Source organism: Melospiza georgiana, chromosome 6 (genome assembly GCF_028018845.1).
Source record: "Melospiza georgiana isolate bMelGeo1 chromosome 6, bMelGeo1.pri, whole genome shotgun sequence".
Taxonomy (NCBI): Eukaryota; Metazoa; Chordata; class Aves; order Passeriformes; family Passerellidae; genus Melospiza; species Melospiza georgiana.
In genome coordinates, this window is record NC_080435.1 from 5,474,678 (window position 1) to 5,530,769 (window position 56,092).

At 43.4% G+C, this 56,092-nt stretch overlaps 2 protein-coding genes across 2 annotated transcripts; both read left to right on the top strand.

Moving 5' to 3' along the window:
• Positions 1-4,810: 4,810 nt before the first annotated feature.
• On the top strand, positions 4,811-12,606 carry LOC131085305 (uncharacterized). Its single transcript, XM_058027292.1, has 2 exons — positions 4,811-4,847; positions 9,941-12,606. The coding sequence occupies exon 2, from the start codon at positions 10,056-10,058 to the stop codon at positions 11,757-11,759; it is 1,704 nt and encodes a 567-aa protein (XP_057883275.1). The 5' UTR covers positions 4,811-4,847; positions 9,941-10,055; the 3' UTR covers positions 11,760-12,606.
• Positions 12,607-17,521: 4,915 nt separating this feature from the next.
• On the top strand, positions 17,522-53,302 carry RPAP1 (RNA polymerase II associated protein 1). Its single transcript, XM_058026308.1, has 24 exons — positions 17,522-17,793; positions 18,679-18,827; positions 19,364-19,456; positions 20,774-20,954; positions 23,009-23,185; positions 25,993-26,199; positions 29,657-29,772; positions 30,188-30,286; positions 30,743-30,844; positions 31,660-31,827; positions 34,092-34,274; positions 35,971-36,105; positions 36,283-36,462; positions 38,436-38,593; positions 39,901-40,071; positions 40,841-41,042; positions 42,949-43,058; positions 44,887-45,082; positions 46,002-46,151; positions 46,589-46,731; positions 47,918-48,722; positions 49,488-49,664; positions 50,347-50,403; positions 51,159-53,302. The coding sequence occupies exons 1-24, from the start codon at positions 17,604-17,606 to the stop codon at positions 51,312-51,314; spliced, it is 4,305 nt and encodes a 1,434-aa protein (XP_057882291.1). The 5' UTR covers positions 17,522-17,603; the 3' UTR covers positions 51,315-53,302.
• Positions 53,303-56,092: the final 2,790 nt, after the last annotated feature.

Here is a 56,092-nt window from a genome sequence, read left to right on the forward strand (position 1 = left end):
GGACCCCTCCTCTGGGCTCCTCTGGGAACCCACAGCTTTTCACATCTCTTCCAAGGAAATGGGAAACCTGCTCTGGCCTAACAAAGACTCATGGAAAAGTACTTAAGAAGTCGAGGCACAGTTACCCATCACAGCCCTTTACATTTCCAAAGATGAAGGTGAAAACCCAGCTCTGTGTGACTGCAGTTAGTTCTGCCAGGTCACTTAAATCATCAGGACATCATGATCATCACTGTTAAAAACTCTTGGCAGTTCTAGCTGCACTAGCACAGCTATTTTGAGTTGAGTACTTCAGGCTTGGGTCCACTGGCAGTAGGAACTGCTGCTGTGCAGGCACCTACATTGAATATTCACAGAATCATTGTAGGCTTTGGGCTGGAAGGGCCTTTAAAGATCACCTAGTTCCACCCAGCCTGCCATGGGCAGGGACACCTCCCACAAGAGCAGGTTGCTCAAAGCCTCATCCAACCTGGCCTTGAACACTTGCAGGGATGGGGCATCCACAGCTTCTCTGGGCAACCTGTTCCAGTGCCTCACCACTCTCATAATGAATAATTTTTTCCTAATATCTAATCTAAACAAATGTCCTGTCAGTTTAAAGCCATTTCACCGTGTCCTATTGTTATCTGCCCTCATAAAAGTATCTCCCTAAAGCAAGAGCATTGCACAGGACATGCTTTCTGCTCCCAAGGTCTGAGAGTTGAAGCCTGGGAGAGATGAGCTTCCCCTGGCACTCCTTTCAGTACATATGCAGACTAGTACAGATGGATTTTGGACAAAGCATGTACACATCACTCTCCTCCTGTTCAGGTGGAAAGGTATAAGTTTTCCCCATGATACAACAGTAAATGTCTGGAAAAGAAGAAAGAAACAAATTCTAATGCCAATAAAACAGAAAGTTCTTCAAGAGATTTGCCATGGAGATAATAATGTGAGCACATCCAGTGCTTTAAACTGTCTCAAACTGCTTGAAATCTCAGGCTTAGGCACTTTGACAGGCTTCCTTTAAAGTCTTTGACAGTGGATTTGAATGCATTGAGTACGTCACTCAGATTTTGTCAGATAGATCCCACAGCAGCAGCCAAGGGAGACACTGTCCTCGGCCCAGAGAAGCTGGATTTCAGAAATGTTTTCCTCATTGATAGCAGGGGCAGAGGGCATTGTCAGGCAGTGTCAGCCCAAGACCATTTTCATAGAAGCCTTCTGTGAAGCAGTGACTGTCAATGACAACACATTCACCATCTGTGGAAATATGGATTTTCACCTGCAACACACTTCAGAAGGAGAACCTGACTTGAGAAATACATTTGCTTGACTGCCCATTCCAATTTCCAGAGGATTCTGTTCTCTCGAGTCTCAGCTGTACAGTGACTCACTTTTAGCTGGTTTTCATTTGGATGTTGTAGTGAGGAGAGGAAAACCCAGTATGATAGGGATACAATATATAGACTGAGCAAGAAATATCTGTATTTGCTGAAGAGGTGTGTTATTTCAGGATATTTTCATCTAGTGTGATAAAAATGGCATTTCTATAGAAACAACAGATGAAAAAAACAATAAAGAGGAAATCCCATGCTAACTGTCAAAAGACAACATAATGCTAGGCAGATGCATTACTAGGGATGAATAAATACTCTGCAGTTTTGGGGTTTTAAAATACACAATCCTTTCCTCTCACATGGTTAAATCACTTCACATTGAGTATGCATGTGTGGTTTTTATTGGTGAAAAAGCAGAGATTTGATTTAAAATATCCCTGTTTCACCTAGTCCCAGGGATGCCCTTTACTCAGTGGGGTGTTGCTGTCATGGAATGCCAGGTTCCACCCCAAAAGTACATCAGCTTTAAAAAAAGCTAACAAAAGTAAGATTAATATCTTGGACTGATCCCTTATGATAACTAGTTTTCCATTCACCAGCAGAGCTGCATGCTGCCCACCACACTGCTCTCCAGCTGCTCTGTTCTCAACTTCAGTTTCTGTCTTCTCAGCAGAAGAATCATCTGCTTCCATGGTCACCTTCTCTTAAAAAGCTCATCTTAATATTTGTCATCTCTGCAACATAGATAATACTGCTACATTTGCAGATTTACCTTTCTAATCCCACCAAGGGCAGTGCCATATTGTTTTTGTGGTTCTGATCCCTTCCCTGTTATCATCCAACGAGAAAGCACTCAGCTGTAGGCACTCCTGCCTCTCTCTGCTCAGGCAGACCAAAACCATGTTTTAGAAAGTCACATGAAACTGACTTGCAGCAAGGTATAAGAAGGGATGAGAGAGATTTTCAGGGCTTGTGAGAAGGATGACAGTCTTTCAAAATCTTATAAAATAGCTCTCATTGAGTGAGGAAGATTTGAGTTCACCACCAAAGACTCCAAGACATGCACTGCTGGGAATTCCATTGCTAGAATTGCTTAGCAAATCCAAGCAGGCATGTTGGTACTTATAATTTTATAAGATAAATATGAAGACACACAAGCATGATTTATTGATAGAGCAGAAACTATATATAGTGCCCTTAACTGTATTATTAAAACTGAAGGTAAATAATTGATGGAATGAAGGAAAGATACATACAACTCTGGCAGATCTGATGGGAAGCATTCCTGCCTTGCAGTAATTAAAATCAAATATATTCTATCTGTATGTCTTTCTGGCAGAAAAGATTGTTTCCTCATTTCACCTGCATGCTAAGAGACACTGTGTGTGTGGCCACAGAAGCTGTGCAGCCAGTGTGAGAGGAGTCAGGGAGGGAAAATGCTCATGGCTGTCTTGAGCCAGAACCAGAAGCAGCTGTCAGACAGTCTAAGCAGCCCCAATGCTTCAGCCAAGCACATTCCAAGGCAAGCAGTGCCACGGCCTCCCTGCCTTACTGTGCAGCTGGGAGAACTGAACTGTGTCCATGGCGTGCACGGGAAACCATTCCCAAGTTCAGCCCCAGGAAAGCCTGGAAGGGGCAGAGAGAAATCTTCTGCTGGCACCACTGCACCTGCCCCAGCCCTCTGTAACCCAGTGGTGCTCTGATGCGTGGCCTGAAGATGAGTAGTGCAAAACCTTAACCCGTGGTTTCTCATTTTGCTTCAGAGGCACAATCTGTTGATTTCAATAGATTTTGGAGCAGCCTCACCTGACCTTCACTGCCCCAGAAGCAATGATTACAAATGGCAGCTAGGAGCCAAAGGACACCTTGAACTCCTCACTTCCATCAGCCAAACCTGTGGTAGCAACAGAGTCCTGGAGCCATCAGGATGGTGGGTGGCTCCACAGCAAAAGGATGAGAAGCTGCTGCTCTTGAAGTTTAACTGCAAGAAACCTGCACAATTATTTCAAAGTGTTTCTTGCATCCCAAATCAGCACAAATTGGGAACAACAATATTAAGTGGCAGATGGTGGTGGTAGGGTAGCAGTTATTTTCAGTGAAACAGAGCATTTGACACTCCCTTTCTCAGCAGGCACTGCTATTCCTGAACTAGGTTTGCCTCTAATGTGATTTCTTTTGCTTCAGGGAGCACAAAGCAGAGCTCCCCCAGCTGATGAACTGCGGTCTGGCAGGACAGCACTAGAGGAGCGCTCCAAACACTCTCGAGGCTCCCTTCTGCAAATCTCCAAAATGTAATTAAGAACAGGTCTATTTATTCCTCCTGCTAGAAGCATCTATAAGCACACCAGATGTAACGGCACTAACTGCTTAAACATCTCTGCCAGAATCATATGTCTGATCATACGGTTAGAATCACAGTCACTCTTGGTTATGTAGGGCTCCTAAAGGGACATCTTCAAGTTGATTCCTACTTCAAGGAGAGCTCAGTGACCTAAAATAGTGCAGTGGTCAACTTTATCATGTCAGGAACATGGTTGCTCATCAGAAGACATGAAGCTGAGGGAGATGTTTGCTGTCTAGCATTAAAAAAAATTGTAATTTTAATTCCAATTTTTTATGAGTTAATCACAGTCTGTGATTAACAGGAGTTAATCACAAATCCCATTCTGCTGACAGAATGAAGGATTACCTTTGTTTCCATAGATATAGGTGCTTTCAGTGACCGTATTGGATAAAACTTGTTCCTGATTGTAATTTTGCTTTAGTATCGCAGATTTGTGAAGGGATAAAAAGCATGACTGATTATTTGTAATACGTGTCAAGCTTTATTAGAAACTATGAGAGAGCTGTTGAAACTTGCAGGAGTTTTGATTTTAATGCTGGTTATTGACTTTAGTGCTTGGTCAACTTTCAGCCTTTTCACCTGGGAAGGGCATTCTCTAAGCACGAGAACAGGCACACATCCTCACTGGGGCCTGGGCTGGAGCAGGTGGGCTCACTGTTTGGGAAGGACTCACTGCCATAAGAAATGAAGCACTGGGGGTCACGAATAATGAATTACAGCCATGTTCACAGAGCTTGGTGCATCTGCGCTCCCAAAATACCTCCGGTCTCGGGCCCGGCCACGCCCTGCGGCAATGACAAGGCACAGCTCCTGCGCGGACACGAATGCGTTTCTGTGCGCAGACACGGCTGTGGGATGCAGGTGCCGGTGCTGGGACCCAGGGTAGCACCGGCGGAGCTGCCTCGGGCCGCACGAGCGCAGGGCGAACCCACAGCCGCGGCTCGGCGGCGGGATGTCCCTCCGGGAGCGGGGCCCGGCCGGAGGCAGCGGGCGGCCGTGAGCACCGTGCCGGGGAGCGGGGCCGTGGCGAAGGCGTCAAAGGGCGAGAGGAGCGCTCGGTTAGCGCGGTTGAACTCCCCGCGGGCAGCCGGGGCCCGGCCGCGCGGGCGGAAGTGACGGCGGCCGGGCGGAAGCGCCGCCCGCGGCGGGCGGCGGGGCCGGGGAGCGGCGCGGTGCGGGCGCAGGTGAGTGGCGGCCCGAGCTGCCGGGAGCAGCGGCCCAGCGTGGCAGCGTTTGCGTCAGAGCTTAAACGCTGCTGCTGGAAAGCATTTGGGAGAGCATTGTGGAACTCCGTTTCTCTGTCAAGTAAATCCGTTCGCCGTGACACACTGGTGCGGCACTGGTGCTTAGGGTCCCTCACTGTCATAGCTGACCTTCCTGACTGGCCTCACACTTGGACTAAAGTTGGTGGATCAGAAGTGGATCTTGGCCCTCTAGGCAATCTGTGGCTTTACTGCCTTCTGTGCTCTTGTGTTTTCCTTTAGTCTGAGATCTCTCCTCCCAGCTACGCCTGTAACACTTCCTGCAGAGCTGGTGGATTTTTCAGACTCTCCAGGGCAGGGCCAGACCATGACAGAAATTTTTTGTGAGACTTTTAATGTAGACAGGGTGTACAACAGCAGATGATAGTGTGGCCACAAAACAGTTGATATGTTGTGCAGTGTAGAAGTGCTCACGGACCTTGGACAGCATTTCTGATCTGTTTCCTGTGTTCCTAGGACAGTATGTCGGTGTGTTGCATGTGCTGGCTGGCTGGAGGTCCCATCCCTGGCAAACAGATGGTGTCTGGTGAGCTCTTAAGTAGCCAGTTGCAAGGCTGGAGGTAACCAGGCTGCAGGATGCTGGGGTTAGTGCTGATCCTCAGGAGTTTGTTAGTCTGTTAGTCCTGTGTGCTTTCTGTGAGCTCTGGTGGGTGGGAATGAGGACTCCTGACAGCCAAGGGAGTGTTGCTGCTGTGCTGTATTGGCTCCCATGGGACATGGGAAAAGGTGCCCTGAGAAGAAAGCCAAGAGTTTTCCCTGCATTCATTGTCTGCAGGTGCCACGTGTGTTGAAGGAAGGGCTTTGAGGAAGGGGTTCCTGGAAGACCATCCAACCTCATTAAGAGTGGCTGCTTGGTTGTCTTCTTGTGCTGACAGTTTTGCCAAGCAACAAAGGCAGTTTGAAGGGGCGCTGTATTTCTTGATGAAGTTTTGATAGGGAGAGACTTGGAGAAGTTTATGTAGAGCTGTGTGTGGAGGAGGCTTCTTGGAGAAAGCTTAGGAGCAGTGTTTACTTCCAACAGTGTGTTTAGTGCCTGTTAAAGCAGGCATGCTCCTCTTTTGGGCTTTGGAGGCTGTGATGACAGGGCAGGGAACACTTGGCTTTGGATGCGTGTTCTGCTCCTTATGGATATCAAAGAGGGTGCAAGCAAGCGATGCCTGGCTGTGGGAGCTCTGTTGTGGCAGCAAGCTCCATAAATAAACAGCAAGTAGGTGTGTGCTTATGCTAGGAGTACACACAGAAAAGAAGGAGCTGTCTGTGGAGGTTTCAGTTTTTGCTGTGCACTTGCGAGCGGAGTGGGCTGAAAGGGAGCGGTTCTGCATTCTCAGCATCAGTGAGATCCCAGGTGGTTTTGGGTTAATCCCTTCCCTGACAGTAGCAAGGTACCATAGCAGGGTGCTCTTTCCTGCCCTGAAGTGGCCTTTGGTGGATGGCTTCACACCAATACCTTGCATAAAACCAATAAAACATCCTGGCCCCCTTTCTTCTCTCAGAACTAAGAGCATCTCTCTTAACCAGCCTTGGTCAAGAATGAGATGCCTGAAAACAGTATAAATATTCCAAGGGTAGGTCATAAATTCTACCTACGAGTTACAGGCAGTAACTCTTGTTTCTGAGCATCTTTCCCACGAGGCTTCTCCCTACATATTTTACAATCAATTGTAGTAATAGTATAAGGGAAACTATGGCTTCAGGGCAGTGGCTGTGCCTGCACAATAGTCGAACCCTGTTTTTGTCTGAGATTGGGGCAGGGATTTGTTTCCATGCTTTGCATTTTCTGATGTGTTCTGCCTATCCCTGTGGCAGATAACGGTAATTTTAAAAATTCAAGTCCACTTTTCCTTTCCAACTTTTCAATAAATCATGCCTGAATCCTGCTTTGTTTTTAAAAGTGGAAGAAATCAAATATGCACACACTGTTTAACATACTGAGGGTGGGAGGGTGCCAAATCTGCAGCATTAGTGCTGATCAGTGGCTGAAATTAGCGTGAAATGTATTAACAAACAGTTTACTTGCTGCCTGTGAGAAGTGGATTGCTGGTCCCAGGCTCTGAGAATCAGATGTGGGGAGCAAGAGTCACCAATATTTTCCTGCCTGGTAGATGGGAGGAGTTGCCATGCTGTTGAGTTGTCATATGCATGGTGTGAAAAAGTCTGTATAAATCTCACCATTGTTTTTCAACCACGAATTGGCCTGGGCAGTGAACGGAGATGCTTGGAAATAGCACAGCTTCTGCCAGTAAGGGGCCAGTGATAGAGAATGAGAGCAGGAAGTCCACATGAGAAAGAAAGATATTTTTCACTTGGGCGATCTGAGTGAGAAGGAGAGCAAACAGAGTCAAGAAGTGTGTTGTCCAGCTCCACGTGGACAGTCTCCTGCATCCTGCCAGGGATGTTAATGCTGGGATCTGGTGAAGATAGCATGCTCTGTAGTGATGCCCATGGAGGGAGTTAAAACAGATCAGTACATTCACAATGTATTGGTGGGCAGCCCCAATCCCACAATAGTAGGACAAGCAGACATGGAGATAATTAGTCACCCTGAAAATTTAGGTTTTCAAATTTCAGCAGAAGAGGAGCAAACTCCATCTTCTGAAGTAAAGCTTCTGGGAGTATGGTGGAGGGGAGGAACAGTGTGTGTTCACCCCAAAACCTTGACTTCCCTTGAGCAAATTGAAATTCCTGGATAGAAGAAGGAGCTACAACATGCCCTTGCCCTGCTGGTAATTTGGAGAAAACACATTCTGGCTTTCTCCATCATAGCCCATCCTTAACATGATTTAACACCCCAGAGGACCACCAGTGACTAGATCCCTGTCCATACAGAAGTCTTAAAATTGTTAATATTTGAGGCTGGGTTATATCAGGTTTTAGGATCAATGCATCCAACAGGTCCACTTCATATCAAACGGGGCTTTGCAATTCATGGATTATATGCACTTGTGGCAATGGAGACCTGAGGTTCCAGCTTGCCCTGTCAGGCTTTATTTGCACACCTCTAAAGATGAAAAAAAACTTTATTCAGTTTGGTAGAAGTGCCTCTGTGGCTAGTCTAGCTCTACAGGGAGCTGAAGAAGTAATATGGCAGAAACCAATTATTTTAGTGGGACCTTTCAAGGTCTTGAAACCTGTACTGGCCAGAACCCCACCTGGTGTGGGCGTTGTGCAGGTAGAAGCAGTAAGAAGGTGGTATGAACAATTACATCATCACTGCCATATGCCTCAGATAGAGGAGGGAGCAAGGGAGCACCCAGGGTGACCCAAATGCAGGAATTGCCTAGCAGTCAGCTGGACCAGGAGCTTCCCTTCTTATATGAAACCTACCCCTCAAGTTGAGCCCCGCCTGAGAAGTTTGTCACTGAGACATCCTCCAAAAGAGAGAAATACTGAGCAATGTTCTGCATGTTGATTCAGGAGACAGAATTGTGGCAAGGGGAGAAGAAAGTGCTGAGATAGCAGAATCAGTAGCTGTGTGATTATTAGCAGGGTAGGTAGGTAGATCGGTAGCAGGGCAATTGTTAGAGGTTAACGCTAAAGAATCAGCATTTATTTACACAAACCCCAGTGCTGTTTTTAAGGGATGCACCAATTGGCTCCCATTTTGTGAACAAAGGAGTGGGGGGATCTTTTGAGTTGCCAGTATGGCAGTGAGAGAAATGGGAAGACATTCTAAATTTGTTAAGCAAAAGTGTTTCTTGGTGGGATGAAATCCTGCCCACCAGAAGAGAGATAATCTGGCTCATCTGTTGAATAATCAGGTAGGTTCATTGACCTGTGCAGCAGACATGGCAGTAAAGAGAGAAGAGAAATGGAAGCATCTGCTAGAGTGGTTACATGCCAAGGGAGACCATCCAGGATTTAAGGATCTTTCTAAGGGAGCTGTGGCCTGGCACTTGGGAACTGTGCAACACTGTCATCTCTGTCTGTGGTCAGTGTTGTACAGGACTAGAGAAACAACACCCACTGCAGGAGGCATCCCTTCACTAAGGACATGGAAAAGGCCTCTGGGAGACCTGGCAGGTGGACTATATAGGGCCTTTCCTGAAGTCAGGGTGGAAGTATTGTCTGAGCTTACTCAAGCTGAGGCAGTACCAAGAGCAGCAGGGCACAGCACCATAAAGGGATTGAAGCTATGGTTTCATTATTTGCCATGGCCCCAGTCCCTCCAGTCCAACAGTAGTCACTTTACTGCCAGGGTGTCAGGACTCATCCCCATAGAGGTCACCAATTGTTGGCATCGCTGCTTGGCATCAGTTTATTGTCTTACTCTGTAAAACTTTCATACCTTCTCTCTGTGAGGTCCCAGGGCAGCTCCTCACAACACTGGCTCCTTTTTTCTTTTCTTCTGCACAGCCAGCTGACTCCTTCCTAGCCCTCTCACAACCACCTACCCCTTCCTCCTCACAGCATAACCAACAAACTCCAGCTGTCTTCTCCCTCACCTAACCCGCTCCTTTATAACACCCATCCTTATTGGACACAGCTGTGGCCTATTCAGGGCAGAGCTGTTCCTACTCTTTGGTAATTACAGCTGCAACTGCTCAGGGGTGAGATTGCTTTAGCGCTGTCTCCATTCTCCTACAATCCATCCTCCCACACCAGGGTGGTTCAAGAGTGAGCACAAGATGAAGGAATTCCATGGACATTTCACACTCCATACTACCCCTAGGCAAATGAGGTTGTCGAATGCACCCATGGGCTCTTGAAGAGGAACCTGAAACCTCATGAACCTGAATGGGCAAGAGGGTATCAAATGGGGTACATAGAGCTTCTGGGGAGTTAATGGGTGCCTGTAACTCACAACCTTTTGTCTTCATCCCCAGCTGTGCTCCCTGGAACAAAAGAAACTAAAGACCCTGCAAATCCATTGGTTAGGACAGCTGGTTTTGGCAGAATTACCAAGAGTGGGATTGGTACCCCTGACCTTAAAAAAGCCACTTAACTTGCATGCCAGGTGGTGGATTGTTCCCTCCTTTTAATCATGTTTTGTTTTTATGCATGTATATGTTTTACAGATTATCTGAAATCCACTGCTGGACCTATGCTTTCAACTCTTGAGTGGACGGATCATTTTGTGTATTTTTTAATTTGATTTTGCTAAGCCTATTTTGCCTTTTCACTAGCAAAAAAATGGTGTGGGAAAAGTTTTTACTCTTATGTTATGGATGTATGATTTTGTCTCAAGCGACTGAAAATCAGAGTACTGAACCAAATTTAGCTTGGGAGTTGATACAAGGATTTATGCATATTTGGAATCATACAAATCAAGGAATATGTATTAACCTCCCCAAATCTGCATCAGAGGGGTTTAGATTTATGATGATTTGGTTAAATTTTTCAGAAATATTAACAAGAGAACTGGATAATCTTAAAAAAACAGGAGGAAATGTTACCTGGGGAATGGTGGAGTCCCAGTTCCTAGACCAGAAAGAAGGACAACAGTGGGATGCAAATGGGACATGGGTAGAATACAAGAATGCCTTTTACCAGCTCCCACGGGACTCTACCTGGAGCGATTTATGGAATCAGACATGCTATCGGTCATTAGACATCAACCCTTCTGAGACATTGCAAAATGTCACTTCTATCCCTTGCACGGTGGTACCGTGGTGGGATTCTCCTGCTGAGGGTGGGTTTTTTGAACATGAGTACAATTTGCATTGGGATGCAGGATGGTGTATACAAATCCCTGATAACCCAGGAACCGCGCAGCAAGTAAACCGAACAAATTACGAGTGGGCCTGGTCTCTGAAACAAATCTTTGATCCTATATCTACACTACAATGGGCTTCCAGGGTCCCCACAGGGAAAATAGTAGAATGGGAAGTGGAGAAATCAGACTGTAAGGATTATCAGACCACACTACCTAATGGAGAGAGCATCTGCTGGAAAGTGAGGAACCGTAGAAGTCTTACCCAAAGTAAATCAGAGACCTCCTTTCTGAATTGTTCCCGTATATTAGATTGTACCACAGGAGCAGGTGAGCCTATAGAAACCTGGTACATCTCGGAGCTGAGAACTTTTATCCGGGACATGTGTACCTGTTGGGATTATCCCAACTATGGCTATCTAAACCAAGACACCCGATGTAATGGGTCTTATGAAAATTCAGAGACAGCACTATCCTGTGGCATTCCCATTACACACGGCCCTGACCAGAGAAGAGTGTGGAATTCAAGTAGTGAAGCACAGGAAGTTCCCCAAGGTGACCTGTATCAGTGTTCACAAGCCAAATATCCAGCTCCACGGGGAACGGTATGGGCATGTTCAGATGGGAAAATGTATTCCCACTTGAACATGTATGATATGGCTGGACTGCAATGTACTGTTGGGTTTCCTACCATGTGTCCATCTAAAACGTTCAATTATACACTTTATCGTAACAACAAAGTGCGGAGAGAAATCCACGATCCAACAGATGCAAAAGGCTGGATTCAGGGGATTCAAGTCCCCGACTATTACACCTGGGGACAAAATGTTGCTTTAGACTTAGAATCATTTTTTGTGTCCAGTGGAGTTGTCCAGCAGCACAAGTATGTCTTGGAGAACTTAACTAGGCAAGTCCATGTGTTAAGCAACTGGACCGGACGCTCACTCAGGGAACCGAAGGTGCAGGGCCCGCAGGCATCGGAAATGGCTCTGCAGAAGCGATTAGCCACGGATACGTGGCTGTTGAAAGAGAATGGAGTGTGTGGGATGCTAAACCTGACGGATGGAGAATGCTGTGTCACTGTCCATAATGCCAGCACCACCATAGAAGAGGCACGTCAGAAGATGAAGGAGATCGCTGAGCAAATGGGAGAACTGTTTCAAGCAATGCAACCCAAGGACTAGTTTGATGGACTGAGCCTGGATTGTGGATCACATGTACTAAAGTGCCTTGTATTTATGGGATGGGGAAGGCGGCTTGCGTGCACTGACCTTATCATACTGTGTGGATTCTTGGGTTTGATGGTAGGGCAGGAAGTCATGTCAAACTGAGATGAGTTCATTATGGTTATAGAGGAAAGGGATAGAGTTTCTAGCACTGTATAATTCCATACCGTTCATGTCATGGCAAGAATGTGGTTGGAGCAGGAGGAAGTCAGGGGATGGAAGTGGAAGGGTGGCCGTCTTTTGCTATGCTTGGGGATTTGGCTTTTCTGGTTTGGTGCTCAAAGACAGCGCTGGTGAGCCCAAGAGCTGGGGAGCGGCTCCAAGAAAAGGAAAGGAGAGAAAGCAGCAGCAGGGCAGAGCACAGCTGAGCCATGTGGAGCCCAGGCTGCAGCTGCTGTGACTGCAGCCACTGGAGCAGCTGCTGGAAGCGCCACGCTCTCCAGTCCTGCTCCCACAAAGTCAGGCCGAGAAGGAGGGTCCTCTGACCTGCTTCAGAGCCCTGTCAGGTCCCACCAGGTTTTGCCTTGTCCCTGTTCTTCCATTGTTTTCAGTCTGAGTGGGAAAAGTTAAATTGCAAGCCTTTCCAACATTCTGTTTTTGTTTTCGCATGTACTCCATGCTGCCCAGCACAGGGACAGCCATCATTTTGCCTTTTTCTTGGAAAACCACACTGGATGTGGTCTTTGGGGAGTATTTTTGTTTGTTCAGTAGTGAATGTCCTTTTGTCTCTCTTTTGTACACTCTTTTATTATCTCTCTTTTGTACACTCTTTTATTAATATTGTTGTGCTTATTGCAATTTTTCAGTAAACTGTGATTCCAATTTATAATCTCTCCTGGTGTTTCCTCCACTGCTGGAAAGGGGCAGGGGAAAGGGAGCAGCTCAAGTAGGTTTAATATTCCCACTGGGTTTTAAATCAGCACGGAGCTATAAGAAGGGGATGAAGGAGATTGTTGGGATTTGTGAAAAGACCGGTGAGCTCATAAAATAATAAAAAAAAAATCTCATTAAAAGTCTCATAAAATAGCTCTCATTGAGTGAGGAATATTTGAGTTCACCACCAAAGACTCCAAGACATGCACTGCTGGGAATTCCATTGCTAGAATTGCTTAGCAAATCCAAGCAGGCATGTTGGTACTTATAATTTTATAAGATAAATATGAAGACACACAAGCATGATTTATTGATAGAGCAGAAACTATATATAGTGCCCTTAACTGTATTATTAAAACTGAAGGTAAATAATTGATGGAATGAAGGAAAGATACATACAACTCTGGCAGATCTGATGGGAAGCATTCCTGCCTTGCAGTAATTAAAATCAAATATATTCTATCTGTATGTCTTTCTGGCAGAAAAGATTGTTTCCTCATTTCACCTGCATGCTAAGAGACACTGTGTGTGTGGCCACAGAAGCTGTGCAGCCAGTGTGAGAGGAGTCAGGGAGGGAAAATGCTCATGGCTGTCTTGAGCCAGAACCAGAAGCAGCTGTCAGACAGTCTAAGCAGCCCCAATGCTTCAGCCAAGCACATTCCAAGGCGAGCAGTGCCACGGCCTCCCTGCCTTACTGTGCAGCTGGGAGAACTGAACTGTGTCCATGGGGTGCACGGGAAACCATTCCCAAGTTCAGCCCCAGGAAAGCCTGGAAGGGGCAGAGAGAAATCTTCTGCTGGCACCACTGCACCTGCCCCAGCCCTCTGTAACCCAGTGGTGCTCTGATGCGTGGCCTGAAGATGAACAGAAATCTAGAGATTTAAGTGCTTACAGTGGTCATAAAGGATAAAATGTGTTTCTGGCTGTAATTTTTAAGTAGTATTGCAGCTTTCTAAAGGTATACCCCCCCTGCAAAAAGTGAAAAAGTGCTTAATTTTTTTACAGCATCACAGCACTTTGTGGTGAGTCCTTCCCAGTGAGCCCACCAGGTCCAAGCTGAGTGAGAATCTGTGCCTGTTCTCATGCTCGGGGATTTTTTTTCCCCAGGTATATCATCTTTATTAATCTCACCAGTGCCTATTGGTATCTCAAGGGAGGGTATCAGAGGATGGAGCAGAGCCCTTCTTGATGGTACCAAGAAATAGGACAAATAAAGAAGGGGCAAAAACGGATGCACAGGAAGTTCTACCTGCGCATGAAGGAGAACTTTATGGTACTGTGACTGACAACCAGCAGGTTGTCCAGAGAGATTGTGGAATCTCCCTCACTGGAGATATTCTAGAACCTGGATGCAATCCTGTGCCCTGTGATCTAGGATGACCCTGCTGGAGCAGGGAGGTTGGACCAGATGATTAACTGTGGTGCCTTCCAAAATTGACTCGTTCTGTAAGAAGAGCTGAAAGTTGACCAAGCACTAAAATCAATAACCAACATTAAAATCAAAGCTCCTGCCAGTTCTGACAGCTCTCTCATAGTTTCTAATAAAGCTTGGCACATATTACAAACAGTAAGTCATGAATAATGAATTACAGCCATGTTCACAGAGCTTTTTGCATCTGCTCTCCCAAAACACGCCCGGTGTCGGGCCCGGCCACGCCCTCCGGCACAGCTCCTGCGCGGACACGAATGCGTTTCTGTGTGCTGGTGTTGGGACCCAGGGTGGCGCCGGCGGAGCTGCCCTGGGCCGCACAAGCGCAGGGCGAGCCCACAGCGGCTCCGGGGCCCCGCCAGGAGCCGGGGGACGGGGCCGGGCCGGGCCGGGCGGAAGTGACGGCGGCCGGGCGGAAGCGCGGGCGGGAGCGGCGGCGCCGCGCAGGTGAGTGGCGGCCGGGCTGTGGCGGCGGGGCTGCGGCGGCCGCGGGGCCTCTCCTGCCCGCGGGAACCCCGCGGCGGCGGCGGGGCAGGCCCGGCCCGGCCCGGCCTCGCTCGGTGTAGCCGGCACGGGCACAGCACTTGGTCTTTTACCCTGGTGTAAAGAGGAGCGCGGCTACGGGCTCCGCGCGGCCGCCGATGCAGTGGCCGTGCCCGCCGTGCCGGGGGGTGCTGCGGGATCTGTGCCGCTGTGTGCCTCCCGCCTTCCCTCCCTGCCCCCATCAGAGAGGCCTTGCCAGGCCGAGTCTCCGTCGGCTGGTTGAGACTTGATTCAGAGTAGTTTCTGTAAGTCCATCAGGGCTGTGAACGCGGTGGGAACGCTGGCACGCATCATCTCTTCAGTGTGTTAATAACAGCTGTTGTTTTTAATTTTATTTTGCGCTGTTCTGGTTCCTGTTTATTGCAGAGACTCTCGAGACAAGCTGGGACAGCAGCATTTCTGTTGGCAGGGTGCTGTGTGCACGCACACGGTGTGTGCCCGACAGGGAGGGTCACAGTCACTGAGTCTTCTGTGACCAGCATGAGATGTGGAGCCTCTTTGAGGAGAATTTCTTGCAGCAGTTGACTCTTATGGCTGGAATTTTTCATCTGTGAGGAGTGTCTTTCCACTGTCTGCCTTTTCTGTAGCAACTAAAAGTGCCAAGAAGACTGTTGGCCATTACAGCATTGTGTGCGGAAAGCATTTTTGTGACAGAGCAGAGAATGCATGTCACCATTTTGCAGAGGAGCCAATAATCCTGAGTGAGGCTTTCATTGCCTGCTGATCTCAAGTGGGGAATTTGTGCTTTTCCGCTGCCTGGTGGGCTACCCAGAAGAGACTGAGAGCAGAGACTCTCTGCTTCTCCTTTTAAATTCTTGCCACAACCAACAAGATCTGAAGAGGTTAATTTGAGACACTAATTGTGACAGCAGGATCTTGTATTCCTCTTTTGCCCAAATCTCATAACTTTATCAAAATGATGCAAAACTGTACACTTGAGAATGGGTAAAAAGGCCTTCCCCAAGGTTCACAAATGACAGTAGCAGTCAGAGAGGATTTTTTTTGCTTCAGCATATACATATTTTCTCTTTTGACTGTGTCTGGTGCATAGATGTAACTGTCTCCCTTTGCGTGTTGGGCTCTGCTGCTGAGGAAGAAAAATACACTGTAAGTGCAGACGAACCACCAGAAATTAAAAAGCCTACCAGTGCTGGAGTTTATCAAGTAAGATGATAGTGTACAGAGCAGTCACTATGTAGTGGAGTTCAGAGGTGCTCATAGTCCTTGGACAGCATTTCTGATCTGTTTCCTGTGTTCCTAGGACAGTATGTCGGTGTGTTGCATGTGCTGGCTGGCTGGAGGTCCCATCCCTGGCCAACAGATGGTGTCTGGTGAGCTTTTAAGTAGCCAGTTGCAAGGCTGGAGGTAACCAGGCTGCAGGATGCTGGGGTTAGTGCTGATCCTCAGGAGTTTGTTAGTCTGTTAGTCCTGTGTGCTTTCTCTGAGCTCTGGTGTGTGGGAATGAGGACTCCTGACAGCCAAGGGAGTGTTGCTGATGTGCTGTATTGGCTCCCATGGGACATGGGAAAAGGTGCCCTGAGAAGAAAGCCAAGAGTTTTCCCTGCATTCATTGTCTGCAGGTGCCACGTGTGTTGAAGGAAGGGCTTTGAGGAAGGGGTTCCTGGAAGACCATCCAAGCTCATTAAGAGTGGCTGCTTGGTTGTCTTCTTGTGCTGAGAGTTTTGCCAAGCAACAAAGGCAGTTTGAAGGGGCGCTGTATTTCTTGATCAAGTTTTGATAGGGAGAGACTTGGAGAAGTTTATGTAGAGCTGTGTGTGGAGGAGGCTTCTTGCAGAAAGCTTAGGAGCAGTGTTTACTTCCAACAGTGTGTTTTGTGCCTGTTAAAGCAGGCATGCTCCTCTTTTGGGCTTTGGAGGCTGTGATGACAGGGCAGGGAACACTTGGCTTTGGATGCGTGTTCTGCTCCTTATGGATATCAAAGAGGGTGCAAGCAAGCGATGCCTGGCTGTGGGAGCCCTGTTGTGGCAGCAAGCTCCATAAATAAACAGCAAGTAGGTGTGTGCTTATGCTAGGAATACAATGAAATGTATTTGCAAACAGTTTACTTGCTGCCTGTGAGAAGTGGATTGCTGGTCCCAGGCTCTGGGAATCAGATGTGGGGAGCAAGAGTCACCAAAATTTTCCTGCCTAGTAGATGGGACGTGGAGTAGTTGCCTTCCTGGTGAGTTGTCATGTGCATGGTGTGAAAAAGTCTGTATAAATCTCACTGGTTTTTTTCAACCCCAAATTGGCCTGGGCAGTGAATGAAGATGCTTGGAAATAGCACAGCTTCTGCCAGTAAGGAAAGAGAATGAGAACAGGAGTTCTACATGAGAAAGAAAGACTTCTTTCACTTGGGAGATCTGAGTGAGAAGGAGAGCAAAGAGTCAGGGAGTTCATCGTCCAGCTCTATGTGGAGAATCTCTTGCATCCTGCCAGGGATCTGGAGGAGATGGTATGCTGGAGGGGGATGTTTATGTGATACTATGCCTCTGAGAATCTTGGTTGGCATTGATAATTGAGCAGCTCAAATCTGTTGGATTTGAGTTGCTCAATTATCATCTTGGACAAGATGTTACTCTGACTTTGCGAATCCCAGGCCGTGTTGTTGGCATTCTGGCAGTGATGCACTTTTTGTCTGTCTTTTTACTGGCTGGATGCCATTGTGCTCCTGGCTGGCTGACAGACCTTGTGCAGGCTTGTCAAGTAGCCTTTTGTTCAGCAGTGAAGAGCAGGATTCCCTTAGTGTGGGACTCCTGTTTAAGTGTTTGTGTTCGGGTGATCCTGAAGTAGGGGTTCTGTGGTATGTACAGAAATGTAAGAGTGGGACAAAAATGAGTTTTCCCGTGCTGTCTCCATTCTATCTCCAGGAAATCCGGTTGTTTTACCCATTTTCCATGTTTTGGAGTCCTGTGTGAAAAGCACGTGTGGCTGGGCTGCAAGAGCAGGAAGGCAGGATGCTGTCGAGACCAAAGCCTGGCGAGTCCGAGGCAGACCTGCTGCGCTTTCAGAACCAGTTCCTGGCAGCCAGAGCTTCACCTGCAGTGAAGATTGTGAAGAAAGCAGACAAGAGGAAAGGGAAGGAAGGGAGCACAGATGCTGAGAGACCCCCACTCCAGGACAGCAAAGATGTAGTCATGTTGGATGGTAAATTCGTTTGTTTCTTTGAATTACTAAGATTCTCTGTCTCTCAACCTAGTGTTGCTTTTCCCTTGCCTCTGTGCCCTTCTTTCAGTATTATTTATTCCTTAGCCTTGGAAATTGGCCTGTCCAATGCTGCTAGCATCCAGTAGAACAACCCTTGGTGCCTTAGTCCACATTTATCAGCTGTCTGTGGTACCTTGCCAGCAAGAGGTGTTTTCTGTAATTTGTGCTGTTGAACTCTCACTGCTTATTTTGCCAGCTACCCAGACCCAGTATCTTTGAGATTTACCTCTCCTAGCTGCTCCAGTTTTCAGCCAGCAGATCTGGCTTGTTTTTGTTTTCTCTATCAATAGTAGCTGTAACACTTTTGTCATGTGCTTGATCTCAGAAGCACAAGGTGCTTTTTTAAAAGCAGCAATATAAATCTTGCAGTACTTTGTTCCAGGTAGAGGAAATATGATCTGATTATAGCAGGTGAAAAGGAGTTTGTTCATGATCATACAAATCCCTCACATTTAACAGTTTGCAGCAGAAATATGCTCTTTTATGCCTCAACACAACATGCAAGGACAATACTTGTTTCTATACAGCCTTGCTACTTCCCTTAATACTTGCAGTGAGATCTCAGTACCCTTTCCTGCTTATGGAGCTCTTTGGAAAGACCTAGTGCCAATACATAAATAGAATCTTCAAGCATGTTTCTCTTCACTACACCCTTTAACTTAGAGACAGGGGACTCTTAAGCATCTTATTGCTTCCTTATCCTTATTTCTCACTAGAGGAATAAAAGGTGTATTAGGAGGCTTTGGTCTGGTACCTACTGCACAGTGGTTGTACACAATAACTTGACTGCTTTTTGTTTTCCTTGTTATTGCTTCCCCTCCTCAGGTTTTCCTGACACTCTCCCAGCTCTAACTCCAGCTCCTCCAAAAAAGTCCAAGATCAAAAGTGCTAGTGTCCACTTTGAGGATGAAGATCCAGAGGAAAGATTGGACAGTCATGATCGACACATTACAGCAGTCTTCAGCAAAATTATTGTATGTCTGTCTTTTGTGTGATGATCTGCTGTTTCTTTATTTGAATGCTCTGAACTAAGCAGGGATGAAGGGCTCTGTGGCTGCTTTTTATTTCTACAGTGTAATGAAGCAGCACTGTAGACCAGTGTCCTGGAGCACCTTGAAAGAAAAAAGCTCTTTGGGTGTATTTTTTTCTTGTCAGTTAAATATAGTTTCAGATCTACCTTCCAGCCCTGGCTGCCTACAGGTCACACTGATTGCATGCAGGCATGTGCTGTAGTGTGGATTTGAGTGAGTTTCTGGACTGCTGGGGATGTTCTCTGTGCTTTGCACTGGCCTAGGTTTTCCTTTATCTGATTCTTTGAGTGATGCCTGGAGTTTGGCAGCCCAGTCTTTTGGAAAATAGTCTCACTTTGTCTCTGAATAAGCACAAGGTATTCTGAGCCTGATGACAGTGTGAGCTGCAGAGCTGGGAGATTTTGAGCCTGCTCTCAGTTAAATATACAAACATGTCTGGCTGTTGCAATGGTTTTACAGGGCTTGAATTTTTTCTTCAGGAACGAGACACCAGTGCAGTAGCAGTGACCATGCCAGTGCCCACGGGGGACCCATTCCCAAGGACATTTCACCGCTCCGAGATAAAAAGTGAGGTAAGATTAGGAGCAGATGTTTTATGCTACCTTCGTTAACAATTAAACTTTCTCCCATTAAATCCTAATTGCTTAGTGGAGCTTGGTAGGGCTCAAAATAACCAATTTAGTATGCTGAAGATTATGAGCTAGCTCAATGTATCTGTGGCATTTCCACCTGAGGGAAGGAGAGAGTTCTTCTACCAAGCTGCCAACGAGTAGCTACTCCATAGCCTGCAGTTAAGTAACATTGGAATCTTCTTAGTTTAGCCTTCCTTGACTAACTTTATAAAGGTGGGTCAAATCTGCAGTGCTGTAATAGAATTGATCCTGTTCTGCTTGTTTTTCTCTGAGGAGCAATCTCTGTTGCTTTGTCCACCAGGTTCTTATTGAAATTGCACCTGATTTCTCCTCCATAACATTCGAGTATGGTTGGTCAGGTTATCTTTAGCAGTGCTTTTTGATTTTGACATAATTATTTTCTGAGGCTGTAAAACTGGAAGCCATGGTTGCTATTATCAGGCATTGCTGTAGTAGCAAGGACTGCTAACTGAGTGGGAGTCAGATGCTGGGAGTTGGTATGTGATTGACAGCTGTGGTTGCTTTTGAGGAGGTAGCTTATTCTGAAGGGTGAGAGTAATACTTTTTAAACTACCAGTTTTGCTTATCTGATGTAGAAGCGCTCAAAGCAGCTACCAAATGTTCAGACTGCCTTTTAAGCTTCTTCTCTGGACTGGAGACATGCAAGAGATTTTTTGCTTAGTCTCCTTTGGATTTCCTGTGCATCCCCTGTGCAAGGCTGTTCAGAGGCATGCCCTTCCATTACCTAGGCAAGCAACACAGTAATTTAACCAGGATTATTTTAGCACTACTTGCCCACTTCTTACTGTGTAGATCTCTTCACCCTGCTGCTCACTAATCACCTTATAAGAAGCCTGTTCCAAGCATGTGGTGGGCACAGTGAAGTACAGCCCATTTATACTCAGAAATCCAAGGTATTCAGCTATGCAGAGCTTCTGAACAGCAGGAAAGCTGTAACTATTGTGTTTGGTGACATTTTAGAATGTATTTTCCTTGCTTGAATTCACTTATAATTAATCATCTTCCTTCTCTAGATGCCAAATCATCCATGTCTTTGTCTCTCTGTCATAGCAGTAAACTGTGTGCTAAAAAATATTCACATGTGCACAGAAAGGGACAGGTGACTGCCAGCAACCTCCCTATATCATGTCTCAAAGTCTGATCTGAGGGTGTCTTTAGGATCACATCACCTGTTAATGGCAGGTGTGTAGGGAGACTCTGGATAGAAAAGTGAGTACGTGGCTTCCCCGTTTGCAGGTGCAGCTGGGATCTGGAAAAAAAAGCATCTTTGCACAGAAGATGGCAGCAAAAAGAGCTGCTGAAAAGGCAGCGACGGCTCCCTCTGCTGCCGAGTGCGTGGAAGTACGATCAGCTGCTCCGGATGCCTTGGATCCTGTGGGATCCGTGGGCGAGGCACCTCTCCCCGGCAGCAGGGGTGGTAAGTGGAGAAGGTTCTGCTCATCCAGCTGACCGTATTTACACAGTCTTAGTAACCGTAACGTCAGCGCACCACGTTTTTAAATTAGGGTAGCATTGCTGTCCTCGGTTTAGGAATCTCAAGGTCAGTTGGAATGTCTGTATTGTGGCTATGATTTGAGATGGTCTGAGATCCAAACAAAAAATTCTAAGGAGAAAATTCTGAGATGGTTCTAAAGATTTGGTTCGCTTTCTTCCTGGTTTTCTTTTTACTTCACACAGGGAGCTAGATTTATTTTTCAAGGTTCTTGTCCTCCTTTCCCTTTCTGTTTGTTATATGTAAAGTTTTTCTTGTTTCATCACTGATTTCCACAATTTTGGGAAGAGAGTGGTTCTGTGTTGAAAGCGTTTGAGACCACTGTGATGTGGGTTCTCACTCCTACTGAAAGGTTTGAAAGCTCAGTTTTCTGTCACCAGATCTGCTGCCATGAGACTGTGGCTTTGCTCCATAAGGAGTGCTGTGAAGCAGTGCTGATGAGTCACTGCCACCTCCAGCAGTTACTTGTCTGACAGCAACGTGACAGGGAAAGATGAAGTCAGTTCAACTGTTACCAGCATCTCCAGGCTTTTTTTTTATTTGTGTTGTCTGGGGCAGTCCAGTTTGCTTAGGAGCACCCTGTGTCTGGGTTTTACCCTGACATGCTCTTTTTCACATTGAAATAGAGGCAAGATGTCATTTGAAGATTATCACCATTAGGCTAAGGTTTGTGTCAGCCCTGCCCCCTGTTAGAGAATTGATAAGAGAACTGCCAGATGTGCTGTGTGTGCACAAACCCACCATCCAGGTCACTAAACTGTGCTTAGTGTATGTCCTGTTATAATTGGACATGTATAATTCTGTCTGAGAAAGCTGAAGGGGAAATAGAGCAGCTGTATAGCTGTCATCCTCTTGAACATGAGCCCTTTTAAACTGTAATAACATGACAGAGAGACTAAAAAATCCCTTTGCCTCTTCAGCCAGACTGTTGTGGCAGGATCACTAGAAGCGAGAGAAGAGGGGGAGCTTAATTTCTTGTAGTAACAACGTATTTGTTTGTTGTAATACTTAGTTTAGTTGCTGGTGGTGGGAGGTATGCTGAAGCTTTTGCCAGGTCACCCTGTCTTATCTCTTTCTGCTCTATATGCACAACAACCGTGCAATGACATCAAATCTTCCTGGTGTTATGTTGAGAGTCATTGCTGCTGTTTGAACAGGGATTTGATGCTTTCAGGCCTGGCTGGTTATGGGCATAGGGATGGTCCAAGTCAATATATGGAGCATATGAACAAAACATAAGCAAAAAAGTTGCAAAGTCAGATCCTTGTATAGTGGGTTACAGAAGAGCTGGAGGGTCTCACATTGACCAAAGGAGCATGTTACCTGGTGCGATGGTTAAATGAAATGAACATTTAAAATGGATTTAGATCAGATGATAAAGGAGACTCAATTTTGTTCAGAGTAGGAGGAATGTCCCTTGCTATAACTTCTAATATGTTTAACCCTTGAAGGTGACAATAGGACATTGTTAGAAGCAAACATGCCTGTGTTGAGAATTGATCCTTTATCATCTGGAAGCTGGTTTACCTCATCTAATTCTCTGTCTTACTCAGCAACTATTTACTAGGTCATGGTTCAGCTGACATACGAATGTGGGTTCAGGCATCCCTGGGCAGAGAAATAATCTAGTATTCACTAGGTTGGAAGAATGCTCTGATGCATCAGTTGTGAATTATACTGCAGTTTACCTTTTTATGCTGTTGCTTTGCATTAAAGAAGCATAATTTCTTTCCCCTACCATCTTCCTCAAACTCCCAAAGAAACAAGCTGGAAATTATGTCAACATGTTTGTTGTAACATGGAATGAAAGCACAAATGGTTTACTTGTGTTTGAAGTTAAGCTAAACTTCTTTATTTCTGTTCTAACTTTACTACCAAGGTAAGGAAAAAATTATGCAAGCCTGTTAATGACAGAGTTGAGATTTATTCATGATGCTGTAGACACAGATCACTAACTGCTTTCTCTGCTCTTCTTATAGATAAAGATGATGACTTTTTGACCTCTCAGCGTCCTTGTCTCATAACGGGAGAGGGTCTTGGAAGCCAAAGGAGTGAGCAGGAAGCTCAAGCTATTCACAAAGAGAACTTGGAGAAGCTGCAGTCCATGTCTGAGGAAGAGATCCTGCAGGAGCAGGCGAGGCTTCTGGCTCAGCTGGGTATGTGAGGGTCAGCTCTACAGTTGAGGCAACTTATTGAATGTGTAGGTGTCCCAAAGTCTTAGCAAATTCACAGGTCAAGGATGGGAACTTGGAATTCCTGCTCATTCCATATGTGGATAATCTTGCTTCCATGTCATATCAATAGCTTATGAGTAAGAACTAAGTGTGAAGAAATTAAATAGTGTTTATTTTTCAGTGAAGGTTGGTTTGGCTTAAGTCTTTCTTGTCACCCCTCTGCTGTGGGTTAAGATGATCCGTGAACTTTATTGACTTGCACTCCAAATACATGATTGCACATAAATGTTTAAGGTCCTAAACTGTAATTTTTTGAAGCTGATAAGAAGCAGTGTCATAGCAATGTTGAGGTGAGAAAGAATCCTTGGTCTTCCCCTCCAAAATACCTAAAACTTGGGCCAGAACTGTCAGTACCCGGATAGGGAGAACATATGGGCATGTGGGAGATTTCAGTTCAAACCGATACTTGTAGAGCAGAAAAACTTGAAATTAGCCTTGACTTTTAGAAAAAATGTTTTAATTTTCACACTGTTGGGTACAGGCATATTCTAGCAGGGGTCTGGTCTCTGGTTTGGAGCCCTGTCCGCAGTGGTGCTCTGAGAATGCCTGTCACTAGCAGCTGATGACAAGGTAGAGGAGAACACTGAATGTGGTGTGTTTGATAAGACTTCATATGATCTGGGCCACTGCAACACTTGCTGGTGTTAGTTTGATGAATTTATATGCTCAGGAAGAGCAGATGTACAGATGTAGGTGGCAGACAAGGATTTTTTAAATTCTCATGATTTCAGGTCCTCTAGCATCAAATTTAGATATGAGTGGCATTTTACATGCATAAGTCTCTTGTGGGTTCAGCTTAAAGATCATATTAATTATCTTGACTTCATTGCAAGCAACATGGGTATAACTGGAAAGGTGGCAGAGGAACTACACAAAATAATTGCAGCCAGATTGTTTGGGTCCATCCTTCATTCAGAGACCCAAGTATGTTATTTGGCTTCACTGCTTATAACTATGGCACGTGTATGAAAAATACCCTGATTACATACTTGCTTCTTGTGAGTGATTTGTGATTTTTTGCTCCTTATCCCCACCACTCTGTCCTTTGGGATATTAGTGAAGTGAATACTTAAAGAGTTGAAAAAGGATGGGATGTATTGTAAGTATTTTTCAACAAGATTTTCTGAAGCAATGTATTTTTATATGCCTTGTAGATTACAAGGGTAGATACTTTAGTCTTTTGAGGCCTTAAAGAAACTGGGGGTAATTTTGGAATTCCCAGAATATCTGTGGGTAGAGAATTATACCTGATGAAGCACTCCTAAACTAAATTGCTGACTTACAGATGGATTTAGGAGCTGGACAGGCACAGAGCTGTGAATTAAGGAGACTTTCTCCAAATTTGGGAATGTGAATGATTTGTGCATGTTAAATGCTGTCCAGTCCCTGAATTAACTTCTTGGTTATGAAGCAGAGGATACTCCGTGGTGTGAAGTATGAGAATGGGTACATAGTTCTGTGCTGGGCAGTGTCTTATTGTTGGTACTGTGCTGGTTTTGTTGGTGGAGACTCTGGACAGAAGTAGGCTTAGTTTCTGATATACTGTGCACAGATTGACATCAGTGACTTTTTTGTCACTGAGTGAAATGATGAAATAATGAGTGCAGTCTTTCCTTGCTCTGTACAGTGAAGTGCAAGAAAGTGAGAGCTCTTGCCTGCATTCAGAAAAAATAGGAATACTTCATGAGACTGGGCTGAATGCCTGTCCTTCACCAAGGACAGTTTAAACTGCATCATTGAGGAGAATGTGCAGCAATCATGAGTGTGGGATAGATGTTTCAGAGACATGGGAGTCATTTTTCAGGTGACTTATCTCAGGTACAGAGCATTTCTCAACTGCTTGTCCTTTGTCCTCCAAAGAATAAATAACCACTGTAGGTCTTATGTTCTACTTTATATATCTCTGACACTGCTTACTGGAGTATTTCTGTACCTCACTGAGGCACAATGCACAATCTCTCACTGTTCACCTCTGGCATAAGCATCCCAACACCATCTTTTGGAGAGGAGTGTTCAGAGACAGTGCACTCCATCCAAAATGATGTGGGATATCTGTAGCAGATCTGAAAGTAAAATGATGATCTTGGAGCTATATGAACATAATCTGTCCTTCAAAACACATCTACCTCCCAAATGTTTCTCTTCAAAGCATGAAGAGAATGGCTGTGTCATTTTTCTGGGTGTTGTCAGACCATAATTGGAATGGAGAGTCAGTTCAGGACAGTCAAAGATCACTTTGTAACACAATATCTGAGCTAGAACTTGCAGTTCTACTGCAATTCAATAAAAATTAGCTAATTCTTTTTATGGGGTCTGTCGTGTGTATTCTTCTTGTGTTCAGATTGATGCCACTGGCAGGGACCACAGACCAGAATTCTCTCCACAGTTTATAGTCATGCTTAGATGTCCCATTTGAGTGGCAGTGAGGGGAAAAGAAGCAGTTATCTTTATTTGTAAGTTGGGAAAATAGAATTTCTGTGGTTGCTTTACCCTGAAAGACATTTATCAGTTCTTTCTCTGGTGTCTCCTCACCAGACAGTTACACCCACCTTATGTGTCTAAGGGGTCATGAAGCAGTGGAAGGCCTTAGTTTGAAGAGAAGTGACAGCTGGTAAGAGAAAGAGGACATGTAGAAAAGACTGAAACATAAATAGCAGAAGCTATAGGCATGTGAAGTATTTTGAGACTTTCTGTCACATCTCTGTCTGTCTCTTTGTCAATACTTGCAGATCCCAGTTTAGTTGCTTTCTTGAAATCACAACGTGGTAACAATGAAGGCCAGAAAAAGGAATTAAAAATGGAACTGAACAGACCGGAGGAGTTTGTGGAATCTCTGCATGTGGCTCAGCATGGTGTAAGATCATCTCTTTCCATGCAGGAGTCAGGTCTGGAAGAACATGTAAGGAAGGAAGAAAATATGAAGGTAGAAATCATGGGTAAGAAACAAAGTACATATTGTGAATTTTCTGAGCAGAAATACAAGATTTGTGTGGTGTTTACATCAATCTACTTTGTAGTGATCCAAATCTGAATTTTATCATTATATTTAAAAAATATGTATTTTGGGTTCAAAAAAGACGTCTCTAGATGGGCTCCAGAAATTAGAAAGGTGGTACATTATGTAATGGAAGTGGCCTGTTCATTGGGAGATCTTGTTTTCTGAAATTTGTTCTAAGACCTCTCAAGGGAAAATGTGTGTTAAACTAGGCATCATTGCTCTTCTGTTCAGTCATGTGAACAAGGAAACAGAAGAGTGTAGTAGTGAGATTCAGCTGGTGCCTGAATAATTTCTTTTAACTGGTACTGGTTAGAGACAAGAGTGTGTTGGGTAGGTAAGGGTTAACAGTTTGTTCACAGGATAGCACAGAGATGACAATCACTCTCACTTCAGGGAAACTGCTCATATAGAGCATGTATTTCTTAGTGTAACATTGCTCCTGATAGCCCCACTCTGTGTCTTGTATCTCAGAAACCACCCAGTGATTTTCACAGAACAGGGTTCTTTTCTTTGTGCTTTGGATGTAGAATGTCCTGCTTTTCATGGAGTGCTACTGAACTATTGCCTCTTATGACAGAACCTTTTAATGCTCAGTATGTGCCTGTGTGAGGAGAAAGCTGCTTTATCTCCAGTAGCTAGAGCAACCCCGTGTATTCTCATGGCACAGAAAGGACTAGCTTTCCATTTAGGCTTCTGCTCTTACTGTTGCTTTCCTCACTGCATTTTTTCTTTAGCAATTTCGTTTTCTCTGTTGGGATTTTTAAGCTTCCATTGTCATTCCCCCCCCCACTTTTGTTCCTAACATACTTGTCCCGCAATTTCATGTCAATTTTTGCTTTCCTCCATCTCTTGATCCTCTCTTCCTATGCGTCCTTTGTGTTCCAGTGTAACCTGCAGAGTGATTAAAGAAGTCTCTGAATCACTTTGGAATTTCAGCTTGATGTTTGCAAGAGATAACAAGTACCATTTTCCTGCTGAGAGGGATGAGTCTGTCAGTGTGTGTGTGTGTGTACATGTGCACAATAAGTAAAGCTCAGCCTCTTTTTGAGGAAGACACTTCACTGAACAGTCCTTTTACAGTTTCTCCCCAAGTTTTACTTTTCCACAAATCCATCTTTAATTAAGAGACTATTTTTAGTTCTTTTTAGTCCCAGAACAACTGAGTGCATAAATAGCACCAGGTCAAGTGACATCTTTTCATCTCCTGAGAGCAATAGAAGCATGTTGTTCAGCCTGTAATGGTAATAATAGTAATGCTCTTGGGGATAGCTGAGTGTCTAAAACATTGTGTGCTGACATCTTTTGCCTCCTATAGAAGACAGCACAGAAAAAAAATAGGAGTTTTTCCAGGATATTTGGAAGAGCAAAGGGTGAGCTGAAACACAGTTAAAAAAAGGGAAGCCTTTTCAGTACCTTAGTTTATGCCTGCAGCCCATTTTGTCCATTAGGAGATGTAAAAATTAATTTGACATTAGCACTTATTGTTGGAATTTCAGCATCTGTTTATACTCAGAAGTAAATGCAGAATATGAATAGCCCAGCAGAAATGGCCACGCTGAATTTCTGGTGATGACACAAAGCAATAAGATTGCTGAAAAGTCACACGTGCCTCTAGTGACATAAAAGGCTACTGTTTATTAGAGGCAAAATAGGGAAACTTTATCCAGCAACTTGTAACCTTATCAAATGGAAAAGTAAATTCTGTCACTGAGAGAAAACAGGAAGCAAAGCAAAAAGAGGAGTGGTTGAGTGGTAGCCTTTAATGTAACCCAAGTCTGAGAAAGTTCAGTGCAAATGTTGCAGTCACACTGCCAGCTTGTGCTTCTGTAAAGGGATTTCTCAGTAACAGTCTGCTGATGCCTTGAAATACATATCCATCTTTTCTTGTTGACAAGATCATTGTACTAAGGGCTTCTAGTAACAAGCATAATCTTATTCATAAAATGATTAGCTCAACCCTGTCAATTTAGTGATTAATAGAGAAAACATTTTGTTAAATTACAAATGTCGATATATTTTGTTTTTTTCTGCTGATTCTATTTCCTCTCATGTTGCATCTACCACCCACAAACATTCCACTTTGGTACATTTCAGATGCTTTTTCCTTCACTTCAATTAAAATGCATGCTGAGCCTTTGGCTGAAATTCTGCAGAACAGCTTTCTGGCTGAGCAAGATAACTCTGTGCTTGGTTCCTTGCCTGATTCAATACCACATTGATCATAAAGATGAAGCTTCATTCTGGAGAGGATGAGTGCCCTTCTTGAAAGTTTATCTGCTAATTGGAAGAAAGTAAAAGGTTAAGTTTCAGGACAATTATCAGCAGGAAAAGATCTGATGAAAGAAGAGCATCTCTGTGGGACTCATTGTTCCTTGCAAGAGAAGACCGGAGTGCTAGGATTAATAGCTGCAATGCAGATGAGTTCTGGGCTGCTCCAGCAGGAGTGATGCTAATGCTTTCCATGCCCTTAGGGGCTGCCTGTTACTGTCCTTACACATGCTTTCTTTTGAGACAACAAAAACATCTTAGCTCATCTCTTCTTATTTTGATTTGGGGTAGTATCCCAGTAGCAAAGCCTTACCTTTCCTGGTTAAATGTCTCTGGTCTCTTCACTTGTGAGATTCTTCCACATGGTGATGTGTCTCTTTCCTAGGGCAGCTGTTGTGATGTCAGGCACCAACGAATGTCTTGTTTCTCAAATTCTTGTAGTCAAAGCTCTTTATAAAGCTAAATTAGTAATTTCTTCCTTTAGTATTTGCACCTTTGAAATTCTTGTTCAACTGTCCAGTTTCCCCACTGAGCTGTCTGTGGAAAGCTGTGCAAATTTTCAGCTGTTTTGATCTTTTCTTCCCAAGCTGATCTCTTCAAGCCTTTAGAGAGGGATACTGAATAGCAGCATCACAAATGCAACCAAAGCACAAATATTGAGCTGCCTTCAGTGTATCTAGGCTACAATCTTGCTGGGTTCCTATAATTTGCTGGGACTCTGCTTTAATACTTTTCAATTTCATGTCCCCCCTAACACTCTTCCTTGAGTGATACTAGTTTCCTTTCTCAAAAGTATGGCTGATAGTATTTTTTCTGCACTGGTTCTGATAATTTTGCCTTACTTGTGTCCTGACTTCTGTTCAACTTCTCCTAAATTAGCATTGTCTGAATTTCATTACTGTGCTGTTTGCTTCCTCTTCTTGCTCTCATGAAAGATGAAAATAGCTTTAAACCTTTGATGTTTATGCATTAAACAACAGTCAGTTTGAAAATGGTTTTCTTTTTATTTTACATAATCTTATATTTGATACAGTCTTTAAGCTGAGTAGCTTGGCAAAGAAGGAATAGTATTTCCTTCATCACTGCCTTGGAAGGTAAGACTGACATTTTTTTCTTCCCACACAAAGATGATGATCTGCCTGTGAAGCCCAGGAAGGAGTGGATTCACATGGACAATGTAGAGTTTGAGAAGCTGGAATGGATGAAAGATTTGCCCTCACCTCGGCAGAAGAAAACCAAAAAGGTTTGGAAGCAGAAACTGATACTTTGCATGTCTGTGTCTGGATCATGCTTTTCAGCAGTAACAGTTTTGAAGGCTTCAAAAACGAGTCCTCTGGCTGCTCAGTCTGTGGACTTCCATCAGGTTGAAAGATTCCCCATTTTCTTTCACCGAATGGGATGATACAGGATCAGTTCAGTCTGTAGCAACCCAGGAGAGCTAGGAAGTGAGAGTCTAGCCATTGTAATCTTGGATGAAACAGGTGTAAAACTGAGAAAAAAGGAAAGATAGGGGTGTATTTTTAAAAAAGAATTTGTGGCCTGAGGAGTTTTTGAACTGTTATCTTCTGGCAGGTGATGTAAAAAGTGTTATTTTAAGAGATGAATTGAGTGGACAGCAATAGAAATAATAGTTTTCTCCCTCCACCCTTTTGCCATAGGGAATGCAAGCTCGATTCAGTTTAAAGGGAGAATTGATTCCTGTGGATGCTGATTTGCCAACACATCTAGGCTTGCACCACCATGGAGAAGAGGCAGAGGTAGGTGGGTGTAATATCATAGAAAAGGTACTAATTTCTGTTTTCTGTGTTAGATCTTGTAGATTCCTTTTGTATCAAGTTTTTTAGTGATAAAAGACCCTTCCAAAAGTGCAGTAATTTTTCTTTAGAAATAAACTCCTGAAGACAAGTCGTGTCTACATGCATGAACTGCATTATTTCCAGAAGACTGTTGATGCTTTTTCTTTTAATGCTATTAAAGTTCTGTGGTGTTGGAAAAAGGTGCACATACTTCCTTTGCTTAAGAAGTTCAATTTTCTCCTGTGACATCTAAGATTAGAATCTCTTCTGCAATTGCCACAAAGTGGCAAACAACATTGGCTTGCAATTTATCTTCCCTTATGCAGTGTGTTACAGGTAATCTTATTTTAAGGGGCCTGTGTTTAGCTGTAGCTGAGGGTGTTTTTTGGTTTCTTTTTGTTTCCCCCTGCCATTTAGAGAGCTGGTTATTCTCTGCAAGAGCTCTTTCATCTGTCTCGCAGCCAAGTTACACAACAGAGGACGCTGGCTCTGCAGGTCTTAGGTCGTATTGTTCAAAGGGTAAGTCACTTCAAGGAATTTCTCCCCATAACTCAAGTTTCTGGTGGATCAGGGCCCAGATTCTCTGGTACTAGTTGTTTGTTTTCTGCAGTTCTGCTGTTCAGTGAAGATGAGCAAAGTCACCAACAGGGCATTCTGTTCCACTGAGGATCCTTACTGTTAGAAAAGCTAAGTGTTGGGATGTAACAAACTGAGATGCAGGTTTCTCTGGATAATTCCAGACTATTGTTCTCCCAACATGTTGTTTCAGGTGCTGTTCAGCAGCAGTGATGTAATTTCAGTTCTCTTGTTAATTTGGATGCACATTGGTTTTTTTAAATGTTATTTTTGTGACAAGCCTATTCTTGGCATTGACCCTTTCACTCCTGTTGTCTGAGCCAACTTCATGATGTGCATTTTCTGTAGGAGGTGAGAAAGAGCCAAGCCTACTCATAGAGCAATGTGCCAAGGGGAAAAAGCAAAATGAATACTTCTGTGCACATTTCTACCTAACTTTTGGGGGAAGTGCTAACATTCCCTCTAATGGCACTGGAATAGAGAAGAAGGAATTTGGTGATTTTGAGAAGGGTGATGGAGTCAAAAGATGAGTGCAGACTTTAGAAAGAAGGGTTTCTTGCACTAAGGAACTGCAATTGTGTTCTTCTGTAGAATGAATGGAGGATAAACTATAGGAAGAATAACCTTCACACAGTTCAGCAGCTTTACAGTAGAAGTGGAAAGAGGCAAAGATGTAAAATGTTGAGATGTGACAGCCCAGAGATGTATCCAGCTGAGATGACACAGCCTTAACCCTGGCTCTGTCTGGCACTTTCCAGGCCAGGGCTGGAGAGTTTGCTTCCTCGTTGAAGGGCAGCGTTCTGCGTCTGCTGCTTGATGCTGGCTTTCTCTTCTTGCTGCGCTTCTCGCTGGATGACGCGGTGGAAAATGTCATGGCAGCATCTGTTGGTGCTCTCCGGGCTCTGCTGGTGTCACTTGATGATGAGGTAAGATCATCACTCAGAGCCTACATTTGATTTAGGCTGAGCTGTTCACAGGGATCAGAATGAGAAGACACATTGTAAGTAGCTTGAACAAAGGTTTACTGGACATGTTAGCTTAATGGTGAGTAGAATTTGTCATTGCTGTCCTTTGAGACAGATGATGGAGTGTGTTATCCCAGTTTGAAGAGTTCAGGTATCTTTTTTTCTCACTGTTTGAATTACCTCTGCCCTATGATTAAATTCAGTGCATGCTGCTGAGTTTCTTCTTTTTATATCTTTGCAACCTAGATCAGATCACCACTAATGTATGTGTAGAATTTTTTTTAGTATGTTCCCTTTGGTTGTTTTATTTCATAGTTTTTCTGCTTCTTAACAGATTAAATATTCTCCGTGCTTTCCTTTATGCCTCATAATAATGCTGTTCTCTTTTTCTCTCATTGTCCATTTTCTGCTGTTCCCATGTGTTTTTGTAACACTGATGCATACCTAATTTTGCCTGCTCATGTGTTTATTTTCTCACTGATGCTTTTTCACCGGTTAGAAGGTTGACTTCTTGTAGATTTTCAGGGCTACTAGACAGCCTAGAGCAGCCAGATTAAGATGTACTCCTGGTTGGACAGAAGCAGTCTGATATAGACTGTCTTCCAAGTACCTTCCTTGAGAGCTGCTTTTCTATTTGACTGCAAAGGGGCTGGTGATAGAAGAGATGGGGTAGAAGTACCCTGCAACTTTTGCCAGGCCTGTAGAGTTGTCCTAGTGGGAGGCAAGAGAAATTAAGGAGTAGGTAGCTTTCTCCACATTTTGCTACTTTTCTATCTATAAGCCCAGATGAGTCCTGCCCACCCATCGTAGGTAGTTAGTATTATGAATCAGCTTCTTAATGTACTTTTTCTCTTCTCTGATGTTACTCTGGTTTATAAGTGTCTGCAGTGCTCTGATTTTTCAGATCAAAGCTTATGGTGAGATGTTTTGTGTACATGGGGATTGCTGACTCTTGCTGCCAGAAGCAGCACTGTGAATGCTGTGTCAGTATATTTTCTAACCCAAAGAGTCCTTCCTAGAGTCCAGTGTTGCTGAATTTCAAAAGGTCTCTGAGAAAGGGGCAGGGTTGGAAGCCTGGTCCTCTGCTCCAGGATTTTTAAGGCAAATAGGATTTATCCACACTATAAACACAGAAGATCAACACACATGAAAATCATACTGTCTGAAGGTTTTGTTTATCCTTCAATGGCTATGGGAAGGAAGCAATTTTCTTTTTGTTTCATTTGATGACCCAGCTACTTCATCTTAATGCTTTCCCTTCTCTTTGTGGAAGGAAGACTATAGTCCCAAACTCTGTATTCCAGATGGACTCATGGCTTCATCCCCTCAAGTCAGGCCTCTTCTGACCATGCCATTCACTCATCATGTTTAGTTCATATTGCATTGGGGGATGTTTTGATGTCTGATAATAGCTTGTGTTTCCTTGGTACTTGGCAATTGAAGTCTGCCACTACTTTTCTTCTAATGTGGTGTTTGTTTCTGATTGTGGGTGTGGGAAATAGAAAATTACAGCAGTTATTAAGCAGTGCAAGCATTTGATTTGGCTGTCTTTCATATTCTAAAACATTTGGGGGGAAGTGGGTCTGTTATGGGAGCAATCCCCTCTCTGAAGAATTGGAACTATTACCCTAGTTGGGCTGTTACCCTAGAACTTGAGAGGCCCTGACACTGTCATCAGCTGTGAACAAAAAAAAAAGAGGTTTGTCTAATTGCTTAAGCTGAGGGATGTTCCAAACAAAAGTGTAGCAAACATGAACAAATAGACCAAGTAGTCTTTATCATATCAGTTTTTGCATGATCTTTCTGTGTTATTTGTGACCTAGGTTCCCCAGAGGTCTGAAAGTAGGAAGCCAATAAATTTCTGTTTAATGCCTAGAGCCTTGGTAGTTGCTTTATTTATTTATTTACTTATTTATAATCCTATTTTTTCCCAGTTAAACTAGATTTCTGTTAGCTGTGTAATGAATTTAATTCACGTCACGTCAGTAATTCTTTTTACAGGGTTTTTCCAAGTCTGTGTGTGTGTAAGGCCAAAATAATTTCCCTGAAAAAGCATTGAATTCTCCTTTTATATGTTTAGAATAGCTTTTATTGTCTTCACATTTTCTTGGGATTATAAAGGAATCACTAAAGCATTCCATATTCAAAAGCATCCCTGAAAAGTTTTTGTCTTTTTGTTTTTCTTGATAAGAATTTTATTTTGTATGCTTTAACACACCTTCTAGAAATATCTCGATTGGACTTTCTCATGGTACCAAGGGATGGCTGCATTCCCCTTTGTCCCTAACAATGAGGAGGAAGAAGAGGAGGAAGAGGAAGACTTAAATGGAACAGAGAAATCTCAAAATAAAAAATTAAAGGATGAAAACAAGCCAGACTCAGATGTGGCCCGATATGATGTTGTAAAGGTAAGTACAGAGTTAGATCCAGAATCTTTTTTATGAAAATAGGCTCAGCACAGTGCTGTATGTGCTGTTGAAACATCCACCCTCCTGTGCATGCTGGACAAGAGCATTCTGAGCAAGAATTAGAACTCTTTCCTGGCTGTTGGTTATTGTTTTTCTGTCAATATTACCATGAGGATAATTCTGTTGGTCTCTAAAAATGCTGAGGCTTGACTTGTGTGATTTCAATATTATTAATATCTCTTAACTTCCTCTAGGGAATTCAGCAACAAACACACTGATGACCTGATAAGATGTCCTGAAAGACTGCATGCAGACACAACTTTCAGGCTCACTTACTTGAATTAAAAATGAAAAGGTTCCAGCCATTATTAAAATATCTATATGCACTTTTCAGAATTTAAACTAGAATATTACAGTTACATAGTTCAGAACTAGTAGATTTGTACAGTGATACTCTTCTTTTTTATTTGACATAAGGTGGCTGTTTACCATTTCCCCAAATGTCATGTTTGCATTTCTCAGATTAAGATTTTTACAGTATTCAGAATGAACTCCTCCTACATTTTAAACCTAATCCTGTATTTTTCATAGGAGATGTAAAACCAGCAAACTTTGTTATCTCGAAACTCAGCCTTGGTGGAACCAATGCACCCCTCTTGCCCGCTGCGATCATTAAAACCTGTGACCACATGACTTAATCCTTGAGCTTGTGTTTGAACAGCACTTGGTCTAAAAGCATCATTGGGTGCATGAATTACTGTACTTGGGCATTTGGTCTTGTTTAGAGGCTTCATGATTTCAGATGTGTTGTGCTAGGTGTGTGGCACTGTTTAAAAAATGTAACAAAAGGGTGGTAGATAGACAGGAGATCAGTTTGTGATTCTGTAAACTGTGTCATGGTTCAGAGTAATTCAGCTTGTTCTAAGTGGGCTGTACTTAGAAGGTATTTGGGATCAAATTCCCCTCTGTTCCCATTGCTGTGCAGTTCCATTTCATGCTTGCTTATTGGCTGTTACAACCCAATTGTTCCCCATAGTTGGAAAAAGAGTATTTAAGCTAGCTGCTGAACTTGGTCAGGCCTAGAGCTACAACGTGCTTGGCTGCAAATTTTTAAAAGTGTCAGTAATATGAATGCATTCCTGATTCTGGGAAAAGGCAAATCCATAAGACCTGCATCACACTGTTATGTAAATTGGTGATTTGTTTCTTGGCACTGCCACTGATCGTAACAATCACATCATCCCTATGCATCTCTTTTCTTACTGCAAAATAGGAATTTATGTCTGTTCTCTGTTTCTGTCAACTTTCTGTGATGTGACAGGTACTCTCAGGGCGCTGCATTAGCTGGAGGTGGTGTCTAACCAAAATTTTTCAAGGACCACAAGAACCTTTTTCTTTTATAGGGAAGGTTATTCCCCTGTCACTTAGAGTTTTATACTCTGGAAAACACAAGTATCCAAACCCCTCCAGTGGTCTGATTCAGAACAGATCTAAAGCTGTTTCTGCTCTGTTAGATAACTCTTGCTCATTTGCCAGCATACTTGCAAATACACAGAAACTTGTTTCATGACTGCTAATTTTAAAACAGTCTCTGGAGAGGATGTAATCTCCTTTTGGGTTCCAGCAGTTGAAGAACAGAGAGCACTTGTTTAGATCCTTACAGATATTTTTTTTCTTTTTTTTTAACACCTTTCAGGGACTTTTGAAGACAAGGATCCAGCACCGGCTGAGGTACATCCTAGAGGTGGTGCGACCTGTTCCATCAGTAGTTCTGGATATACTGCACATCCTCACACATATAGCAAGGCACTCCTCTGAGGCATGCAGCCAGGTAAATCTCCCATTGTATAAGAGCTTGGGAATCATAGAGAAAGGTTTGGAAAGGGAAGAAAGATCAGGTAAAGTTATGCCAGGGAGATCAGACAAACTTGTCTGTTTTGCATGTCTTCTGCATGTCTGCATGACTGTGCACCTTTAGTTACTTGTGCTCCCTGCTATTTCTCTGCAGCTGCTTGACTGTCCTCGATTGATCGAGACCATTGTCAGGGAATTTCTCCCTACTCAGTGGGATCCCAAAGTGGCTGAACCAGGGTTTTTACTTACCAGTCTCCACGGAATTGCTTGTGCCAGTGCTATGAAGTTCATCAGGGTCTTGGCATCTGGAGGCCGAAATGCAACAGCCAGGCTGGTGAGTGGTTCCTGGAAGAGCTTTTCTGATTGCACAGGCCTTGGTTCTCTATGCCTTACTGCCTAAATAAAGACAGAAAGCTAACTAGAGGTGACTGAGCTGAAGCTGAAGAAATCAGGGTGAGAAAGGTGCATTAGTATGTTTTGATGGAATTTTTGACAGAGTCATAAAAATGATGCTTCTCCTGTACAATGGTAGATGAGCTGGCTTGAGTTTTACTCTGCTTTTTTATGGTTTGTGTAATGCACTCATGTGAAAGTCACAGAGCCCAGCAGGGTGATACTGACCAGGAACAGATGTTTAGAGCATGCATTGATGTGTGATGCTCTGTACACTCCCATGTTTCAGTGATAGGCAGCATAATACAGTATATACCAGAGACTTAATCACTATCCTTGTGATTCAACCCTGATTGAACTTTTCTGAATTAATTTGTCTTAGTAACTGTGATAATTCATCAGTGTTTTCAACTCCTCTTAACTTCTGGACAAGTTTTCCACTTCAGAGGTAATTGAATTCCCTCATATAGGTTGTCATGCTGGTGCTATAAAAGCATGAAACCTACCAAGAGCAGCACCCATTACAGTGCAAAGAGCACTTCTTAGGCTTTTTGGTTCACTGTTGTTAACACCACCTCACAAATTGCTACCCAGGAAAATGCTACTGTCAACAGAACACCAATCTGTGCTGTAAAGTATAGAGAACAGTGATGTTGAAAGACTTTAAGTCATACTAGGAACATAACAGAGTAAAATTCAGATATTTTTCTACTTCAGGTTTTATGTACCCCAGGTATTTCAAGGTGTGGAAAAATTGCTTAGAAGGTTCCTGACACTCAGGCTTTGCTACTGTTACACTCTCATATGTTCTGTTGCATGCAATTAAACGTGGGAGTGGAAGATAATAAAAAACTAAATCAAAACCATCAATGTAGAAATTTATTTTAGCTAACAACAAAGGTCTTCCATCTTCCTCCTGGAAGTAAATTTGACTTTGACCTCTCTTCTGTAGAAGAGGTGTCAGAAGTTATAGTTTTGACTCATCAGCTCCTTTGCTTTCTTGCTGCTGGTGTGCATTGATTTCCCTACAAGAATCTCTAAAGCATTTGAAATTTAAATTACCTATAATATGTCCTTGTGCTATGAAAAAGACATTGTTGCCTCATTTGTTTAGACAGAGCACCATAGAAGCTTTTGTATGTGTGGGAGAAGGAAAGAGAAGCTCTTTTTTTATGGTTAAGTAAAAATACCCAGATGTAGGGGAGGATAAAAATTATTTCTAGAGAACTGCAAATGAGTCATGTCATGCCTAATTAAATACCAAAATAACCTCAGAACATTTCCAAGGCATCAAAATTCCATAACCTAATGAAAGTAATAGGCAGGAGGTACCCTTTGCATAAAATAAACACTGAATTATAGAAATACTTAGGTTGTAGAACCTCTGAAACCCATCTAGTGTGACCTTCCCAAAAGAATGTCAGCATCAGTTCAGTACTTTTGTAGACATCTTTTCTCACAAAATATATCCTTACTAAGCCTGACTAAGAGAGTTGTATTTATGACTATTTAAGGAAGGATAATTATATATATTTTTTTAAATCAGTTAAATGCTGCAGGGAGCATCCAAAACAGGAATGTGTGTGGGGCAGACAAAGTTCCATCAGAAATTATTTAAGTATAGTTGGTTTGTGTTAGGAATGGATTAGGTACCCCTAGGCATCTCTTGCAGGAATTGTTCTCTCTTAATAGCCATTGACCATTTAGTGATCCTTTGTAGTCTGCTCCTTAAGATTGCACAAAATAAAAGCAGATTTGAGCAGTGCAAGAAGAGCTCAGAACCGAGCTGAATTGAAATCTGCAGCTCTTTGTGTGTGTCAGAGCAATGAAGTAATGATGCATGCAGCTGATGCCCGTTATCCCTTTGCCTTTTTTGCTCTTCATCCTTTTCTTTTTGCTTGGGTTGTTTCACAGCTTAACAGATTTGAGCTGAGGGGTCGGCTGAGTCGCTTTGTCGCCGAGGAGCCTGTGGACGTGCCCCTGCCGAGGGAGGAGGCCGTGCGGCTCAGCACCGAAGCCTTCCGCCTGTGGGCCGTGGCTGCCGCCTACGGGCAGGCCTGCGACCTCTACAGGTACGGCTCCCACCCGGACACCTGGGCTGGGGGCACCACGGAGCAATGCACACCCTGCTCAGGGGGCAGGGAGGGCTCTCCAGGCTCAGTCTCCATTCCCTTCAAAGTGTCTCACCTCGCTTTCTCCTGCCTCCTGCAGTAAAACTCCGTTTCTAAGGGCATTCGTGCTGTGTATTGCTTTCTTCTGGTTGTTCACTATCTCCTGTGTTCAAGCGCTGCTATTTTGTTGTTTCTGCTTTACAGTGGGAGACCGCTGTAGCTTTTTAGGGCTGCATATTTTTCTCCTTGAAGGGATGAATTATCTGTGCTTGTATGACATCAAAACACGTGGTTTGCAGCACACCCAGGACTGAATGTGCTTGACCTAGGGGCAGTCTGTGGGCAGCAGTCACCACACTGAGTGGGGCAGACTGGTGCAGACAAACTTCATGATGCATCGACTTCCAGGTCAGGAGAAGTTCTTGTGCTTGACTGCCAAGGTCTGCACCTGGTGTAGGTCTGACCTGCCTCAAGCATTAAATCTGCTTCCTGTAATTGGAAGAAGAGAGATGGCTGTGGAATGGCTCTAAAGTGGAGTAAAAGGGAGGCCAGTATTGAGTTTCAGAAGGAAAATTCCCATCCACAGCAGCATTTTGTGTTCTTTAGCACTATCCCATGTATGATTTAAAAGAGTAAAAACTGTATATACTATTTTAGCAGTGTAAATAATGTTGAGGAAAGAAACAGCAGATGATTCCTTAAGATTGCAAGATTATAAGTGTGGCTGAGAATCTCAGAACTATTCCCCAGCAAGAGTAAAATCAAAGTATTTTTTTCAAGAGATAATCAGAGTGCATGGAGGCAGAGTATTAGGTAGGTCCCATTCAGATGAAATTGGAATAGCAGTAGTCTTCCTTTGTCATCTTTTTTCTTTGTCAGTTATTTTTGTTATTGTGGTAGTGGCGATGGTTCTCATAATCAAATTTTAACAGTCTTTATAAATAAATTATTTGAGAGTGTAAAGAAGATAAAGCCAGATTCTTCCAGTGGAAAGTGAAGAGCCAATGGGCACAAATGAAAATACAGGAAATTCCACTGAAGTGTTCTTACTGTAATCTTTACTAACTTTACTGTAAAGGTGATCAAACACTGGAGCATTGTTGCGCAGCAAGGTACTGAAGTCTTCATTCTTGGAGATTTTCAAAATCCAACCGGATATATCCCTATGCAATCTTGGTCTTGCTGGCCTATCTTGAACAGGGAATTGAAGTACATATGATCTCCAGAGACCCTTTCCAACCATATGCATTCTGTGATTCATACTACAGTGACCTGTACCCTGTGCTGGTGAGGATCCTGCAGTCGCTGCCGGAGTTGCTCAGTGGGAAGAGCCCTGTGGTTGAGCTGTCTGTGCAGCGAGCTGCAGCAGTGGTTACTCTGTTGACACATGTGACACAAACAGCAGGATACGCAGCAGAGCTGCAGGCCAAGTTGAGCAGGTAGGCTCTCTAAGTTGCCATTCTGTGCATCTCAATAGTTGGCATCCCATCTTCCCTTTCTTTGGTTTGGAGACCTGGCTGTCACCTTTTTTTTTTTTTTCCCTCATTTTCAGTTGTTTAGTGTCCCACATGTGAGCCCCTGCATGCACCCTGGTGGGTTGTATTCCCTCTGACACAAGGTCAGAAGTAGTGTCTGGTCTGACAGCTATGCCTGCTAGCATGGCCAGAGGCAGGAGTCAGTATCTACATTAGGCTAGGGGGCATAAAGGGCACTGTAAGCCAAATGCCCTGCTGAAAGGAGCTAGTAAGCTGCTTGGAACTTCTCTTGGGAGTAAAGGAAGTAAATGTCTTGAGATTTGGAGGAAAGAACCTCTCTGCAGAAGCCAAGATGAGTCAGGATTAAGAGGTGGTTGGTTTTGGTAAACATCAAAGCAGTAGGATATGTTGCAAACATAGGTACTTTTTCTGGTGGAAAGCAAGAAACTCTTTAACTAAACTGAGTACTGAGGTAGCAATGCTGGTAAAGCTAGAGCGTAGCTCAGGGGCAGAGTAGTGCAGGAGAAGAAACTTCAGCTTTTTAAAGTACATTCTACATTTATCCTTTCTGCCTTAATTATTTGGTCTGGGTTGTGGGACTATGCAAGGACTTTTCCCCTAGTTGTGCTATTGGATATAATTTTCTACTTCTTTCTATTAAAATTGATGCTTTAGAGAGACAGTTGTTTGGTATTTTTTTGGTATCCTGTGTCATTCTTCCACTGGGTTTCAGCAATAACTCAGAAGATAATGAACCGATCCCACCTCCTCCAGTAGCATGGAGTCAAGTGTCAGGCTTACAGCCCTTCCTTGAGACAAGTCTGAAAAAAATCCTTCAGCAGCTATCCCAGACAGAAACTGGGCAAACTCTCCAGCCTCTGACCACAGCTTGTGTGATCTTCTTGGGAGTTTATTACAGTGCTTACAGCCAACAGGTAAGGCCTGAAAATACAGGCAGTCTTCTCATCTCACCAGCATCAGCTTGTGCATTCCCTCTGAAAACTGGAACTTACCGACAGTACTGAAAAAGATGGATATTAAGGAATCAAGCTGAGCACTGATTTTGTAACCACAGCTCATATCTAGGCTGCATGACATTCAGGGTCACTTAAGTCTGCTAACCCTATACATTAGCAGTGCCAAATATCTGTCTTCCTTTTTTGTCCTTTCATCCTTTAGGATCAGGGTCTCAATCAAGGAGGTAGTGCTGTGATTGTTCTGACTTACTACAGAGCTCTGAAGTGTGAAGCAAATACAATGTAATTTTATTTGGCAGCCGTTCTTCCTAGTGGGATAAATCAAGTCATGTGTTTTTGCATTTGCTTTGGTCTGAGAGCTTACATGTGGACACCTACACTGCAATGATCTGGGTGGAAGATTGAGCTTTAAGGGTTGTGCTGTATGGACTTTGGATAGGAAATAATAAAGATAAATTTATTTGTTGCACCACTGACATTGAAGGTCAAATTCTGTAACACACAGTTGTAGTATGTGATCATCTTTTAAAGTAAGTGTTCTGAAGGTGACATGTCAGTGTGATGCTGTTGAAGAATAATGTCTTACACTTTAGCTATCTTAAAGATTCATGTTCTAAAGATAAATGCAATTTTCCTCTTTACTGCCCAACTGACATGCCTGAGTTCCAGCTTGGGAGAACTGTGTTGAAGGTGTGGTAATTTAATGGCTGTAGTTATTCACACTGGTGCAACTCCTCTGAAACTTGCCAAAAGCAGCTAAGTTTATTAGTTATGGCTGGGGTGGAAACTGCCAGTGTCTGTCAAAGATGTCTTCAGGGTCCTGAAGGTTGGTATATTTTACAGGCTGTGGTAACATTCTGAGCATTGCAAACCAGGACAGCCAAGAGTTTAATGTTCCTTTTTAACCTCTACAGATATCCCAGAAGAGTGACTGATGAAACAATTTCTTCAGTCATTGAATTGTGCTGGGTTTTTGAATTCCACTTCAGGAGAAGTTCAGTCATCTACCTCTAGTTAGCTGATTAAAAAAGAAATTGTACATAGCATATTTGAATAGATTAGTGCAAAAAAAAAATCAACTTGTATAGTAATTAGATTAGTGTATGCTGGGACCTTCTCGTAATATTTTTGTTAGACTGTTAAAAACTAAGGTTAACATCTTCACAAAAGTTTAACTGATTTCTGGAGGCGAATTTCACCTGGGGTAAAATCAGATTTTATGTAATGGAAATGAATATTTCTGTATCCCAGAGCAGCATTCTAATGAAGATAAAAAGTGTTAAAATTTGCCAGCATGTTCCTTCAACCTGGAATATTGCTTACTAGGGTCAGAAGAATTTGGATGATTCTCTAAAAGCCACAGTTCCTCGTCTGTGCAGTGTTCATCCACAGTCATACTTTGATGGGTAGGTCAATCACACTTTATGCTGCTGATTTTTTGTTTTGTTTTGTTTTTTTTGGAGACCCTCGTGTTGCTGCTCAGATTTCTCAAGGTACTTCTGATCACCTTTGTGTCATCTTCAGTTTTAATAGAAACATGTAGATGGTAGGGAGAGGAGGGTCTACCTAACTTTTCATTTAGTGAATCTTGATTCCAAGGATCCCATATCTTACTTCCAGCCAATTAAGAATTTCTGGGATGCACTTTAATACTTGAGTGTGAGAACACCTTGAGGTGCCAGCTCTCAGCTTCCACACTATGAGCAGTGAGGCCAGCTCTAACCTAGAGCAGTACCACTCTGTAGGTGATGGGGTCTGGCAAGAAGATAATAGAGGAAGTAAATAAATCAGTCTGTCTTTTTGCTATCACTGGATGTTATGGTCATTCACTCTCTTTTCCTGTCATTCTCCATGTATTTTACAGCCATCAGTCAATCCAGTTGACTGCTTAGAGGAGCTGGAACGTTTGACATCAGAGGTGCTGCAGCCCCTTCTCAGCCAGCCAGCGATAGAGAGCATGTGGGACTTGCTCAGGTAAAACCATTCCACTGCTAAGATACTCTTGTCAGAAGCTAAAGGAGCCCCATTTCTGTACTGTACTGTGTGACAGCTCTCTCCTCTCTCTCCTCTTTTCCCTGTGCAAAATGCCCCAGGTATGGGAATTGGAGTGCAGTAGGGCTGTGTCTACACCCTGCATTGTCCTCTCACCCCTCACAGAAAAGGCATGATGGCTGCAGAGGTTTGCAGCTCCTCCTTTTCTACTGATGCTGCTGCATCTCTGCTTTGCCATGTAGCTGGGGTTTTCATATCAATTTCAGATTATTTTAGTCACTCTTGATTTTGATTCTTCTTTGGTTTACTGGTCTAAAAAAAATAGCACAAGTAGAATTAGTTGAGTTGCTCTTACATGACGAGGTGAGTGTGTTCATGTACTGCTCATGTGCTCTGTGTGGTGCTGCTTATATGAAAGAATTTACTAGATTGAAATCTTCAGGCTTCTGCAGAGCTTCACTAGGGCTTTGAAAACCCCGGCAGGGAAGTGCAAGAACAGACACCAAACTGTTCTTGCAGATATTTGGATAACATAAACTCTGGCTCTGGGAACAGTTAAGCGCTGCAGATATTCTGTCTTTGCTGTAGAGGGAGCCTCCTTACTAGGCTGTAGCTAATCTTTTGGTCTGAGGAGTCTGAAAGGCCTGACTTGCAGTCAGAGAGGCATCCCTCTGCCTCTGACAACATCTGATATAAAGGGCACTTGAAACTTTTGTTTTCAAGTGGTATTTGAATGGCCGCCAAGCAGTTTGACCCATGTTCTTTCTTGGCTGGAACTGAGCTCTGAAGCTCTTTGCATCAGAGTTTCCAACACAAGAGCACTCATTAGACCCTTTTCTGCCTATCCTGGCAGTCTGAAGACAGTGGATTTGGTCAGGCTATAAAATCTCATCTTGCTGTTAATACTGGCTGGTAAAAAACAGAGTCAGCTGATCTCTGCCCAAATATTTTAACAATTTTGTCTTAAACTTTCTGGACAGTTTAGGTCCAGGAGTTCAGGGTACTTTGTGAGCCCCACATGTGTTTATCCATCTCCTACATGTAGTACCAGTGGTAGAAACAGCAATGCATTTAAGCAATTAGTTTTCTGCCATAGAGTAATGATATGGATCTTTGGCAGGGTTTGCCCTATCACCCCATTACCATTCAGCAGCTTGCTTGTGATCATTCTTCTTTGTGGCAGTCTTACCTATACAGACATGATGTATCTACTCTGGGCCTGCAAGCACTGCTGATGTGGGAATTTGTAGTTTCACCTGCAGGGAACACACATGCCAGTAGTGGTCTGCACAGTCATGTCCATGTACATTAAAGCTATGTTCTTGCTGAATACAGTTTAAAAATATGCATTTCATTAGTACATAAAGGGCAGCATTTTTGCAAAGTCAGTTTTAGATATAAGCTGGCTTTTTGGTGTTGCCTACAAGTTTATTATTGAAATGTCTCGAGTGGGTGGGCAGCCTTATTAGCCTGGTGTGCGTATGTATGTGGGGAACAGTGTATTTTTTTAAATCGAAGGTCCAACACTTTAGTGTATTTGACATCAGAGATGCGTCACTGCATCAGTATTTCTGCTCATCATGACCAATTTAGCTGGAGAGTTCCTGACAAATCCCTGGCATTAGCTTGTATGGCAGTAGTGCTTGGTGTACCAGCTGAGACACTGGCTTTTGTTTTCACTGTCTTCAGGGTTTCCATTTTACTGCAATGTGTGGTACAGTTCAGATAGATAACAACATTTCAACAAGATAATTCCTCAGCACTATGAATGCTTTTGACCTAACCCCTCTGTCTTTATTTCTTCACACAGGCCATGTTCTGCTTTGTGCAACCCTCTGTCCTGTTCCCCGGCACCGGAATCTGTCGGCAGCATTGCATCTCTGAGCTGCACTGGAGGCAAACCTCCTTTGAGCCTTGTTGGCTCCAAGTCACCTTTCCCATTCCTCACTGCCCTCTTATTTCTCATCAATAACATCACTCACATTCACAAGGGCCTGACCAGCAAGGTGAGAATAAACCTTTTCACTGCAAATTCTAGGTGAATGATGACAAACTTGTGAGAGAGGTTAGTATTTGTACCTTCCCAGGCATAAAAGAGATGTTAGAAGGACTGTTAAAAGCAAATTGTTGCGCATTTTTATTTTAAAAATACTAAAGTATTATAGAGAGAAACAGCCTGACTTTCAGAACAAATGGGATGAGGATCAGAAAAATGTCTTTGAATTCCAATTTCAGTTGACACCAGGAAGCTGGAATTACAGAGCAGGTGATGCTTAAAGGATGTATTTATAACGAATGTTGAGAAGAGTTGAATAGCTGCTGTTTGGCTAAGCAAAATATAAAACTTGAGTGTCAGTGGAGGAAAAGCATGGTTGAAGCATATATGACAAAGAAAAATGGGGTAATATTAAAGAGAATGAGTGCTACTGAAGAAGGCCCTTCCTACTTTGGTTTGTTCTGAATTTTTAGAACGAGTGAGTCATGGAAGGTTTCAGACTCTAAAGAACAAATGTCTGAGCTCTAGAAAGATGGAATATGTAGCATAAGCTTTCTCAAAGCCTTCCTGTGTGACCTTGTGTTGAATTAGCTGATCGACTAGTGATGGAGATATCTGGCCAGATGAGGGAAAAACATTTTAAGCCACTGGCCAGATTTCTGCCTTACAGAACATTACAGAAAATGTCGGCAGTGACTGTTGATTGTCTGTGATGGGGATGGTCACGATGGATGCAGGTGAGCATCCATCACCTGAGGAAGAAAAGCAGATGTTTATTAGGCTATTTTTAAATATAGCTTTTGGAGTAGCCAACAGGAATTGTCATGTGAGAGGAGGTAGGGGAGGGCCTTGGATAGGGTTGTGTTTTGCTTTCCTCCAAACACAAACAGTCTTAATATTATTTGTCACCACTTGTGATTCCTTTATAGTACAGCTCTGTGCTGGGCTTCAGAGGCTTGAAGGATTATCTGCATCAAAGCTGGCAGACTGGACCTCCCTCTGTGACTCCCTCATCTGCGTGGATCCTGCGCCATGAATATCACCTGCAGTACTTTGTGTTAGCGTTGGCTCGGAGAATGGTATCGTTATCAGTCCTTTCATTTCTTTTCCCCAAGGAACTGACTTCACTGGCAGCTGGTCTTCATGTCCCTGTTCTTTCTTGTACCTGACTTAGGTCTGGCAGTTCTTCTGCTGACTTCTATGACCCATTGGCAAATAACATCTTTCCAGTTACTGATGTGGGAATTTAGTTCCAAAATACTTTGGATGGAAAAATTATATTTTTGCCTTTCTTTGAGATAAAATAAGAACAAAGTTTTCAACTGTGTTGCTAAAAAAATCTGACTATCTAAGGCAGTCAGAGGAAGCAGAAATATCTCTTGGTATGAATGCTGCCAGCTCTTGCAGTCTGCTTCAATCTTTCACTTTGCAAGATCTGTGTCTTGTTTGACCCTCCTGTCCGTGTTGATTGTCTTGTTGACAAATGCTTTTATCTGTTGTTTTCTTTCCTGTACAGGCAGGCACTTGTCCGGATTATGCCCAGCATGCCTCACTCCATCACTGTGTTGCCATGGCATTGCTAAGCCGTTTGTTGCCAGGGAGTGAGCATCTGGCTCATGAGGTCCTACTGGATCTTGCCTTTAATCCAGAGTTTCTTCCGTAAGCTTTGCATTTTTTCCTTTTTCTAGTCTGGTACATGGGAAAACATGGGGAAAATGGGAAAAATACATTGGCATAGCAATTTTGTCATAATTTTTGGCCTTAAATGGGGCCTGTAGTTAAATTTTATTTACTGGCTTATTCTTCTGTCATGGAGCCTTCTAATCAGGCAAGCACAGTGGTTGTGTATTTTTCTCTGATGAAGCGCTGTTGAGAAACGTGACCAGTTTCTTTTGATTTCCTCAGTGACAAGGCTGTGTGATTCCTGATAGAACTGATCCTCCCTAAGGCCTAGCATCTTCCATCCTGAGAATCGGGAGTCTAGAAAATAAATGAGAATTTGACATAGCCTAAAAGCTCAATGAATCTTCCTCTCACTCAAAATAATCCAGTTTGCTGATGTGACAAATGCCACGTATTCCACTTTACACTGGAAGAACTTAATAGCATCTCAAATATGAATCCTCTCATATCTGGGCAATGAGATGGTAGCAGTTTATCTTGTTCATCTCAAACTGTTTTAAATTAGCCATGGTGTATCCCTGTAGGAGGTTGAACCAAGGTGCTGCAAGGAGGTACTTTTTTTTTTCAGAAAGAAGGAAAATTTTTTAGTAGATTTGTTTGTGTGGTGATGTTTTGGTTTTTTTTTGTTGGGTCAACAAAATGGTGGGTCTTTGGTCTGAGATTGTGGCATATGGATTTGACAAACACCCTCCACATGCACAGTTTCTATCAGTCTGTATGGCTCCCCTGACCTTGCCACTGTCAGCTGCAAAGTTCTGTTTTGAGAATTGTCTTACTGGTTTGTGTAGGCTGTATCTGATATGCAGTATTTTATCTCAGCACTCTCATGTCCACGTTGATAAGTAGGCTGCCTCTCTGAACAGGGCTTTCAGGCTCTGCACTAGACTGGCATTGTGTGGAGGGTTTTCATGGCACAGCCTCAGTGTTGCTGACTCCAAATGTAGTTCTGTGAGTTCTGTCTAAATACCAAGGTAGCTGATGCTTTACAGGCCCTCTGTATTAGAATAGCTCAATGATGTAGAAAGTACTGTACTGTACTGCCTGTACTACTCTTCCTGTTCCAGGAAGACTGTAGAGGTGAATAAATATGATATGTTGTTTGTTTGGCATTTCAGGTTTTGTTTGTTTGTTTGTTTCTTAAACTGTTGTCTTTACCTTACAGTGAAGGGAAAGCTGGTGGGCCAGAAGCAGCTGACTTCTCTGATATTCTGCATCTGGGCACCAGTGCCAAACTGGTACAGCCTGGCTCTGCAGCAGCATTTCTTCCAAGGGTTACTCGTGGTGCCCTGCTGAGAGAAGCATACCAGAATCTGCCTTCCATTCGTTCCTGCTACCTCTCCCACTTTGTCCACTTGCAGCCCACCCTTATGCGTTCTCAGGCATCCTACCAAGGGCAGAATTACCTCATCCAGTCAATGCTGCTTCCTGAGGTCAAAGGGCCCATCCTGCCTTCAGACTGGCCATTCTTTCCACTTATCAGCCTCTACAACAAAGTGACTAATGCAGAGACACGTGGGGCCATACTGAACTCTCTCCCACTTGATCTCATCAACACTGTGACCTGGAACCTGCAGTGGGTCTTGTTGCTGGAAACCTGGCGTTCTAAAATCCTCCAGAGCATCCCAACTGCTGCCAAACTTGCACGGCTTATGTGTGTCTTCCTCACTGGCAGTGACCTCTTTCTGGAAGCACCAGTCCACCGCTACACAGCTGCCCTTCTCTCTGTGTATTGCCAACCCAAGGTCCTGGACTCTCTGAACCTGGATGCTCCTCTCCCTGGTTTGGCATCCTTCCATGATCTCTATATAAGTCTCCTGGAGCAATTTGAGGGCGTCTCCTTTGGAGATCCACTCTTTGGAGTCTTTGTTCTTCTACCTCTACAGAAGCGTTTCAGTGTTCATCTGCGTCTCTCTGTTTTTGGGGAGCACACAAATATCCTGCGGGCGCTGGGAGTGCCGTTACAGCAGGTAATCCTGGCTTATGGTAATTGCCTGTCACTGTGTATTTCTGTGTTACTGCACTCTTGCCTGTGATTCTCCAACCTTGATTTGTGTGGATATGTGGAGGACAGGAGCTGTGAAATTGCTCAGTCTTCACTGGAAACTGTCCCAAACCTTGCTTGGATTAACCATTGAGAACCTTCTGATTTATAGAAGGGCTGGTCGCACCCTGTGTTGTGCTAGCAATTACCTTTCCCTTAAATAAGTATTTTCACACCTTGGTGAGAACTTTTTCCTTGTCCATGCATAGACAAATAGTCATTTTCCCTCTCAACCATCTTTCCACATACAGTTTTCCTGGAGTTGTGCTCTGCTGAGTAACAGCAAGAAAATTTGATCTGTCAAGTGTAGGACTACGTTTCTTTTGAATGAGCAGAGCGCAAGAGATAGAATTTAGCTGTGCTGTCAAAAATACTCTGTCTTCTTACTTTATAAGTGCTCATCTTATCTGTGCCAAAAATCAGCTGCAGTGATAGGACCAGTAAAACAGCTCTCCATGAAGTTGATGAGGTCTTGACAAGACTTTGTCAAGGCACGTCACATCAGTCAGGGTGGGCCGTAGCAGCTCTGCTGCAAATGGGGGTCATGCCACTGGGGTAACATCGCGTTACAGGGGGGGCATGCACAAGGAAGGGCTCGAGAAGTTAATGACTCTAGAAGTCATTAACTTCCTCTCACCACTTAGACCCTGACAAAAATTGTAATGTTGCCTCTGGATGGGGTTTGTTGCAGTTTCCTGTGCCTCTTGAGCGCTACACTTCCCCTCCTGAGGATAACCTGAACCTCCTGCGACTCTACTTCCGAACGCTGGTCACTGGTGCGCTGCGCCACACCTGGTGCCCTGTTCTGTACCTGGTGGCCGTGGCTCATGTGAACAGTTTCATTTTCTCCCAAGAAAGCACAACACAGGTGGGTAATGGATAGTAGAGCTTCAGGGCTGCAGTCTTTGGGTTTTGCATCTGCTCTCCCTGTAAGTCCAGTGTGCCTTGCAATGAATCACTGACCTTTGGGACTTGAAAACAAAGATTGTAAGCAAATATGTTGAGGACTCATCAGCTATTTGAGGATCCACATACAAGGCAGCAGCATTTGTTCATTATGTCCTAATGTATTTGCATTAATGGTAGCTAGTCCTACTTAAATCTTTGAGGTCAGCAATTATGTGTTCTGTGGTGTGGGGGGAAGAATAAGCAGAAAGAATAAGAAAGGTGATCACACAGAGAGAGCTTGTAATAGATTTGGCCTCCACCTTAGCAGTCTTAAGGTGCAAAGTCTTTTCTTTGACTTTGCCTAAGTAACCAAGCAGAAGCCCTCCTATGGCCTTGAGGCCTCTGTCAGTGAATAGCTGTGTTATTCACAAGACTTCACCTCTGATCTGCAATTCATCCTGAAGGTGAAGAAGTCAGCTGAGATTCAGATCAGGGAAAGGAGCAGAGAGGCAGGATTTAAGTGATAAGACATCTCAGGCACTTTCTGCTGGAACAAGCTGCTCATCATTATAATGAACAAGTCATCCTGGAGTGCTGTATGCCCCTGGGCAAAGGTGTTACTGCACCATATTAAGGAAAGTACGTGTGTGTTTTGTTCCCAGGAGACAGATGCTGCTCGGAAAAGCATGCTGCGGAAGACGTGGCTGTTGGTGGATGAGGTAGGATTTGTAAGATTCAGCTTGTACTGCTGGGAATTAAGTTTTCCATATCTGTTACTCTTACAGACTTATATTTGGCTTTGAAATTTGTGTTTAATTATGTTGCTAATTTGACAATGAGAGGAGATTAGCAGCAGGATTTTGGCCTGGAATATCTGTAAATACACTTAACCGGTTCTTGTAGTAATTGACCTCAAAACACTGAGACTGCTGCAACCTATATGAATCTCCTGTGCTGTATTTCCTTGCCTCTTGTCCAAGCAGCTTTATATCTGGATAGCTGGAGATATTAGAGAGATGATTGTAGCACAGTTATGAATAGGTGGCCAGCAGTGATCTTTCTTAACTCTTAGTTGGATGCTTCCCCTGAAAAGAACAGGACAGATGTAAAGTTTCTCTTTTTTCAAGGAGCTTGCCAAAATCTATCCTTTGTGGGACAGAGCTGGGTCATTTGGCCCTCTGCGATTTGTGTCCAGGGTAAATTATTAGATGACACTCAAAAATCCACTTCGGTTTCTGGCAAGAAGTCATTGTGAGGGGCTGTTGAGAAGAAAATGAAGTTGTGTTTAGAAGAGGAAATCTCATGCAAAAAAAAAAGTGAGTTTTAGTGGGAGAAACTTGCCTTTTACAACTCTTCTATTGAAGATGATGTAATTAAATATCTTGGGCATGATGGAATTATGCTATTTGCAGATTTGCTGTGTTGTGTTGGAGATGGTGGAAAAGATTAGATACCTTTATGTTTCATTTTTCAGACCTTGAAAAAGCACCTGCTGTACTACAGACTGGTGAATGCAGAGAGTCCTTTGGGATTTGACCTTTATGAGCAGCTCCCTCCCATGCGACTGAGGTACCTGCAGAAAGTGACACAGAAAGAAATTACAGAGAATGCACCAGTGCTAGACTCATAGCAAAGCACTTCAGCAAGAAGAGGGCCAAGGTGAAGAATGGAAAAGCTCAATTATACTTCACTGATGAAACTACTTTCAGTTCAGATGGTTTTAGCGTTTTACCTGGACGCTCTTGGCATCTTTGCCTAGTGAGGCACTAGTAAAATGCTCCCATCCCTGCAGAACATACATGCTGTCAAGATATGCCAGCATGTGTGTGACCTCTCTGTGATGGATGTTGGAGCATTTTCCTTCAAGTTGTTCTCCTTCTTCCCAGAGGAGGTGAGAATGTGTCTGAAAGGCATTGGACTGCTGAATAAACTGAAGGAACTGGAAAAGCTGTTTTGTCCACTCAGGCTGGAAACTGGGTTCTCAAGATAATGTCTGTTTTCCCCAGATCCCTCCTTTGCTTTTTTGGTACCTTGGATTTTGAATGGTCCTTTTCTCACACTACTCTCTGCAAACAGAATGACAGTGTGACAGGGAGGAATCTGATCCTGAGAGGTTTTTTTTAGCATGCACATACAAGCAGTTTCTCCAAGGTAGTGTTCTGTGCATATGCTCAGTAACACAGATGTATTGTGTCAGACCTCTAAGAAACAGGAGTTCCTAGTGCAGTGGTACAAACACTGAATATTCTCCCTTGGCTGTCTTTCAGATGGTCTCTAAACTGCTTTCTTTTCTCTCTTAATTTGGTTACATGTATAACAAGATCAAAAATAAGGTTTTTTTGCAGGCCAGAATGCTTGGCAGTAGCCACCCCTCATTAGAGAAAAAAAAAAAATATCTGCTTTAGTTAGAATATGTATTGGTTGCCGTCTGAGAAGAATGCAATTTAAATTTTGACGTGGAGTTTCCTAGCTCAAACCTAATTTTAAAAATGTCTAATTTGATTCCACTTCTACGTCCAAATTCTGAATTGCAGCCTCGGACTCAAGGGCTGCAAATACAGAGCCCTAAAAGGCTCACTACAAGTGCCACATCAAGTCCAGAATTTCCTCTAGGTGTATGCTCTCGCTGGGTGTTTTCTTTATATTTTTGCTTGGTCACTCTGGCAGGCTTTTGTTCGCAGAACTTGACTTTTACGAGCAAAACTTTTTAAAGGTATTTCTGATGTTTTGTTTTTATGAATAAGTTCCTCTGGAAGGTTCAGGGTGATACCTGGTCTGAAGAGCTCAGCCTCTGTCTTTACCTATCAAACAGGCCAAGCTGGCTTCCCTCTGAAGAAACCAGGCCTGTATTAACCTTGCTCCAGGGAATGTCCCAGCAAGAGGGAGAATCACTGTTAATAGGGCCACTGTGACTGAAACTGTTCGTACAAGAAACAAATTCCAACTTAATAGAATCAAAGAATCATTGAGTTTGGAAAAGAAAAGACCTTGTGTCCAACCATAATACAGTATCTTTCTTTCACCTGACAGTCAAGTGTTGCTGGCTCCTCAAATGCCTGCATAATCATATAGGGCTTAGGGCATTTGTGACTGATACTGTCTTTGTATTGGCAGTTTTCTAAGTGTACCAGTCCTCTTCCTTAGGTTGCCAGAAAATAGCCAGTTTCATCTTTTTTTCCCTGTATTACAGATGGGAAATGGACAGAACTGCTGTTTCTTTCCAATCTCTTTTTTTTCTTTTTTTTTGTCCTCCCTTTTGATCCATGCTTTCTATCTGCAGCAGTTCAGTGTCATGTAAAATAACAAAACCACAGTGGTCTAACAGGATTTTTTTATTGTTGTTAATTATTTTAAAAGTATTTGATGTGATTAAAAGTTTAATCAAAGTCATTCAAGTTTTAATCTGTCTAGATGGTAAGAGCCCAGCAGTTGTCTTTCTGAGCAATGGATGGTAAAATTGAAGGACTCCTAGCTGCCCATTTAAGAGCAGCCTTCTTCAAGGACTTTACCTTTTGCTTTTCAGACCATCAGTTATAAAATCCCTTCCAGTCCTTTGTGAGATGCAAAATTAAATTTTGTAATGTGTACAGGATGTAAATAAATATTTTGATAGCTCTACAGGAGTGTTTTTAAACTTTGAGAATACTTTGTTTGAGTCTTTCTTGAATTTGGATAGTTCTCTTTGCAGTTTATCAATATTTTGGGACAGCTGCTGCCTTAAAGAGTTCTCCTCAACTTTGGAGCTCTGTAAGAAAGTTCCTCAAGCCAAAAATTCCATCCTGCTTATCTGGTGGGTCTGTAACACATTGTATCAAATCCTGTGTGTACTTGGGGAAGGTGCAGCGTGGTATGGTGTGATTTGACATGTGCCCCAGGTGGGAGGACTGCCCACAGATGGTATTTGAAGTTATGATGCAATTATCAGCAGTGGAGAGAAGGTAAAGAATGGATCCCAAATATTTCTGCAGGCACAGTGGTACACAGAAAATTCCAAGGATGCTGCACATGTGCTGTGTGCTTTCAAAACATTGACTGTCACTTGAGATGGTACATTAATTTTTTTAAGGCTTTCAGCAATTTTGTATGGGATTTCTCCACAGAACGCTAGAGGGCATTGTTTTATCTAGTTTAAATGCAAGATTTCTCAGCCTCAGTGCTGTTGGGTCCTGAAGAAAAAACAACCACCCTTATACATTGTTGGAATTTTCTGCATTTTTTATTTTTGCATATACTTTTGGAGCAAGTATGGAGAGTTAAATATTTTATGTGGTGGGTTGCTAAGAACCATACAGGGCTTTGACAGCAGGAGCATTTTTGAAAAATCATGGTACAGTGAATGTAAAGTTTTAACATAAGCTGAATGCAGTCTGAGACAGGACCAAAGCATGCCCATTCTGTTCATCCAGTTTAATCCTGGTCATGGTAAGTGAGGAGATTCAGGAAATTAAAACTGTCCAAAAAATGACTGTGACTTCTTGACTCCTTACTGAACGCTTAAGATTTCTTTGAGAAGAAAATAATTCTGCTGAAATAGGACCACAAAAAGGTTCCTGGTGTTGAAGTGGTTCTAACTCAGAAGAACATATGTTGTCTGATATCTCTCATCAGAAGTCAACAAAACCAGCAACAACAGCTGTAGGGGTTCCTGCCTGTCTTTTAATTCCTAAAAAGGGCACCCCATTTTCTGGTCCTTTGTGGCTAGAATATGCTTGGTTTCATCCAAGCTACTGATGATGTTCCATGTGGAAAACAGTGGAATCTCTGTTGGTACAAATTTATCGTGTGCTGGAAGGCAGCAGCAATGTGGTTTTAAAAGAAAATGCCTGATTGGACTGAAGATGAGTTGAAGATAATCCTTTTAGCATTGCTGTTGAGGAGGCAGGTAAGAGGGTGGAGCTGTCAGAGGTTTGCATCCTATGACTTTAATGACACTTTACTGAATTTTCCTTTGTTATTTTGAAGGGGAAGAAAGAGTTCTCCGATCAGCTTGGGAGCATGTCCTTTTGTGCCTAGAAGAAATGGAGCTGATTTGTGATTCTTCAACTATGTGAATGGTTTGAAGTCCTGGAGTTTAGAATCCATATGTGGTGACTTGGCTCACACTGCTGAGTAGTTATGGCTCCCAAAAAGATGTAAGCAGCTTGGTAGCTGACACACTGAGGTTGGACAAGGCCTGACAGAAGAAAGTAAAGGGTTAGGCAATAAAGAAATCAAAGCAGGACTGAAGCCAAACTGTATGGGGACTCTTTAACAGTACACATAAAACATTATGTAATTGAAGGACTTTCATTCCACTGTATCTTGTCAGTTTGACAGTGGAATTTAATAATCCATTTCTAGACTAATGCACTCTGTCTGGCCACTTAATGCCAGGCAAACCCTAAACACCTTCTGCTGATGAAGTCATGGACAGAGGAAGCCATAAGATGTGGATGTATAAATACACTGTGGGTCAGACAAGCACATCACTTTTAGTGTTAGACATAAAGTAGAGCAGAAAGTCATGTTAATCCTTGCTTTTACTTCTTCCTAGTTCTGCGAAATTTTTGGAAATTTCTCACTGATGAAGTGATGCTGCTTCCAGCTGATGGTCATGTTTGGGAGGCAAAAACATGTTTATTCCCCTTGGCCTATGGAAGCTCATATCAGCTTCACATTCACAAAGCTGGCTTTCTGGTGTTCCTTGTTTAAATAATTTTATGGTCATTTACTGGCCTTTTTCCTAGTTTTTTTAAACTGACTTCTCCTCTCCCTTTGAATGGAGAATGTGCATGGAAGCCCTGCTCACAGAACTGCTGTGTTTTGCATGGTTAAGTGGTGGTTGTAAGCAAAGATAAGTTTGCCACAGTGTGCTCCCCTCCCTGTCTTTATTGAGATGATCTTGAGTCGGGAGCCAGCTCAACAATGCTGTGTTTAGGTTTCTGGCCAGCTGCAGCACCCAGAGCTCCAGCTCAGCTGAGGTCGGTGCTGAAGGAGCAGGCACTGCGTGCCTGTATTGTGAGTCTCCAGCCATTCCTGGCCCCAGCAATAGCTCTGTGCAGGTTAAATGAACAGAGCGCATTTTGCACCAAACTACACCTGGCCCATCTTCAGGCTCAGTTCTTTATTTGTAGGTGGGGTGTAACCAGCAGATACCAGCAGATGCCTATGGCTCCAGAAAGCAGGTGACTGTCCCATTAATCTGTGCCTGGGCAACTTTCTGCAGTATGTTGTTGACTGTTGTGCAACCAGCTCATAAACCCAGTCAGGGCAATAAATATTCCCTGGGGGTACTGTGTATGAACATTAGAACCAAGTCTAAGGCATAGGGGGAAGGCTTGATGCACTCACCCCCTGCCCTGATCCCACCTGGACGACCAGACCAAAACCAGACCAGCGGTGTTACTCCTTGTTACAAAGCAGCAGCTT

Bases quoted from the DNA above. Each gene is read 5' to 3' on its own strand.
- LOC131085305 (XM_058027292.1), top strand. From the start codon at position 10,056: ATGGTGTGGGAAAAGTTTTTACTCTTATGTTATGGATGTATGATTTTG.
- RPAP1 (XM_058026308.1), top strand. From the start codon at position 17,604: ATGCTGTCGAGACCAAAGCCTGGCGAGTCCGAGGCAGACCTGCTGCGC. The intron at 31,828-34,091 runs GTAAGATCATCA...CACACCTTCTAG, and splicing joins TGGTGTCACTTGATGATGAG to AAATATCTCGATTGGACTTT. The intron at 43,059-44,886 runs GTAAAACCATTC...TTCTTCACACAG, and splicing joins AGCATGTGGGACTTGCTCAG to GCCATGTTCTGCTTTGTGCA.